The 60,948-nt window shown below is 39.0% G+C and overlaps 1 protein-coding gene across 1 annotated transcript; it reads right to left on the reverse strand.

The window, feature by feature from the left end:
- Positions 1-35,728: 35,728 nt before the first annotated feature.
- LOC131696082 (ubiquitin-like modifier-activating enzyme 5) lies at positions 35,729-37,469 on the reverse strand. The gene is made up of 3 exons (XM_058984652.1): positions 37,348-37,469; positions 37,017-37,272; positions 35,729-36,747 (listed from the first exon to the last, which is right to left on the reverse strand). Exons 2-3 carry the CDS (start codon positions 37,237-37,239, stop codon positions 35,783-35,785), a joined length of 1,188 nt encoding a protein of 395 aa, XP_058840635.1. The 5' UTR covers positions 37,240-37,272; positions 37,348-37,469; the 3' UTR covers positions 35,729-35,782.
- Positions 37,470-60,948: the final 23,479 nt, after the last annotated feature.

The following is a 60,948-nucleotide window of genomic DNA, read 5'->3' on the forward strand; positions in this document are numbered from 1 at the left end:
GGATCCATTAGAAATTCAATAGCAGCCTATGGGAACGTTGCACCTTTCGTTTGGGACTTAGTTTGTAAAAATCGGTTCATCCATCTCTGAGAAAAGTGAGTGAGATTGTGTTCGCGTACACACACACAGACGCACATACACACACATACATACACACACATACATACACACAGACATTTGCCGAACTCGACGAACTGAATCGAATGGTATATGTCACTCGGCCCTCCGGGCCTCCGTTAAAAAGTCGGTTTTCAGAGCAATTGCAATACCTTTCTATTGAGAAAGGCAAAAAGGTGCGAAATCGGCAAAGTCCCAAAAAGTCGATTTAAAAAAAAAAAATTTCGTGATAACATAAAATCTCGACGTTTCATGCATTTTAAAGATGTTTGGCATCAAAAACGAATTTGATTTCTGAAATTTCATGGGGTTCTCCCTTTGAAAAAAAATTTAGTTCCGGCTTATATGGGAATTTCATATGTGACCGGATGGATTAGTCTATATTTCCGGACGCATCCAAGCGATCCGTACGAAATTTTATAGACATCTGTGGGGATACTATAGCTATCATTTGGGACAGTGTTTGTGAAAATCGGCCCAACCATTTCGGGGAAACTGATGTGAGTACGTCAATTTTGAAAGATGGCCGCTTTTCCCGGGCACTTCCGGAACCGTCTATGGTGGTCAATGTAGTCAACGAAAGTTTGGTTGGCCGTCGGTGACCTAGAACAGCAAATTTAAGTTGTTTGAGAGACATTTTAGCGAAATTTTTACCTTTTTGGCTTTCATCGGAGTATCGGTTTGAATCGCAATTTGCTATGTGATCGCACGCCACAACCTGTAACTCCGGAACCGGAAGTCAGATCGGGATGAAATTAAATAACCACTTACGAAGGCGCAACACCTTTCATTTGAGACTAAGTTTGGTTGAATCGGTCTAGCCATCTCCGAGAAACCGATGTGACTGTTATTCTGAATTTGGATACTTCCGCCGGGGCTTCCAAAACCGATGATGGTGGCCAATGTGGCCAAAAAGACTTTGAATGGATGTTAGTGACCTAATACTACAAATCGAAGCAGTTGTGGTCATATTTTGGAAAAAATTTCACCTTTATACATTCATTGCAGAATTTATTAAAATCGACATTTTCAGCGTGATCGTGCTCACCACCCTGTAATTCCGGAACCGGAAGTCGGATCCATTAGAAATTCAATAGCAGTCTATGGGAACGTTGCACCTTTCATTTGGGACTAAGTTTGTCAAAATCGGTTCAGCCAGCTCTGAGAAAAATGAGTGACATTTTTGGTCACATACACACACAGACGCACATACACACACATACATACATACACACATACATACACACGCTCAGACATTTGCCGAACTCGACGAACTGAATCGAATGGTATATGCCACTCGGCCCTCCGGGCCTCCGTTAAAAAGTCGGTTTTCAGAGCAATTGCAATACCTTTCTATTGAGAAAGGCAAAAATTTTACCTTTTTACATTCATCGCAGAATTCGTTAGAATCAAGATTTGCTGCGTGATCGTACGTATCACCCTGTAATTCAGGAACCAGAACTCGGATCCACACAAAATTCAACAGCAGCTGATGGACCTTCCATTTAAAATCAAGTTTGTCAAAATCGGTTCAGAAAATTCCGAGAAACCGATGTGGACAAATCAACAAATTTTGTTTTGTAACCATACTCTTCAACTCGTAATCCGGAACAAGATGTCGGTTGAAAATGAAATTCAATAGCAACCTACGAGAATAGTATACCTTTCATTTGAATCTTAGTTTGTAAAAATCGGTTCAACCATCTCCGAGAAACCGATGTGGACATTTTGTTAACAAATCCGCACATACACACATACATACATACATACATACATACATACATACATACATACATACATACATACATACATACATACATACATACATGCACACATACATACGCACATACAAACACACATACATACACACAGATATTTTGCGATCTCGGCGAACTGAGTCGAATGTTATGAGACTCGGCCCTCCGGGCTTCGGTTAGGAAGTCGGTTTTTGGAGCAATTGCATAACCTTTCTATATGAGAAAGGCAAAAGAATAGTATTTAATTACCTTAATCAGCATGAGTTCAATGTTATCTTCATGTGATTATATTTTGAAATGTTGGTGGAATGGGTTTGAAAGTGGAGGGAATGGGGGGTTAGTAGAGTGGGATGGAGGATGCGTCAGAAATCCTTCATCTTATTTCGGTATACGGGGTGGATGAAGGAAATGCGGGCGTGAGGGTGGTCCAAGGGGAGGGGAATGATGAAGGAGGGAGGTGTAAGGGCAAGGCGGGGGGAGGAGGGGCGGCGACGTAATACTCAACTGCATATTTTACCTTCCATTTGAGACTTGGTTTGAGAAAATCGGTTCAGTCATCACCGAAGAACCGATGTGACTTTAATTGTGGAATATGCCCGGAATTCGGGACTTCCGGAATCGTCGATAATGGACAATATATTCAAAGAACGTTTGATTGGCAATCAGTGATCTAGATCTGCGATTAGAAGTAATTTGGTGACCATTTCAATAGTTTTTAGCCTCTGAGGTATTACGATTGTACCGTTTTATATGGGATATTCCAGTGTATCCTTACTAACACCCATGTAACTCCGGAAGCAAGAGTCAGAACCGAATGAAATTCAGCAGCAGTCAATGGCATTACTGTATCTTTCATTTGAAATCAAGTTTGTAAAAATCGGTAGAGAATTCGTTGGGGAATGGGTGTGATATTAGCTTAGGAACTTGGCGGATTCCCCGGGGGCGTCATGAACCGTCATAGGTGGCCAATATGGTCAAAGCTGCTTTGATTGATCATTAGTGATCCAGACCCGCAAACTAGAGTAATGTTACATCAATTTTAATATGTTTTACAGCATTTGAACATCATGGTGGTACCAGTTTATATGGGAATTTGCTGTGTGGCCGCACTCTTCAACCCGTAACTCCGGAACCGGAAGTCGGATCAACTAAAAATTCAATAGCAGCTTATGGGAGCGTTATACCTTTTAGATGAAACTAAGTTTGCGAAAATCGGTTCAGCCATCTCTGAGAAAATTGTGTGAGTTTAAATGACACACACACATACACACACACATACACACACACATACATACACACACAGACATTTGCCGATCTCGATGAACTGAATCGAATGGTGTATGACACTAGGCCCTCCGGGCCTCGGTTAAAAAGTCGATTTTTACAGTGATTGCATAGCCTTTCTTTATATGAGAAAGGCAAAAAAATTCTTGATAACATAACATCTCGACGTTTCATGCATTTTAAAGATGTTTGGCATCAAAAATACGAATTCGATTTCTGAAATTTCATGGGGTCCCCCCTTTGAAAAAAAAATTCGAGTTCCGGCTTATATGGGAATTTCATGTGTGACCGGACCGTTCAGTCTATATTTCCGGAACCATACAAGCGGTCCGTGCGAAATTTTACAGACATCTGTGGGGATAATATAGCTATCATTTGGGACTAAGTTTGTGAAAATCGGCCCAATCATTTCCGAGAAACTGATATGAGTTTGCTAGTTATGAAAGATGGCCGCTTTTCCCGGGCACTTCCGGAACCGTCTATGGTGGTCAATGTAGTCAACGAAAGTTTGTTTGGCCGTCGGTGACCTAGAACTGCAAAGTTAAGTTATTTGAGAGACATTTTAGCGAAATTTTTACCTTTTTGCTTCCATCGGGGTATCGGTTTGAATCACAATTTGCTATGTGATCGCACGCCACAACCCGTAACTCCGGAACCGGAAGTCGGTTGGGGATAAAATTCAATAGCCATTTACGGGGACGTAACATCTTTCATTTGAGACTAAGTTTGGTTGATTCGGTCTAGCCACCTCCGAGAAACCGATGTGACTGTTAGTCTGAATTTGGATACTTCCGCCGGGGCTTCCGGAACCGATGATGGTGGCCAATGTGACCAAAGAGACTTTGAATGGCTGTTAATGACCTAGTACTACAAATCGAAGCAGTTGTGGTCACATTTTGGAAAAATTTTCACCATTATACATTCATTGCAGAATTTCTTAAAATCGACATTTTCTGCGTGATCGTACTCATCACCCTGTAATTCCGGAACCGGAAGTCGGATCAATTAGAAATTCAATAGCAGCCTATGGGAACGTTGCACCTTTCATTTGGGACTAAGTTTGTCAAAATCGGTTCATCCATCCCTGAGAAAAGTGAGTGAGATTGTGTTCGCGTACACACACACACAGACGCACATACACACACACATACATACACACACATACATACACACACAGACATTTGCCGAACTCGACGAACTGAATCGAATGGTATATGTCACTCGGCCCTCCGGGCCTCCGTTAAAAAGTCGGTTTTCAGAGCAATTGCAATACCTTTCTATTGAGAAAGGCAAAAAGGTAACATAACATAACATAACATAAAATCTCGACGTTTCATGCATTTTAAAGATGTTTGGCATCGAAAATACGAATTCGATTTCTGAAATTTCATGGGGTCCCCCCTTTGAAAAAAAATTTGAGTTCCGTCTTATATGGGAATTTCATGTGTGACCGGACCGTTCAGTCTATATTTCCGGAACCATACAAACGATCCGTGCGAAATTTTATAGACATCTGTGGGGATAATATAGCTATCATTTGGGACTAAGTTTGTAAAAATCGGCCCAACCATTTCCGAGAAACTGATATGAGTTTTCTAGTTATGAAAGATGGCCGCTTTTCCCGGGCACTTCCGGAACCGTCTATGGTGGTCAATGTAGTCAACGAAAGTTTGTTTGGCCGTCGGTGACCTAGAACTACAAAGTTAAGTTATTTGAGAGACATTTTAGCGAAATTTTTACCTTTTTTGCTTCCATCGGAGTATCGGTTTGAATCACAATTTGCTATGTGATCGCACGCCACAACCCGTAACTCCGGAACCGGAAGTCGGTTGGGAATAAAATTTAATAGTCATTTACGGGGACGCAACATCTTTCATTTGAGACTAAGTTTGGTTGATTCGGTCTAGCCACCTCCGAGAAACCGATGTGACTGTTAGTCTGAATTTGGATACTTCCGCCGGGGCTTCCGGAACCTATGATGGTGGCCAATGTGACCAAAGAGACTTTGAATGGCTGTTAATGACCTAGTACTACAAATCGAAGCAGTTGTGGTCACATTTTGGAAAAATTTTCACCATTATACATTCATTGCAGAATTTCTTAAAATCGACATTTTCTGCGTGATCGTACTCATCACCCTGTAATTCCGGAACCGGAAGTCGGATCCATTAGAAATTCAATAGCAGCCTATGGGAACGTTGCACCTTTCATTTGGGACTAAGTTTGTCAAAATCGGTTCATCCATCCCTGAGAAAAGTGAGTGAGATTGTGTTCGCGTACACACACACACACAGACGCACATACACACACACATACATACACACACATACATACACACACAGACATTTGCCGAACTCGACGAACTGAATCGAATGGTATATGTCACTCGGCCCTCCGGGCCTCCGTTAAAAAGTCGGTTTTCAGAGCAATTGCAATACCTTTCTATTGAGAAAGGCAAAAAGGTAACATAACATAACATAACATAAAATCTCGACGTTTCATGCATTTTAAAGATGTTTGGCATCGAAAATACGAATTCGATTTCTGAAATTTCATGGGGTCCCCCCTTTGAAAAAAAATTTGAGTTCCGTCTTATATGGGAATTTCATGTGTGACCGGACCGTTCAGTCTATATTTCCGGAACCATACAAGCGATCCGTGCGAAATTTTATAGACATCTGTGGGGATAATATAGCTATCATTTGGGACTAAGTTTGTAAAAATCGGCCCAACCATTTCCGAGAAACTGATATGAGTTTTCTAGTTATGAAAGATGGCCGCTTTTCCCGGGCACTTCCGGAACCGTCTATGGTGGTCAATGTAGTCAACGAAAGTTTGTTTGGCCGTCGGTGACCTAGAACTACAAAGTTAAGTTATTTGAGAGACATTTTAGCGAAATTTTTACCTTTTTTGCTTCCATCGGAGTATCGGTTTGAATCACAATTTGCTATGTGATCGCACGCCACAACCCGTAACTCCGGAACCGGAAGTCGGTTGGGAATAAAATTTAATAGTCATTTACGGGGACGCAACATCTTTCATTTGAGACTAAGTTTGGTTGATTCGGTCTAGCCACCTCCGAGAAACCGATGTGACTGTTAGTCTGAATTTGGATACTTCCGCCGGGGCTTCCGGAACCTATGATGGTGGCCAATGTGACCAAAGAGACTTTGAATGGCTGTTAATGACCTAGTACTACAAATCGAAGCAGTTGTGGTCACATTTTGGAAAAATTTTCACCATTATACATTCATTGCAGAATTTCTTAAAATCGACATTTTCTGCGTGATCGTACTCATCACCCTGTAATTCCGGAACCGGAAGTCGGATCCATTAGAAATTCAATAGCAGTCTATGGGAACGTTGCACCTTTCATTTGGGACTAAGTTTGTAAAAATCGGTTCATCCATCTCTGAGAAAAGTGAGTGAGATTGTGTTCGCGTACACACACACAGACGCACATACACACACACATACATGCACACACACATACATACACACACAGACATTTGCCGAACTCGACGAACTGAATCGAATGGTATATGTCACTCGGCTCTCCGGGCCTCCGTTAAAAAGTCGGTTTTCAGAGCAATTGCAATACCTTTCTATTGAGAAAGGCAAAAACCTATAATACACTCTTGAAAACGTCAAAAACCATTACTTATGATCCGGCAAGGACATTTGGTCGATGTTAAGTCAGACCGGACTAGGTCGCAAAACTTCAATAAATGAGATAATGAAAATACTGGATAAAGAATTTCTTCAGCTACATTTAACTTTTGCCAGATTTGAAATATGTAACCATAAACAGGAATTATGGCAAAAAATAATTATAACGTATAGGATGCTGCAATTCAAAATTTAAACTCGTTTTTCTCGAAATCAATATTTTGTCACATAGTCCAGTCTGGCTTAACACCGACCATTTCATCTAAAGAGCTGCGAAAACTCCGGGAAGGTAATGGATAAAAGGTTTCTTTCATCGACATTCAAACATATCTGGAAGAGTACCAAACCTGTCTTCAAACATTGAGCCGGAGTTATGAAAGATTCGAACTAAACCAGGGAGATAAAAGAGTAGATGTACCTGACCCATGCTCTTTTATGGCTTTGGTTTAGTACGAAGCTTCCAAAACTTCTGCTTCCAACGGTTGCTGGAAGAAATTTGACTGCAGAACCTGCTGAACCGGTAACATCGCAAAATCCTTTGATAAAACTTGTCACAAATCAGCAAACGTAAATTCCAATACAATATGAAAGGAAAATTATCGTTTGTTGCGATTAGTCTATCAGCAATATTTCGATGAGGTTACAAGGAAGAAAAAATTGTTGAAATAAATTTACAAAGAAAAAAGAGAAGTGAGATTGAATAAAAAGCTAAACGAGATAAAAACGAGCAAGTAAAAAACTTTTGACGAAGAACAGAAAGAAAGGGAACTGCAGTGTGAAAACCAATGCAATCTAAAACTAATGATGTAAATGTAATGAATTAATCCGCAATTCGAGCCCATAGCAAAAAGAAACAATTCAAAGGATAGATTCTTTACCGTGGTTCAATGGAAATTATATTCACCGCAGTTATCTAAGAAAACCTTATTCAAACCTACCCTAAAATTGAGTAAAAATTCTATTCAGGTAGTTTTTCGTATTTTAGAACAATGCGTTAATAAAAAATCCTGTAGATTGGGATGAGGTTCCACTTTTGTTGGAATCCTACTAAATAATGTTCTGCGCGGAATTTGAAGCACCTGTGCGCGGAATTTCAATCAGATGCGCGGAATTTGGTGCAACAACACATCTCTCATTTTTGTAATTTTGTATAATTCTGTTTAAATTCTCCTGTTATTATAATTTTCCATAGAAACATAATAAAATTGCTAGCCAGTGGGACTTATTGCATAACTCTAACAATTTGGATTGATTTTTCATAACGAATTTAGCTTTACTCATGCCTTAGGTGCGCGGAATTATGTGCCTTCACAGTATGTCACTGGAACAATATATGCATAAATCGCTAAGAATTTGTTTTGTGCAGATAATTTTCGTAAAATATCGAATTGAATAGTTGCTACAAGAGTGAAACTAATTTTCATAAAAATAAATTTGAAAATTTTAGTGGTGAGCTGTTTGAAATAAAATTCATTTTGCCAGATCGATCCCTTTAATTAAAAAAAAATGGGTATTGTCAAATATCGATCGAATAAAAAAAATATTTATAATTGAACACGATAACTTTTCTAAGATGAACGAAAATAAATTCGTACAAACAACGAAATTGTTAGTAATACACACAAACCTTTTTTTAAATAACACCATTTCGTTTCATTCACGAAAAATAATTTCGATATCATACAATGTACACTTAATATGCAAAACACAAACAAAAAATTAAAATTTGTGAATGAAATGACCGAAATCTACTGTTTACAATGCACGAAAATACTTCGCTTCAGAAAATGACGAATGAACTCGTGCATTGCACGATCATTTTTTCCAATTACGAATTTATATTTTCACTGTATAATTTCTGAATTGGTTGATTTTTTATCATTCCAAAATTCAAAATGGCGGCTCCCGTCGACCCCTGCACGACATCATCTTTGAACTTCAAATCCGCGGCCTGTTGCATGTCACAAGATTCTTTATGACGTATACTGCCTATGATCGCAAGTCAGGCCCATAAAGACAGGAAATCCCATAGAAAACCGGGCAAATATGCAATCATGGGTAGTATACATCTATGACCATTCCTGGTACATTTTGCATTAAATGAATCGGATCAAGACCTGTGCTTGATATTCGGATTAAATACATGGTTTCGAGATAAACGCATTTAATGCGGTTCACTACAAAAATTCAAATCCATTAACAAACATTGGCTTCTAGAGAATATGTATGTAGGAGATCGACTACCGTCATAAAGTGAATTTCTAAACATAAGCACTTAATTTGTTGAAAATTTCGTGACCAATTCCAACATACGGTATCTTTGTCCAAATTACGACGGACTCAGAGCAAATCTATCAGCTGTAAGAAAAGTACAGCGTGCGTTATACAGGTAAACTTCGATATAACGTACATCTCGGTTTAAAAATTGTACGTTATATCGAAGCAAGTACTATGCTCACAGAATTGTTATTCATGGTACTTTATTTTGTACAAAATCTAACCTACCTAGCAGTGTGAAACAACTTTTCTCTTAAGAAAATTATAGCGGTTCCATAAAAAGATGCTGGAGTCACTTTTTTTTTGGCTCATATGAATTAAATTTTTGAAAATTTTCTTATTCTTACTCCATTCCTAATTATTAAGTCAGTAGTTATTATCAGGGGCGGATCCAGAAAAAAAATCGGAAGGGGTCCGAAATTTCGATTTTGAAATGTTCATTATATAATACGTATTATGTAATATCCTCATTAAATGAAATTTAGTTTTGGTGGTCAAATTTCGTTTGGAATGATTTGGAGCTCAGAACGAATTCAATTAAAAAACTATTTTGAGGTTCCTCGACAAATTAAAAAAATTCGGGTGGGGGGGAGGGGGGTGGAGTCCGGACCGGCAGGACCTTTCCCCTGGATCCGCCACTGGTCATTATTATTGTGTCTGTGCTTGTAAAGTGTTTTTTAATATTCCCACCGTGTGCGCCTAACCAAAAAAGGCAATTTATAAATTTTAACCATTACAATCTATATATATAAAAATCAATGTATGTTTGTATGTATGTCCGCTAACTACTTCTAAACTACAAGTCCGATCTTGATGAAATTTGGCATACGTATTCTTTCCCCCAAGAAGATGTTCATGGTATGGTTTTTTTTTTGGTGGGGGGTACACTGAGCTTGAGGGGGGGGGGGTTGTTTTTAGCCAAAGAATTATTTATATCTTCATATTTATTAATATTTGATATATGTATTTCTCCCACTCAACCAATGGTTGATGGGAGTGGACCACGAAATGGGGGGGGGGGGGCGAAGAATGTAGTAATCCTTATCTATTCATTCAATGTGATTATTAGCGATGAATTCAATTTTGACATAAGTATTCCTTCCACTAAGGAGATGGTCATGGGGTGGGTTTTGTGCTCGATGGGGAGGGTGAGAAGTACATAAGCCGAGGAAAGGGAGAGGGGGGGGTGTACTGAAGAACCCTTTTTAGCTATATATATTATATATGATTTGACATAAGTATTTCTTCCACCAAGACGGTGGACATGATTGTTGGTTTCGGAATCTGAAGGAGAGGGAGGGTTTCTGATGCAATATCTATAAATTACTTCAAAAATTGAAAATTTTGTTGCATGTATGTTTACCAGAACATAAATGGAATGGCAAAAATTTATTTGATAGAGATCTATTACGCGAATGACAATATAATACTGGTGAATTGCATGAATTTGTCGAAAATTAAATTGAAAATTAAATTGAAAATTGCACTCGCGATCGCTTCATCTGAAGTTAAATCAACATTGCTGGATGATGGACGAACAGCTCTGCCCTAAAATAACTACTAAATCTTGCGCTTGCGGAAAACGTTACCTACAATATCAATCAAAATTCGGGTATAAGCAAAATTCTGGAAGAATGCAACACTGTTATATAGGACGAATTCACGATGACCCATAAAAGGAACCAATCGAATAGTTGGTGGCGTGGTCGGCGTCAAATTTTACCCGTTAGTCGACACCTACTGATGAAATCAGTTCTTGCTTAAGGGGGTAGGATTATTGTTGAAAAAATATCGTACTCAAAAAAACAATGGCGATACCGAGAGTGTTAGTCTATTCAGTCAATAATGCAACATTTAAGCAATATTTTCCTAAATGTTCACCGTAAAATATTGAAAATTGGGTTTGTTACAGTGAATCTTTAGGAGACACCTCGAATAAATCCGATGTACAGCATAACTCAAAATCTACTGAACCAAATTGTTTGATTTTGCACAGTTCTCCTTCATATCATAACATCATTAAAGATCATAATTTTGTTCACAAAAATAAGTTTCATGATTTTTTAAACGAAAATTGCATTTTTAGCTGCAGAATGCTACGTAAAATTCAAATATCAAGAAAAAAATAAAAGCTTCGATCAATACCTAGGGATATGTAGAAGAACTGTGCAAACGTTGAAAACGATTGGTCCAATATATTTTGATTTATGATGTACACCACAAAACAAGTTTTCAACGAGATACCTCCAGAGATTTTCTGTCACTGGTTCAATTTTCGGCATTCTGCTATGATATTCGAAGAAATATTGTTCAATTGTGCAGTGATTATATGGAAAGTGAATGAATATACTAACATTCTCTGTATCACCAAAATATTTTTTTAAATGTGCCATTTTTTATGAATTAACTTTACCCACGTCCATCAACACTCCGTTATGTCTTCGTATCATTGTAAATATGTTTCGAAAACAGAACTTTTCACTATATGTGCATACTTTTATTGAATGATTCTTATAGTCACCTTCGTAGGTCAATTCGCCAAAAAAGTGAGATATATGGATTGGGAAAATGTTAATCGATGTAACCATAAATTGCACCATATTTCCACATGATTTTGTAAAATAATACACTCTGTTGAAGAATCAATCGATTGCGTATATTGACTTCAATTTCATACACTACTCCATCCAAAATAAAATCGATGGTAATTCTGTTACGCATATAAATCTATGGATTTACGTGTTGAATTATTTAATTCAGTCGATCCACCATGCTTTCAGAAATATTGGTTTTATACGTAACCTACCCAGCAGTTTCCGTCAGACGAAGGTTTTTATATTTAAACGAAGGAATAAAGTTTATTCTACGAATTTTTTGTTTATAGCATAGTACGAATTTTTGCTATTAAGGAAGTTGCTTAAGGTGTAAATTGATCAAAAAATATTCGAAAATTGACAATAAGTTTGTTGTTTCGAGAGCTACAGATTCTTCGTTGTTTAAAAAATGTATATTTTATCGCTTTTAACAATTTTGTAGAAGACACTTTTCATAATAAAAATCGTAAAAAGTTATATTCGAAAAACTGTTTTGAATGGGTTTATCCCAAGCAAACCTACATATCTCGCTACTGTTACTACTGTAACTTCAGTAAAGATTTTCACAATAATATTTTCTAGAACTTTACTGAAGACAGCGAGTTACTAGCTAAATTATTCGGGGAAATAAATTTTCTATCTCACTTTTAGGGGATTAATAACTAAATTGATTATATCAAAAGATGCATCTATTTATATCCAGAAACTTCTTTGAAAAAATCCATTCTCCAAAACCAATGGTTCATGAGTTATTGAATTTGAAAACGTCGTTTTGCAACACTGCGCACCGCATGCAATTGAAACTTTGTGTGCCTATTATATTAGTTACTGCGCAACATCGACCCACCACAACTGTGCTTTGGTTGAAAAATTTCATTTAAGCGACCATTGTAACTAGAAAATATAAAGAAGCAGATGTACTGTTATCTCGAATTCGAATGATACCAGGGGATTTCAAACGATTGTGTGTAGGAAAACAGAGCAATTAATTTAATTGTGCTCCAGGTGGTCAAACTAAGAACATTGTCTATCCGCGAGAATTACAATAAGTTTCTTCTTTGTAACAAAAATATTTGTTATTTTTAGTATTTTTAAAATATTTCGCTTAGTCCTGATGGGTGTAGCGAAGCGCACCGGGTTACAGCTATAGACTATAAAGATCTATTTGTATCCACGATTTAAGAATTTCTGAAAATATATTTCAGTCCGCTAACCTGTTTCCAAAATACACCAAACCGGTCGTAACAGTAGTCCGTGTAACTACAAATATGATCTTTGACTCTTATTTATTTAATGTGACACATAATAGGATTCGAAAACAATCTTCGATTCTAGTATCCGGATTCAGGATTCTCAGAAAACAGCAGTAAAATTTTGATAAATTTCACTGGATTCCTCTGGATCGTCAAAGGGACGAAATATCATGCGTCACTTGATGGCAACGTCAATGCTAAACCGACAAAACAATCATCAGTCCAGGGAACTGAATTCCGGAATATCTGAAATTGGAGTTATATATGTCCGCATTACATTCAATATGATTCGTAGGTCATATCAATGTCGCGATTCGACATTGATTGATTCACATACTGAGTCACTGGAACGGATTTCCGCTCAAGCAAGCCCGGTTGATGAGATCCTGATTGTTGGTGATTTCAATTTCTCCGGATTAAAATGGCGCTCTGCTTCTGACGGATTTATGTTCGCTGATCCCGAATTGTCATCTTTTCATGCTGGTATCACCAGTTTGCTTGACTGCTACAGTCTAAATCTGCTGCGCCAAACGAATAATGTGGTGAACGAGAACAACAGAATCCTTGATCTCTGTTTTTCGAGCAAATCTGACTACGCGCCAAAAGTTACCGCAGCACCGTTCCCCCTGGTAAAGACTGTTAGACATCACCCTCCCCTGCATATATTGCTTGAAGCGATTCGAGTGAAGCATGACTGCAATGCTTCTGACACCGTCAGCTATAATTTTAGAAAAGCCAACTATAATAGCATTATTGACTTCCTGTCGAATATCCACTGGACTGAAATTCTCGACAATGATGATGTCAACGTTGCAGTGCAGACCTTCTCCAATGTTATGAGCTATGCTATCGATCGCTATGTACCCAAAAGAAGTGGCCTTCAATCTAAGCACCCAGCGTGGCACACTGCCGAGCTGAGACGGTTAAAAGCGACTAAAAGAGCCGCTCTGAAGAAGTACTCCAAGTTTGGGGGCTACGTGCTGCGACAGCACTACGTTCATGTTAACCAAGTCTATAAAAAGACATCGAAGCGTTGCCATGCCGATTACTTGCGAAACGTGCAACGTAAGTTGAAGTCCGAACCTAAAACATTCTGGAAGCATGTAAACGAGCAAAGAAAGGAATCCGGGTTGCCTTCAACGATGAGCTATGGAGGACGTATGAGCTCTAGTTTACAGGAGATCTGCCAACTATTCTCTGAAAAGTTCGCGAGTGTTTTCTCCAACGAGAAACTGACACCGACCCAGGCTTCACGCGCGGCTCTCAATGTACCTCAATCATACCAGTCTTTGAACTTTATCAATATCGACAATAATATGGTACAACTGGCGATTAGCAAAATGAAGGCTTCAACCTCGGCAGGCCCAGATGGTATACCAACTATTATTCTAAAAAAATGCTCTGCCGGTCTAATTGAACCTCTTTGTCATCTGTTTCAATTGTCGCTATCAACCGGAGTATTTCCCGAACTCTGGAAATCCTCCTTCATGTTTCCAGTTCACAAAAAAGGTGATAAAAAGGTAGTTGACAATTACCGTGGTATTACAACGCTAAGCGCAGTTCCTAAGCTGTTTGAAATGGCTGTGTTGGAACCCATCTCCAGCCACTGCAAACAGTATATCTCCGAGACTCAGCATGGATTTATGCCGAAACGTTCAACATCTACGAATCTTCTGTCGTTCACAACATATGTTACAGATGCTATGTCGGACGGCCTTCAAACTGACGTTATCTACACGGATCTTTCAGCTGCTTTTGACAAGATAAATCACGCTATTGCAGTGGCAAAATTGGATAGACTTGGCTTTGGTACTAATATTCTCCTTTGGATGCAAGCAGCAGTCAAGATAGGTGATTGTGTATCCGAAGAGTTCTTTGCATCATCTGGTATTCCGCAAGGCAGCCATCTCGGTCCATTGATTTTTCTTCTGTATTTCAACGACGTTAACTTTTGTTTAGAAGGACCACGGTTGTCTTTCGCCGACGACCTCAAGTTATACCATAGAATACGGAATACTGATGATGCAGCTTTCCTTCAACGCCAACTGGAAACCTTTGCGGAATGGTGCGAGATCAACCGAATGACCCAAACCCCAAGAAATGTACGGTCATTACGTTCTCGAGGAAAAAAACACCAATTCGATTCAATTACTGTCTAGCTGAATCCACAATTGACAGAGCGAATTGCGTCAAAGATCTCGGAGTTTTTCTCGATGAACAACTGACGTTTAAAGAGCATATCAGCTATATTGTCGCAAAGGCATCACGCTGTTTGGGGTTCATAATGAGAATATCTAAGCACTTTTCAGATATTTACTGCTTGAAATCTCTCTACTGCTCACTCGTTCGATCAACTCTGGAATATTGTTCAGTTGTGTGGAACCCTCATTATCTCAACGGTGTCCATCGAATTGCGACAGTACAGCGCAGATTTGTTCGGTTTGCCCTTCGTCGATTGCCTTGGAGCAACCCTCACCAGCTGCCAAGTTATGAAAGCCGGGGTTTGCTTATTGGACTCGATACATTGCAAGTGCGACGGGATCTATTCCGTGCTATGACGATTTCGGATATTTTGCAAGATCGAATTGACTGCCCCGAGCTTCTCAGTGCGATAAATATGAATGTTTGCCCTCGCGCCCTTCGCAATAATTTATTCCTCCGATTACCTCTTCGCCGGACTAACTATGGAGTAAACGGTGCCATCATTGGTTTGCAGCGGACCTTCAACAGAGTGTCATCCGAGTTCGATCTTCACATTCCACGTAGCAGATTACATGTTGACTTTTTAAATAGATTAAGAAATTATCATTAGGACCACACTGTGTCTGTTGATATTAATTAATTATAAATAAATTATAAATAAATAAATTACATATGGTTGATGCAATTTGATGGCCCAAATGTCGAAAATGATAAAACGAATCTCTAATCCGAAGAACCGAATTCCAGAGTTTCAGGAAGCGATTGTAACTGATTGTCATCAAATATGATTGAATTTCACATACTGTTTTTTATGGCAAAACATGTCATGGAACATAAACATTGTCATTCGGCTCAGGGAATCAGAAGTCCCCAAACAAACTATCAATGGTCACACTAATTTTTATTTTTCTTGCTTACAATTGGTTAGAACTCACTGATCTTGCATTATTTATTGAGATAAATGGTTGGTTTTAATAAATTACGATCATACGCAAATGGAATTGGAAAAAAAATGCTCTCGTAGCCTTAAATGGAGTAGCCAATTGCTAACATGCTCATTAGAAGCCTAATTAGTACGTTTTAAGAGAGTGTGTAACATGTTGAATTCTTAAAATATGAAATACATGCGTAATTGAAGAAAAATTTGGACCTGAAAAATTAATTAAAAAATATGTACGTTATATCGAGGAAAAATATACGTTATATCGAGGGTACGTTGTTTCGAAGATTACCTGTATACTCTAAAGCATTCGTTCACAGTCCTAAATTGATACAACCAGCAGACTATATTAGAAGAAATCTCCAGTGAGTGATTTTGCGCACTTTCCACTAAGCTGAACGCTGCACTTTAAAAGTGTGAGTAATAAAGCTGCTACTGAAAACTGCGAGCTGCCAAAAAACATGTATTTGAAGTTATAGAGATGGTACTCTCATAGACAGGCCAGCCGAACTAACCAGTCTATGAGATAAATTTATTAGTAGAATGTTAAGTGCGTAACACGGTTCGAATCGAGTTTTTGTAGCACAAGCAATACTAGCATTGAAATAGTAATTTTTACTTGCTCGTCAACTGCTCACGCTGGCTTTTCCCATATAACGAATTAACTAGGGTCCGGGTTTGTTTTGCCGACTGGCATTTTCCCGAATGGGTTGTTTTGCCGAATTAAGCATAAAAAAAGTTCTTTTCAATGGTAATTAAATAGTATAAGCATGATTCAATATTTAAATTTGACGAAAAGCATGGATGTGAGATGATAAATTATCGAATTAATAGTGAAATTGTAAAGAATTGTTGAGGTAATTAATAAAATCAAACTTTAAATGAAAATAGTTTCTCTTTGAGCGTCCTGGTGGAATTCTGAAAATGAAAATTTTGAAGATGCTGAATTTAAATGAAAATCAAAATGACTAAATAAACGAAATATCTCTGAACTAATTCCTATTATCGTGATTCACTTCTCTTATTCATACACATAATCTTGGATTTAGATAATTTCTACAAACATAAAGAAAGTTTTATAAATTTGTACTAATTGAGACTTGAACATGACTGAACAACATTGTTTTCGGTAATACTGATTCTTCTTGACGAAAACAACAGTTTTTATGAGAATGCATAATATGTGTAGTAGACCGGCAACAATTTTGACTTTTTTTTCGGAACACTGTTAAATCAATTGGTAATTGGCTTCAGATACCATTTGTCAAATATGAGCTTTTTTCGAAAGCTCTAAAGTTTTCAAGTTTGTATGTGAAAATATATGAAATATAGGCAATAGAAACAATAAGCTCAGTTAAAAATTCCAGTATGATCTTGTGCATCCCAAAATCTGCAGATATATAGCTCAAGGTGTAAGGATCAACATTGCCGAAGACTACAAATTGATCCGACTTTGCAGTAAAAAGATATTCTCATATAAAACTATGTGTTGCCTCTCTTTCTCGCACATGCTTAGAATAGGAAATTTCAAAAAATGGTTAAATAACGTTTAGGGGAAATTCCAATCAATATGCGATCTTCAACAAAGCTGTTCCTTATAAAATAAGCACCTCGACCGTAAGCTTTGAGGTATGTAGAGTTACTGTGAAAATTTCAGCGTAGAGGTTGATTTGCGCTAGTAGCTCCGGATCATCATATTCAGCCAGCAGAATCTTTGACACGAAGGTAGCTTGCGCTGCATGTCTCCGGCGTGTTAAAGTATTAAGTCCTAAAAGACGACAACGGTCCTCGTACGGTGGCAGGTTTAATGGATCGTTCCACGGCAATTCACGTAACGCATATCGTATGAATTTACGCTGGACTGCTGCGATCCTAATGCTCCACGTAGCTTGATACGGGCACCAAACGATGTTTGCAAATTCCAACTGCGGGCGCACCAATGAGCAATAAAGAGCCTTGAAGCATAGAGGATCCCGAAATTCGTTGGATATTTTGAAAATAAATCCCAGCAAACGATTGGCTCTGTCGATGGTCGCTGAGACGTGATGAGTATACGTTAGCTTATCATCAAGAATGACTCCTAGATCCTTCACGTGGTCAACGCGTTGTAGTAGAGTTCCTGCGATGTTATAGTTGAAGGTAACCATATTTCTCGTTCGATAATAGCTGATGACAAAACATTTTGCAACGCTAAGGACCATCATGTTTCTTACACACCAGCTATAAAAGGTGTCAATAAGATGCTGTAGCTCACGGCAATCGGCTTCATTCCGTATAACAAGAAAAAATTTTAAGTCGTCGGCAAAAAACAGCTTTCCTTCACGGCTTAGAACGGAAACCGCATCGTTCACGAACAGTGAAAAAAGTAGTGGACCTAGCGTACTACCTTGAGGAACTCCGAAAGTGTTGAAAACGGATTCTGAAACAATATCGCCAATTTGAACAACGATTTCACGGTGCACAAGGTAGGATCGAAACCAATGGCAGAATCTAGTAGAACACCCTAGCTTATCAAGCTTTGTTATCAGTATCTCATGATTAACTCTATCAAAAGCTGCCTTTAGATCAGTGTAAATAGTATCCACCTGCAATTTCTTAGACATTTGTTCCGTGCAAAATGACGTAAAGCAGACGAGATTCGTCCCGACTGAACGTCCTGGGAAAAATCCGTGCTGAAATGTACTAATGTAGTGTCGACAAGCAGAAAATAACGCCTCGTTGATAATTGATTCAAACACTTTAGATTCGACTCCTAGCGAAGTGATTCCGCGATAGTTCGCTATGTTGCGTTTGTCACCTTTCTTGAATACCGGGAACATAACTAAGCATTTCCAATTCTCAGGAAACGTTTGCTGCTGAAGCGATAGGTTAAAAATATATGCAAGTGGTATTACAAGTAAGTCCGAACATTTTTTCAATACAGTTGAAGGTATAGCACTGAGGCCGGGTGCATAAGATGACTTGGTTTTCCGAATTGCAGATATAACCATTTGTTCAGAGACAGTAAACACATCCAAATCAACAGCACAAGCAGGAACGTCGCGAGAGGCATTTTCGAGTTCGTTTGCGGTTGGCGAGTCAGTTGAAAAAACACTCGAGAAGAATCTGGCAAACAGCGTACATTTCGCCACAGTTGTCGTAGCTTCTTCGCCGTCGTAAAGCATCCTTGATGGAAGTCCAGTTTCTTTTCGCTTCGTGTTGACAAATGACCAAAAGCCCTTCGAGTTTCGGCGTAGATTATTCTGGTTGCGGTTTACATAGCGTTTGTACAGAAGCTTGTTGTAACAACGATACTCATTACTGGCTAAAGTGAACATGCGCTTAGAAAGAGGACACCGTCGATTTGTGTACGCACGTAGGGTTTTTGCACGAGTACGTTTTAGCTTTCGAAGAGTGCTGTTTGACCAGGGCGGCTTGCTAGGAGGCTGACATTTAGGCACTGAGGTCTCAACACAGTCGTAGATGGCAACTGCAGCATTAACGCTCACTTGGGCATGCAGTACACTCCAATCAATTTGCGACAGAGAACTGCGCAGCTTTACAAAATCAGTTTTGCGAAAGTTGAGACGGTCGACAGCAAGAGTTTCTACATACATAAACCTTAACGAGAGGTCCATTGTCACCTTGCCATCAAAATCGTATAACAAAATTACTTTCAGTTTGAACACTTTGTAGTAGACGTCCCTTAAAAGACAAGTTTTATTTAAGACACCGCACTTATAATTTGATTACATATTTTTAAAAAAATATGAAAAACAATATATTTAATTTGTTCTTTAAATACGACCGGCATAAATTTGTATAGACAGATAACTTATGTATGCAATGACAATTTAATGCGAACGCGCGCACTGTTAGTTTAGTTAGTTTTTGCTTGCGCTGTTTTAGGATTTCATCAGAATGTCGTACCTGATCCCTTCGCTCCTTTACGAGCGCTCCCAGTTGCTAAAAGAGTGCATACGTGCTGTTCTAATAAACATCTTCAGAGCTGTAAAGAGTGCTTAGCACACGGGAGTGGGTGGCATGCAGCAAAAGCTCGCAGCTGAGGAGTCCCGTCATGGGAACCCACTCGTCGTAAGAGCTGATATCTAGCGAGCCGACAAGAGTGCGAGTGACACACGAGCTTATAGCGAAGGCAGGCCGCTCGTGCTGACTGTCACATATTTGAGAGTTCTTCGGAAACGTGTGTGCAGCAGTAGGGAGCATCATACAGTGTGTGTCTCGCGCTCGCAGGCGAACGAGGAGGATGTGTTGGCTTCTCGCTCTTTTAGCAACACTGGATGCAGGATGAGAAACAGCAAGCTGCAAAGGCAATAGTGCATGAAGATTATGTGGACAACGATGTGGAAAATTTCGACGATATTTATGGTGCCAGGAATATGGAATTTCATCAGAAAATTAGGGTTGAAAAAATACCAAGTCATTTAGACAACAAATGGACTGGTAAAGTAGAGAATATAAAGGTCGATGACATTGTGTTGACCGCAGACGATAATGTCCCTCATGGAAAATGGTTAAAAGGGAGAGTAACTGAAGCATTCCAGGCACCAGATGGACAATACGTTCGGTTATGATCCAGACTAGAAAAGGGCTTTTCAAAAGTCCAGCAGTTAATGTAGCAGTTCTAGATGTGCGCAATAGTAAGCATGTTCATGTTGAATATGACACCGTTGTCATAAATCACCATAGAGAAGTACTACTAGAGACAGGCAAAAGAAAGTTTCAACAAGTCAAAAGGCTGCAACATTTTGACCCACATACTATTGAGGCTATACATGACCCTGGAAATATTACGATGGATGAACCGGATCCTTCAATTATAAAAAAAAAGGAATGAATTTTGACTCCTGGGGAAAGCGACAGAAAATCGATGTTGATGTCGTAAAACAAATTCGGGATAAGATTTCAAAGCCTAAAACACAGTATAAAAAGGAAATTCTACTATTAGAGCACCTTATTGGCCGATGGTTGGGATGATGCTATTATTCTTATTAGCTCTAACTTTTGGAGAGCCCATGCACGGGTTAATAGCTTACGACTACGGACATCCGGAAGTTAATTTAACCAGCTATTCATTGATGGACGTTTCTTCATGCCTAGCGTTTTCAAAAAATTTGAGTATAACGGAAGTACCGATACAAGTCTTACAGCGCAGCACTAAGGATTTTGTGATGGTGTATCAATGTAAGGCGATAATAAAACGATCTATTAGGCATTGTGGAATGCACACCCAAACTTCAGATTACGAAAGAAGTTACTCTATATAGTAAAAGAATTAACCCAGAAGAATGTAGGAACACTCACATGGTCGGAGTCGTCACATTGTCTCATAACAGTAGAATTCGTGAGATCAAGCGAAACAGTACAACTAGAGGCGAAACTCTCATAGTGGGCCACGTCTCTGGAAGTAGCTGCAGTGGAGGAGTATACTCCTGAATATACATGGACAAACGCGTTAGTGTATTACGAATACGAAATCGCGTTGTATAACTACCTTGCGGCTATTGATAATGAAAATGATCAGATTATCTTACGACACGGAGTTATATGTCCTTATTCACACGGAAAATGTTTAGATTCAGAAGACGGGTATACAACATGGGACATTAGCCTTAACCAACGATATGAGATTCAGAATTAGAGATTTTGTACGAAGGCTTTGTTAATAAAACGATGAACGTAGACTCCAAACAACATCAGCAAAATCGGCAAGCTGTATACACGTCAGAATCTGACAAACATTTGTTTTCGATTAGGACTAAAGGCGCTTCAAAAATTTGTGGCTACAATGGATATAGTACTGATCATCCAAGAATATTCATTCTAGAAGTTTCGGAATTTAAGTAACCATTTCTCCGGAAACCAACTAATGCTAAGAATCATGATCTATTTACATATTTCAACTTCAAGATAACTATGGTTGAAAATTACATCGGGCAAAAATTGGACGACTTCTATAATGCTGTAATGAATGTGTAAAATAGATAAAGCTTTATTAGAAACAAAGCTAACTATAGCTCGTCTGAATCCGACGGAATTTGTTACAAGTATAATGAAAAGATCGGGATTTACTGCAGTTGTAACTGGCGAGGTCTTGCATGTCTTGGAATGTAAGCCTGTGTACGTGAAACCATTTGCTACAGAGCGGTGTTATCAGGAGATACCAGTTAAATATGGGAACGAAACCATGTTTTTAACACCAGTTACACGAACATTACGACCAGGAGGAACACAAATCGAATGTACCCCGTTAATACCAGCTAAGTTTCAATTTGGAGGGCGATGGTACACGATAGATGGAAAAATCAGGGAAACTATTGCTCCACAAAAACTAACAACAGACATCATAACAAAATGGAGTTATACGCCACTACCCAATTTGATGGAGAGCGGTGTGTATGATACTGACAGCGTTCAGAAGATGCGTAATCTGATATATGAGCAAGGAGATCGACGTATAGCATCACATGTGTTTCATAAAATCATGTCGGGGCAGGTGCCAGATAGACAAGGATTTCATTTCGACGCCTTGATATCGGAGGAAATAATCGACAATGCAATCGACAAATATTGGAGCAAACTTAATTCGTGGTCAAATTGGTTAGGTAATTTGACTTCCACTATCATCGGGTTATATGCTATCGGACGCGTCTTCAATTTCATCGTAGATACGGTAATGCACGGAAGAATTTTATACGATATCTACGGTTTCGGATGGCAATTGATTGCTGCTTTTTGGGATTCCATGACATCGTTTTTAGCCCATAGAAGCACAATCAATAATCTACAACATTCATCAGATCGAGCCGATCAACGCCACTACAACTACAACACCGCTAGAACTAAACCCACCAGAAGCTGAAGCATTATCACCATACAGAGGACAACTCTACCCATGTATTGGAACAGTACGAATATCTTATTTGTGTCAAAAATAATTATATGCAATGATTTGTAATGATAACAATAATAATAATTAATAGTGAATTAATTAGCATCGTCGCTCTCATATTGTTGTAAATCAAATCAATTTACAGGGGCCGGAATGTTACCGCGCGACGAGTCAAACGTTGCAATGTGCAACGTTTCAAATAAATGTTATTGTTATTGTTATTTATCAGTGTGCAATCGGGCTGTCTCAACAACCTATTTCTGCAACCTATGTGCATTAACTGTACACCTACCGTCTCACCGTTGCACTTGTCAGTGTGTGCAGTACTTTATGGTCACACCTATGACCGCGCACCCGGCTTCCCATGAGCATTTTGGCGGCTCAAAGGTGTCCTTCCATGTTGCTCAGGGATACATTACTTTTATTCGCATCTATACCTACAGGCATGCACTCATAGATTCTTACTAACATCCTTGCTAGCATACTGTTTTAGAGAGCGTGTGATGTCATGTTCTCTAGTCTGTCCAATCCTATGGAAAATTATCCTACCATCGCGTTGGTATCTACGTCATAGTAAAAATTTCGTATTGAGTCCGCTTCTGTGTCTTCCTGATCTCCTTATGTCTCCTAGGTCCGAAGCGGATCAATCGACTATTAACATATACGGTAGAAGTTAGTAACAGTTTTGGTCCCTACTTGCGGATATATATTCCCTGCCACTGCGCTATGTTTTGCTTGATCTTACTTTATTTGTTGTAATTATCGGTACGCGGTTGGGTCGCCCCGGCAACCGATTCCCTCAACCCGCATATTCCCGTGGATACATGGTGCTTTGTCCGTGTGCACAGTTTAATTGTTTCGTGCCTAACCATCAGGTGCCCGGCACGCGGTACGGATCCGCCGCAGTACGTACCTCTGCCCAGACGCTGCAGCCGATACTGAAACCGACAGTTGGGTTTGGCTGCAATATCTAGGCCGGGGGCCGTGCGGACATCGTTCAGAGCCTCGGGAGCCTCCGAATGGTCTCACCGTGTATTCTCGTGGACCAGCACTGTCATTACTATTATCACTATTTTCAGCTCCAAGGCTGTCCCTCAGTGTCGTTGTTTTACTCTAATTGGTTCTATTTGGAACGGACTCACCAGAACTTTTTGATGCTTGATATTTGCTGCTGATTTCGCGCAAGTGTCCCATATGCTTAACGAATCTCGTGAACCGCGGGACAATTATTCATACGATTGTTTTTTTGTCATTTATAGACCTTAATGGTTGGCCAGTTATAGTGGGTGCCTGAAATAGAAAAAAATAAAATAAGCTTGTTCAATTGTGCCTTATATGCATTTTATACCATTTCTGATCTTTTCGTCATCTGATTACTTACGACTGACATATTTCAGTTTAGTTTTCTTACCGCGTTGTTCCTTCATTTGCATATCCTACCGTACGTTCCAGTTTTGGCTTGTTTAGTGTGTATCTTTGGTTTCTCGCTTTTTGACATCTTTATTTGTTGGTTGGTTCCCTCAGATCCCCACAAGATGAACCGATTGAACTTTGTTCGACAATCCTCGGCGGCCTGGTCCCACCAGAGCTACGTGAGTCCGAATGCAATAAATGAACACTCGCTACACTCGGGCCCATGCGACCGACGAAGCAAACGAACCAGCGATAGCCGTCGAACATGAACCTCACTCATCATGAGTTAACTCGTGTCGTCATCTTGTGGAACTCAATAGTCGGGAAAATTCTTTGTATGTGGTTGTATTGTTCTGTCAGTAATCCCTGTGCACAGCCTATCGAAAGAGATGGATGAAAAAGGGAGAGATTGAGTGAATATAACTTAGTTAGTGGTTGTTAGTTTTTCTGATTTGAGGTTGTGATTTTCCAAGTGTGCTTTTGTTCTTTTTGGTTACTGCTGTTTTTTTTTCCTCCTTTGTTGGTATGGAAACTGAGCTGGTCCAGGTTGATGAGGGAGACCCTCACGGTCTGTTGTATTCCAGGAGATGGGGACTGCCTGTTCTCGTCTCTTACGCACCAGATCTGGGGCTGTCCGCCTCATGACGCTGCTCATCAGCTTTATGTTCGGACTCTTCGTTCGCAAGTTGTGCAATATTACCGTGAGCGTCTTCCCGCCTTATCCGACGGATTATATGCGCAGGCGCTTGTCATTTTTCCGGATGTTTCGAGTGTTCTGAGTCCCACGCAGCTTGTGGATCATTTTTTGAATAGCCTTTCTATGCCCGGATTTTGGGGAGGAGAAGAAAGCGTCATTGCTATTTCGGAAATATATGATTTTGCTGTGACAGTATTTCGTGAGCGTTCAGTGGCTATTTCTTTAAATTCTTCCGGATCTCAAGAGCTTCGCCTGGTTCATCGGGTTGCTCCATCTGGCGAGTATACTCATTATGATAGTGTTTTGAGTATTCGCACCGGTATATATTTATTATTGTTTATATTATTTAATTTTTCATTTATTTATATATTATTATATTGCAGTTAAGCATAAACGGCGGTTGGCGTTTGAACATGGCTCTGTTCCTCCTACGAAGCAGGCAGCTGTTTCCGACTGTTCTTTGACGTCTTCCGGCGTTTCTCCCATTGGTATTACTGCTGATCCTCCTGCATCGGGTAAGTCTGATTCTGTTATATGTGCAGCTGGGCGTTGTGGCGCCCGCCTGTCGATCATCGGATCTTCTTTCGCTCAAAGTTGAAGTGACTCCTGGAAGCTTGCGTTATGAAACACCTCTCCTCCAGCGTGATGTGCTCGCACGTGCGGCCGTCGCCTTTCGGGCTCCCCTCCCAGACCTGCAGCGTTTAAATTTATGGTGCTGCGTGTTTGATTTTGGGTTTATTTCAGCTGGCGCTTCCTTGTGTGTTATGCCATCCTGCTCTCCGTCATCATCGATTCAGCGTTCTTCTGATGTTCGTTTTCCATTGGATCATGTTGATGCTTTCCAGCGTGTTGCCTTGCCTCGCGTTCATTGTGTTTCGCAGCAAACTGTTCCGGATTCCATTGCATCTAGTGTTCCGCGCCCTGATGGTTCGTTCGTTAGTGCATCATGGAATGTTTCCGGGTGTTCGCTCGAGAGTGCTCCTTCTTTGATAGATTCTTTTCTTACTCATCACTCTGTTACCATTGCATGCTTACAAGAAACCCGTATGGCGTCTTGCACTGTGTCATCCGCATGTTATGTTTGGTACAACGTCAATAGACAAGGGTCTACCTCGTCGCGTATGGGTGGTGGAACATCCATCGTTGTAAGGCGTGATCTCGTTGGGGATGCCTCGTTTCAGCGGGTTTCTGATAATATTTGTTTGGTGCGTTTGCCCGTGTTTGAGGAGACTACACATTTTTTCGGTGTATGCTCGTGCCATCGGAGGGTGTCCCGACTCCGAGATTGGTGTGTTGTTGAACTTTGTGAGTATGATGACCTCCAGGCAGCGTTCAAACGTGCTCATCATGGGTGATTTCAACGCTCATATTGGATATGACGATTTGCTTCCTTACGAGAAACCATTTGTCGGATCCCATCTTTACCATGCCACCAGCAATCCAAATGGCGAAGTTTTGAAGGATTTCCTCTGCTTTCATCAGTATCGTTTGGTGAGCTCATTTGGACCTTGCAAGAGCGTCCTGTGTATTTGGAACCGCGGAGATCGGCGTTCACCGGTGTGACATGATGATGTAGCGTGTGTTTTGTACTTGGTTTAATTTAATTTGTATTTGTATTATCTTCCAGATTGATCATGCTATTATGACCTATGTTCCTCGTTTTACTATGCCAATTTGTCGCTGTATTCCATCGCCATCTGGATTCTCTGATCATCGCATGCTACTACTTCGTGTTCGTCATCGTGTTAGTATTGATGTTGCTCAGAGCCTTAATACCGGTGGCGCGGTTACTGTGTCGAACAGGCACCGTCGTGCTCCGACTCGTGCTGCACCCAGATCGCATCCGGCTGCTTCCGTTCCGACGGATGTTAATCTTCTGAAGACATCTCCCAATTCCAAGGAGCGTTATCATCGTTTATTGACATCCAAGCTTCGTTCTCGGTCACCGCAAAATTGTTCGACCCAGCTTCTTGACCATATTACGGATTCGGTTCTGAGTTCTGCGGCTGCTACCCTTCGTAGGGCTCGTTCTCCAAAGACTCCGAATCGTTCTCGCGCTGGCCAGAGAGCTGCGCGGTTAAGACGACTTTTGTTGCATCATCGTGACGATCCAATTCTCAAACTGCAGTACCGGAAAGCACAAAGTGATAAACAGCGGGCCTATTTGCAGCACCATGATTTAAAGGTTCGCAATTTTTTGATAGTCTGGATTCACTTCCTCCTCTGGAGCGGCTGCGACTCACTTATCGATACCTGAAACAACACCGTCGACGTCGTGCACACCGTCCGTTTCGGTACATTAGCATTCGGGAGTGGGAGGATAGGCTACAGTTTAGTTCGGTGGCCTCCGTTATCCCGCGCCTTCCTGAGCTTGTTCCTCCTCCGTGTGGCTCGGGTCCTACTGTTGCTGACGTTACGAGAATTTCTCAGCTTCAGAAGAATAATACTGCTGCCGGTACCGACAATGTGCGATCAGAGTTGCTCAGGTGCTTTATTGCATTCATTTATTGTTTCACTTGATCACTTATTTTATTTATAGGTATGGTCCTGAGTGTTTGATGGAGGAGATACATCGTTTACTCCACAGCATTTGGGAAAGCGACGAGGTTCCTCAACAGTTTACAGAAACACTTCAAGTGCCGATTCCGAAAATACCACGTCCTGCTGGACCAGATGACTTTCGTAGGATAACGTTATGTCAATCCTTATATAAGATTTACGCGCGGTTCCTGTTGGAGCAGTTGGAGTCCTTCGTTGCGCCCTTACCCAACTAACAGTTTGCTTTCCATCGGAACCGCTCAGCTGAGGACCAGATTTTTATTGTGCGTCAGCTTCTAGACGAGCGTTGGCGGAAAGGTCGTTGTACTTACATGGTCTCTCTTGATATTCGTCAGGCTTTTGATCGTATTAACCTGCAGCAGGTGCCTTTTGTGTTACAGGGGCTCGGCGTACCGTCTTATCTAATTAACCGTATAGTTCAGGCATGTTTAACAGAGCGAACGTCCGTTCAGTGGTTTGGCCAGCGCACTGCGGGCTTCAATAAGGCGCGAGGGATAAAGCAAGGATGCCCTTTATCCCCCAAGCTATTTGTGTACCTTCTTCATCAGGCATTGCTGCGGTTACAATCTTCTATGCCTGAATTGTATTTGGAGCAGAAAAGACGTATACGTTTTCCCTGCTTGCGCGTTTATGCCGACGATATTCTCGCTTTGTTGACGGATCCAACCCAGATTTCCCGTCTTCTGTCGTTTCTCGAGCCTGCCTTGCGTGAGTTTGGTTTAGAGCTTAACGTGAAGAAGACCGAGGTATTGATCCGAGATCCTTTGCCTGTTGTTAGCGAGGATTTGCCTAGAGAGGCTAATTTCGGGCCGTATTGTCTTCGGTTAGTTTCGAAGATGCGCTATTTGGGTGCGTACGTGACGAAGACTTTAAGTAGGGGCGATACTGTCTCTGATCGGGTGGAGAAGGCGCTTCGAGTTTATCAATCCGTTTTATCATTCGTGAAGGAATATCGTTTGGTGTGGTTAACTGTCTTGAGGATGTATCATACTGTGATTGCGCCCGTGGTGCTGTATGGGTTGAGGGTTTCCACGCTCTTGAAGGCCAATCGGGATCGGCTTCGGGAAATGGAGCTCACAATTATTTCCGGGTTATATCGCGCTGCTTATTTTCCGTCTTCTTCAGCTGAATCACTAGATATGCCGGTGCCGGATGGTTCAGACACTCTTCAAATTTTGACGTTAGACGAAGTTGGGCGTCTTCTTGAAAATCGTACTGTTATTCGTAAGATACGCATTTCCAGGTTGCTCTATTGGGCGCATATTGTTCGGATGGATAGCGATGCTATCCAGCGTATGGCGGCGGATTATTACATTCCAGCTCCATTCAAGTGGGGTCGCCCGTGCTACACTTGGAATGAATGTGTGGCCCAGGATTTTAAGTGCCTGGGGTTGTCGGAGGACTACTTGCGGGAAATAGCGGAGGATCGCGTTCGCTTTAAAAACTTCCTAGATAACATGGTGGATAACATAAGGGAGGAGGTTTCTGACGATGAGGATTACGAGGAGGATTTTCCAGGTTTCCCAGATGACTCCGGTGATGCTGAAGATGGTAGTGATACTTCCGATTTTGAGGGGTTCCCCTCCGATGGCTAGCTATTTTTTTTAATAGTTGTAAATAAAATGTTTTATCAGAAAATTTTAGGATTTCGTTAAAAAGAATCTGCCAATAAAGGCGTAAGCAATATTTATCCACATAAAGTTTGCTCGAAACGAATGTCCGCCTGGTTCGACTCGAACAGACCACACCCCGACCCGAAAGGTTCTGAGAGCCGGTGTGCTTGATCGAGTTTAATAATCATAAGAACAAATCCTGAATCATTAACTATCTCTTAGGTGCCAGTCCTGCACTCCTTTCCTGAACTAGCCTCATACTCACGATCAAAAGAGTCGACAACTAGTAGGATCTACATGTCCCCCACCCAAGCGAATTGATCAACTTGCAAGTAGGAGCACATATCTACCAACCAGCCAAGAAGACTTCCGAATCAATGAGAATGGACCATGCCAGTCGAAGGCCACAGGCCCAGCGCCATCTCGTACAGTGTCATTGTCATTTCTCAGCCCACCCTCTGGCAGACGTTCATCCGCCCATCTAGATTCTGTCAAGATGAGAACCTACAAAGCCTACAAAGCCTAACTGTTCGTATGTGCTAGTCCGTTTGGATTTTGGTTTGCTGAAACGAAACAAGAAAAGCAAAATAATTGTGATTAGTGTCTTAGTTATAATAAATAAGTAAACGATTTCTCCTCTGTTGCCCGTTCCCTTGTTCGTAGTCCTTCCTCCTTTTCCTGATCTGTTCCTGGGCCACTAGCTTTCCGTTTCCTTGGCCGTCACGCTCGAACCGCACCAATCCGTTCATATCATGGCAGGAGAAACAATTGAAAAGACAAAACAAAACAAATGAAAATAAATGGACATCTGCTATCTGTGCCTAAATTGATGTTGCTTCTCAGTTTTGCACGACCCAGGGGGGACTTGTCATTGATCCCAATGCTCTGTCACCGATGTTACGTGATATTCGTTATGGAATATTCTTTGTTTGGGGGCCATTCATAAACAATGTTGTACTTTTTTTATCCCTGATCCGCTGATACGTCTAAAATTCATTTTTAGTTTTTATCTCGTTACGTGATGCTCTTCCCCTATTGTCAATGTCCATCATATAGGAAAATACGCAGAGACAATAATTATACGACCGGTGACATTGGTTGTATTGATAGAAGTGAAGAATATACACGTTTTTTTTTAAACAGAGTATTATAAAGGTTTATACATTGCAAATGTGTTTTAATTAAATTCAAGGTTATCATGTTAACATTCCCCCTTAACCGGGAATTTAGGCAATACCCAAAGCATTTTGCGCTTGTACAAATCTGGGAGCTGCGACAGGTTTCGTAAGAGCATCGGCCTTTTGTTGATCTGAGCTGATATACTGCAACTTTATCATTTTATTCTCTAACTGCTCCCGCACAAAGTGATGCCTGACATCGATGTGTTTACTCCTGGGTGAGTAGCCGATCTCCTTCTCTGCCAGACAAATCGTACTGCGATTATCACAATGAATTGGAATCGATTGCACATTACCTAATAACTCAGCACAAAATCCGCGCCACCACAGAGCTTCCTGTGATGCAGACGACAATGCCATATACTCAGCCTCTGTCGAAGAAAGCGCCACCGTTGGTTGTTTTCGACAACTCCAAGACACTGATTCGTCACCATATTGGAAAACGTAGCCGGTAATCGATCGTCTTGAATCAGGGTCATTGCCCCAATCAGCATCACTAAAACCTTCGAAAACTGCACCAGCTCGTTTTTGGTAGACCAACTTCTTCGTCTTTGTACCCTTGAGAAATCGTAGAATGCGCTTCGCTGCTGTCCAGTGAGCCTCACCAGGATTACTACAAAAACTGCTAACAGCATTAACTGCAAATGCAATGTCAGGTCGAGTACACTGCGCTAAGAATTGTAATCCACCCACCAATTCACGATAAGGAATATTCTGCATTCTTGCTTTCTCTGTTTCAGTTGTGGGTTCCATCGCCTTCGTCAATCGTTGGTTGACATCAGCGGGCGTCGAGATCGTATTGCTGTCAGTCATGTGGAAACGTTGTAGCAAATCTTCGATATACCGTTCTTGATCTAGCATGACTGTTCCATCGCCTCGGGTGATTCGTATACCCAGTATCTGGTTAGCCTCTCCGAGATCCTTCATATGGAACTTAGCAGACAACCGTCGCTTCACATCATGGATCCATTTTTGTTCGTTCGAAAACATTAAAAGATCGTCAACATATACTGCAATGACAATGATTTGCTTTCCGTCTGATTTGAAGTAGACACACGGGTCGTAACTGGATCGCTTTAGTCCAATCTTCTTCAGTTCAGCGTCCAACTTTATGTTCCACACACGACTGGCCTGCTTTAAGCCATACAGCGCCTTATGTAAGCGATACACTTTCTGCTGATCCTTCGAATTAACAAATCCTTCCGGTTGTTCCATATAAATCTCCTCATCAGACAATTCGCCTTGTAAAAAAGCCGTTACAGCATCCATCTGATGAATACGCAAATTCATTTGAGCTACCATTGCCATCAGATACCGGATACTGGCATACCTCACCACAGGCGAATAAGTATCATTATAGTCGATGCCTTTAACTTGCGAAAACCCCTTTATCACGAGACGGGCTTTGTACCGTTCTAACGACCCATCCGGTCTCTCCTTTATCTTGTAGACCCATTTGCACTTCAGGGCCTTCCGTCCTGGTGGCAACTCGATTAGTTCCCAGGTGTCATTTGATTCCAGAGCCTCTATCTCGGTTTCCATTGCACGTTGCCACAACAACCTTTCGTTGGACTGCATAGCATCTCGGAATGACTCTGGCTCAGTACCAGCGTACATTGATGTTTCCTGCGATAAGGTAAAACTTTGAGGAAGAACACTGCACGTCATATCATAATTTTGATACTTGCCTGGAAGTCGGCGCTCCCTTTCGCTGTGCCTGACCACATTTTGTGGATCCTCTTGTTGCGAAGGGAGCGCGTTCGGTGCCAGTGTAGGTACTGTTACTGAATCATATGAGCTGTCGAAGTAAGACTCATCACCATCGCTATCATTAGATTCCGGAATCACTGCTTCTACTGTCACCGTCGGACCAGCATCGCCGAGAACAGGTTTATCTCCATCAAAAAACTGCATTGTTGTACATTTGCTGTCTGGAATTACTTTTGTTTCCTTTTCTGTCGGAAAGTCAGGAGACATCTTTTCTTCCTCACTCACAAAGATTATATCGCGAGCAACGATTACCTTCTTTGTTCTTGGTATGTATACTCGCATCCCTTTTGACTGAGCGGCAAAGCCAAGAAATATTCCAGATTCCGATTTTGCGTCCCACTTACGTCTGTGTGCCTTAGGAATATAGCACATCACTTTTGCACCAAACACTCGCAGTTCAGATAAATCCGGTTTCTTGCCGCTGAACCGCTCTTCTGGTGTTACCGTTACACCTTTCGTCGGCGATCGATTAATAAGAAATGCTGCCGTCGCTGTTGCTTCCGCCCAGAATTGTTTATCTAATCCAGCGTCAAACATCAGACATCGCGCTTTCTCTACAACCGTTCGATTCATGCGTTCAGCAAGCCCGTTCTGTTCTGGATTGTAAGGGACTGTAGTTTCATGGTGAATACCGGAGCTACGTAAGAAACTCCGCATGTCGTGATTCACATACTCTGTTCCATTGTCAGTTCGGAGTCGCTTTATCCGTTTGCCAGTTTGGTTTTCCGCAAATGCCTTGAAGTCCTTGAAGCATTCCAATAGTTCCTTTTTGGAGCTCAGGAAATATACAAACAACTTTCGACTGACATCGTCGATGAATGTCAGGAAATATCTGCTTCCTCCTAGTGACTCATCCTCCATCGGTCCACACAGATCGGAGTGAATCAACTCCAAGACCTCACTTGCTCTAGACCCTTGCTTGCTAAATGGCTGACGATGATGCTTTCCCTGTAGACATGTTACACACGAAGGCATCGTTGCATCACTAAACTCGACTCCTTTCACCATAGTTCGAAGCTGGTTCAGGCTCTGCACGTTTAAGTGCCCCATCCTACGATGCCAAATTACCGCATCGTCTTCAGCCTGTGCTGCACACGAAACCTGCTTGCGGCTCAAGCAAAGTTTGTAAAGTCCTCCAGACTCCCGCCCAACAGCTACTATCTCGTCGCTATCCGAACGTACCTCACATACGTCTCCAGTAAACAGTACACGATAGCCTTTGCTACAGATTTTGCTCACGGACAACAGATTAATCGCCAAGTCTGGAATGCACAAAACATTGGACATCGTTAGCTGACATGATTCACCTCCAATGTCTGCTTCAAGCTGCACGCTTCCACAAGCGATGACAGATAACTCCGCATCGTTTGCTACATTGACTTTCTGTGACACTTCTATTGCATTTTCAAGAAGCGCCTTACTGCTACACATGTGCGAACTTGCTCCGGAGTCAAATATCCAATCCATCTCCATATCGTGTAATTTGTGAAACATTCCCATTGCCGCATGTCGCTTAACAGGCTTCTCCTGTTCGTCTGTTGAACCATTCTGCTGACATTCCGAAGCGTAGTGCCCCAATCGTTTGCATTTGAAGCATTTTATGTTTTTCTTCCCTTTTCGTTGCTGGCTGTAAAAAGCTTCCGAGCTGCTGCTTGTTTTTGGTACAGTATCCATTTTGACATCCTGGAGAATTTTGGCTTTTACAGCATCCGCAGTTATCCGTGTCCCAGACGCCTCGAGGCCCATTATCATCGGTTCGTACAGTTCAGGTAACCCCATCAGCAACAGACTCGCCAGCCATGTATCATCAACCGTGAAACCAACTTCCGACAATTTGTGGCTGGTTGACATCAACTCGCTGACATATTCCTCCACTGACGAACAATTAGACAAACGTATACTTGTTAATTTACGCAGTAGTCCTATTCGTCGAGTCATCCCATCATCCTGGAATGCATTTTTCAAATTGGTCCAGGCTTGTTTCGCTGTTTTAGCACTTTGGACTAAACTGTAATTGACTGGTTCGATACAAAGGCAAACTGTTGCTAGTGCCCGCAACGTCTGCGCATCTTCCGGATCATCTCCTTGCCGTATGATGGCGTCCCAAGTTCCTTCACGAATCAAAATCATCTTGGTTGCAAACGCCCACGAACTGTAATTTTCCCGGCCACGCAGTCTCTCGATTGCTGGCAGTGAAACGTTTCCTCCTGCATTCAAATTTCGCTCACCGCTGGAGCCACCGTTAGCACTACCGCCACTTGTTGACATTTCTTTTGTCGATTATCTTCCGGATCGATAAAATAAAACGTTTATAATCGCGCCAAGGCATATGGGCTGGGCCCATAACCTATAGGAAAATACGCAGAGACAATAATTATACGACCGGTGACATTGGTTGTATTGATAGAAGTGAAGAATATACACGTTTTTTTTTAAACAGAGTATTATAAAGGTTTATACATTGCAAATGTGTTTTAATTAAATTCAAGGTTATCATGTTAACACATCATCATTTATGAATGGTCCCCTGGTGATATATTTAGAGCAGACAATCCAATGAAAAATGGATCGACAGGATTTTAGTGCGCTTTTGGCGCCTTGTGTCACATCTTCATGTTTGTTATACATATTAAGAATACCAAAGCATGCGATGTGATGACCGGAAGATTAGAGAAGCAACTCCTCCCCTCCCCCCCCCCATGTGCAACGTTTCAAATAAATGTATAAACAAAAACGAATCATGCGTTAGCCCTCAGCCATGCGTGGGTGAAGAAAACAGAATTAAAAATAGGACCAGAGCATGAGATGCATACGGGAAATGTTTGCCTATCAAATAATGTAATCAATGCAAGAGGTCTATTTGGTTAGGCTAGGAACTAGTATATAAGGCCAAAGATTGTTAATAAAGTTAGAACTTTTTGGTTAGTCTTAATTGATGCGTCGTGCTATACACACCGAAATTCTCCCTATAGGGTTTTGAAGGTTCTTTCGCTGTGAAAACCGTTCTGAAATCCGTAATAGTAATATAGGTCTCCACTTGCAGTGAGATACTAGTCTATTTTGGTTTCAACGTCTATCTCAGCGCTAAAAGGACTGTTCTTATATTGATGTGAAACAATTCCGCTTTAGAAGCGCCGGCTCTCATATCGTAGAGCACTAGCCTAAAGTCTGAAGAAGTTTATCTCAGTAAAAGAACCAATTCCACGAAAGGACGTCTCTAGGTGCCAGCTGCCAATCGTTTCGTTTCCGTTTCCTTCGCGCGGAAACAAAATGCTTCATATGGATAAACCAGGACCAAAGCTGTGCACAATTTTCCTACGTATACTACCAAGCGTTTAATTCTTACACAACCGATTAATTAGTGGCATTTTAGGGCGATTCTGCCGGCGCGAAAATGTCGGTCGGTGGGAAAATCGGGAGGATTTTCTATGCGATAGGTGACGTCACTGTGAGAATGGTTTCATCATGTGGAGATAATAACGATTTGTTAGCAGTTATAATCTAATGAAAATATCGTTTTTTTTGGAAATGTTATATTTTTACGTTTATATGAAAAAAATACACGTTTTACATTGCCTTCATCTGGGCCATTAGATCATCCAAACTAACGTCTTCGTTTTCTGTAGTAGATTTAATAGTGTGTTGCGCACATGGCGTTTCATATGCCTGTTTTAGACCGACAGTAACAAAAGTAGAAGTGGAAACGGACGTTGAGTTTTCTGTTGTATTTTCGTCTACGAGTACTATACCATAAATGTTCTCTTCGTGAAGCGAAGTATCGTTTTCTACTACAGGTTCTACACGTTCTACTATAGGTCGAGCCAAAAAAAATTTCTGTCGCTCGATGCAAAACCGGTCGTCACAGGTTGGGTTTGGTTTTAAACTCATTTTAGGAAAAAAATCAATCATTGCGTTGTAACCCAAATAGTCTGATACAGTTCCGAAGTTGAGCAGATATTTTAATGTATTTTGGACCAACATCCCAGCTACGATTCCCATTGTAGTTGGTAAACTAGCAGCACATACCCCTTCACGTTTTAATGTTTTCTCGTCAATATTCTCTGCCACTACTAACGGAGGCGCACATGCAAAGCACGCAGTTTCTCCCGGACGAATAAATTGGATGTGTCCAGACACCGCATTTTCCGAGACTCCTGATTCAATCCAATTCAGAGACAGTTCATTGCAAGCCGCGTTGATTGCCATTCGTGCTTCAAAATTATCTACGCAGCTTAATACTAAATCAACCGACATGCCTTCCCGAATGCCTCCTGTTTGAATTGCACTCAAGAATGAGTCAAAATGTTCCACCGTCGTAATATTATAATTATTAGTCATGATCTTGACATCTGGATTGATGAAATTGAGAGTTTTGGCCGCCGCTTCAACCTTCGATAGTCCAGCTTGGTCAGGAGTGAAAAACAAGCGGTTCATGTTAGCTAGTTCTACTTTATCGTAATCAAACAACAATAGTTTGCCAATACCACACCTGGTTAACATATCTGCCGCCACGCTACCGACGCCACCAACACCTGCAAAAAGTCATTTTGAATGTTAAAACATACATGATGACTAGTATTAATTTTTCCTTGACCTGAAAAACAGTTTTAACAACCAGGTTTTCGTTAACACTAGTAAATTACAAAATAATAGGTATAAAGACGGTTACAAATAACAACCTAGCTAAAAATGTAATTTTTTTAAATCGTATGAAAAACTTGGCGTATACTTTTTTATGGACAATATACTTCCTATTTTCTAATTCGATTTCGTTCCATATGTTACTATTTAGTGACCTTACCCACTATAGCCACGCTTTTTTCGCGAATTTGCTCGTAATTGATGACGATTCCCATTCTTTGCAATGCCATCAATCGACTATAAGGGTTGGAGTCTGTAACTTCCGAGGACATCTTCTTGATCTTTTCTCTAACATTTTGTCCTCCGCTATCAATACTGGATTTAACACGCTCCAACTCATTCTGAAGGTATTGGATTTGGGATTTCAATTCATTAATCGACATTCCGCAGCGCCTAGTATAAGATTTTTAGCAATACTGTGAAACAAAAATATATTTTAGATATTAAAATAAAACTGAACAATTATTACAACTCTATATTCATCACTTTACCGTGTGGCAAACAAATTACAATAACACTATAAACACGATTTATTGTGAAACGTGTCAACGTCGTCTGTCCCGCAATTAAGATTTCTGACAGCTCATTTACAACCACAGATGCAAAAGGTTTGTTCCAGTACCAGGAGAAACTGGAAGTACTCCGGAGCAAACAGGGAGAAAATCGTTCCCGTACTATCTTCTCCTCTTTTTTCTTCTTCTGGTGGCAAACCGGAGTGAAAAGGAGCAAGAATTTTTTGCTCCGGAGCAACAGGGAGTAACTTCCATGTACTGGAACAAACCTAAAGTCAAACCAACGGAGTTTCCCAGTTAAGCTCAGCCGGAAATGAACCGGAATTCTGGCTGGTTCCAGTTCGTATTCCGGCTCCAGTGACACAACAGATTCTAGTTAGAATCGGTTGTGTCACTGGAGCCCGTGGACGAACTGGAACCAGCTAGAATTCCAATTCATTTCCGGCTGAACTTTACTGGGTTGGTTTGTTTGCCTCACGAAATACCTATAACCTCAACCGGTTTTTGCAGTGCATTTTTTTTGTTTTCCTCTAAAGCAACCCTTAAGCTACCAGTACACTGTTTGTCATAACGTCAAATATTTGATATCTTTCGTGAAATAAATTTGAACAGCTGTGTACTGGTTCTTCAAATATTCGACGTCAACATTTCATAAGGCATTATATACAATATGCTCATGTTGAGAAAATGGCGTCTGAAAAATTACCTCGTACTTTATATTCTCATTTATGAACAGGAGCTTGATTTAAGGACCAAACAACTCAATGCCGTGTTAAATCAACCATTTTTTCCGAATAATATACCAGATTTTATTAAAAAATTGTATTTTGAACGATTTTCGCAGATAAATTTTTTGGTCCCTTTTGAAATATCGTACTGGTTTTGTGCCCTCTCTTATAATCCCTTTTCGGCGAGACGATAGCTTATAGTGCGTGCGGGTGAGCCCTTTTGTTTACAGCAAATGATTATGTGACGTTTATTTTGATCTCTTTCTTGGTGTTGCGATGTTTTTGTTCCCTTTTCAAGTATAGTCTTTTTCATTAAGAAAAGGGCCCATAAACAAATTTTCCCGTTTTGTTGTTTGGTGTATATGAACCGTTAATTTTTGAGGGCAAGTGAAAGGGAACATAAGCAAAACAAGTTATTTTGCTTATGTGCTTTTCGAAAATCTATTATTTTGCCAACAGCCAGGCTTCAGAACCGGCTTATTTAAGGTGTGTTTAAAGCTTTGTTAGTGTCTATTTGAAGTAAGTATTAACCGGAATTGTTTACGTTTTGTTTATCGGCCCATTTGAAATGTTCTCGTCGTTTGATCAAACACAGCCAAACTTTTTATTCGTGTTTGTCAAACCGATTATTTGTCGATTTGTCAAACAGTGGTTTTCCCCTGGCCTAATTCCGTGCGAAATCCCGTGACCCGTTTCCTAAACTTTAAACTTGGTGTAATAGAGAATATTGATTGGTGTTTGTTTTGATTTAATTACAATCTGCATATTGTGCTTCAATAACGATAATGTTTAGGGACCATTCATAAATGACGTAGCATTATATGTCGTTGATTATATGGAGGAGGGGGAGTTGTGTATTTTGTGATGATGTGTGACGGCAGGGGGGTAAGAGGCTACGTAGCTTTTTTAAAGGGGAATAGGGGTTGACCACAGTTGATAGAGAATAGTTGCGCAAAGAGTGAAGTCAAAAAAAAAAATCTACCTATCGAGCACAATTGGAATCCGTCTCTGATTCCTGTGCAGCAAAGCTGGATTCTAATTTTGCTCTATAGTTAGACTTTTTCTGGCTTCAAACTCTGCAGAATATTTGTACTAAAGCCTTTGGGGTTGACCTGATGTCACGACAATCTTACCCGTTTCATCTAACATCGTTTTTTTAAATTTTTGCGTGGACAAGGGGGGGAAGGGTTACCGTCAAGCTACGAAATTACCAGGGGAGTATTTAGAGGTGTGTGGCGAAATACTACGACAGGGAAGGGGGTGTTAAAAATCACTCAAAAAATACTACGTCATTGGATGGATGGTCTCTTAGAAGGGTACACGCAGAAAAAAGATTTGTAGGTTCAATAAAATTATGTATTAAATTCAATAAATTAAATTATTGGTCGGGAGACAATAAAATTATTTATTGAATTCAATAAAATTTATTTATTGTTTCAATAAAACAAAATTATCGTATCGTTTTTCAATAATTATTTTATTGAAATTAAAAGAAAATTATTGATACTAAAAATGTATTTATTGAAAGCAAAAATTTGTTGTTGTTGTAATAAAAAAATATTTTCAAACCAATAAGTTTGTTTGTTAAAGTGATAAACAATAAATGATTGGATTCAATAACACATTTTTTTGGTTTAAATATGCTAATTTTTTCTGCGTGTACTGTCTTCAGTAAAGTTGCTCGAGAAATCAAAGACTACCAGATGGTGATAGATTAGTTTGGGATACTCTCACTATGAGGCTCTAAAGAGCATTCCACCTAAAAGTACATTATAGAATATGATACATCTCAAAAGTCTAAAACTTAGAAAGATGGTGTTTTCGGCAATGCTCTAGAGGAGGTCAAGGGCTACGCAATTACAGCGCAAATTCGTTAGTTGGGTCACGACTGCGCCCCAACTAGCGAATCGTATCCGTTAATTGGGGCAACTGACAGCTGACAAAAATTACCCAAGGGAAACGCTGATTTTTTGTTTTCTTTCATAAAAAAACAAACAGAAATATTTTACAATTCACAAAAGTTGGTTGTTTCCTTCCAATTTAAAGTTGTTTTTTGTGACAAAGTATGTCATTAGTGTTCTTTTTGCCATCAATTATTTTTTGATAAATTGCTTCACATAAAACAGGAAATTGATACACCGTCGGGAAAAAGCCGATAAAGCACAAACATACTACGTTGCCACTAGCTAAAAAAGATTGGATAATGTGATTGAATACATCAGAGATGGCCTTCAAAAGTTACTAAACTAACGTCTCTGCGACACAAACTAATTGATGCTGAATGGAAGAAGCGAAATATTTAACACATTTATTTCGCTAAAATCATTCCGAAATATGAATTCAAAAAATAAAATTCCATTGAATTTCAAAGTATGATTTTTTCTGGATCGCCACAGAAATCAACCAATGAACCCCTTGAAATCAATGACATTCAAACGTCAATCAGTTTTTGACTTTCAGTTTTGACATAAGAGTGTCTTTTAGTTGGGGCATGCCCCAACTAGCGAACACCCAACTAACGAACAGCCCAACTAGCGAACACCCAACTAACGAATTTGCGCTGTATTGGCAAATCAAATTAAAGTGAACATGTACTATTTTTCAAATTTTATATCTCGAGATCATGATAAGTCAAAAGTGAGGTGTCTTCGGCAATATTCATCAGCGAGTTGAGTGTTGCCCGAAGGCGAATAGATAATTTCAAAATTCAGCCACTAGGCGGCGCTAGAGAGAATACTACTTCCAGTACATGTTAGGTGATGTTTTGTCACGAAAGTTTAATAATTAGGAAAATGATGTTTTCTGTAAAGTTTCTGAGGACAACAAGGGCTGTTTGATAATGTAATAATAAAATTAGATATCACCCACTAGGCGGAGCTAGTCAGCAAACATCTTTTTATTTCAATATCTTCTAAAGACGGTAATTTAGAAGGGTGTTGTCTTCAGCAAAGTTGCTCGAGCTGTCAAGGACTGCCCGATGGTGACAGATTAGTTTGGGATACTCTCACTATGCGGCACTAAACCAATTAATTTTTATCTGCCAACAACTTACCCTTCAATATAAAACTCATTCCCATTGTTCGGGTAGAACAAAGGACACTATTTTGAGCGCAATTATTCAAAAAGCTTCAAACTGTAAATACAGGTTTGATTGGGAAAATTGTAGAAAATAAAGTATATAGGTTAACTTACAAAGTAGTGTACAATTTCAATAAACCATGTGGTTTCTTTGGTCTTCAGTAGCCTATTATTTCTTTTTCTTCTGTTAGAACGATTATTAAATTATAATTCAATAGTATTCTTATAAATTAAACCTACCGTTGGAGAGCTAAACAAAGCTAGGAATTAGTTTTAAATTCACTGTAATTTATAAATATGATTTTTCGATACAGTTGCCTATGCAGTAGGCCAGTGCTGCATTCGGTAACCGTAAACAGAAAACCTTCCTACACGGTCGCAAGCACTCATATTCGACTCTCTTTCCGAGTAAGTTTTCACACTGAGTTAGCAACATATACTGTCAGTCATACTACGTGAGTGCCTTTGCGGAAAAATGTTCTGTCTTTTTGCTCTTTTGCTCACTTCGTTTCGTTTCAGCTTGACTGAAACCTCTCGACGACAGTCAGTTTCGAAAATTATTGTCATTAAGTCTGGCAAGGAAAGTTTTAAATTCTTCACGATACAAGCCTTGAATTCAATATTACAGTTCAAATACATTACCTATTTAAAATTGGTTTGGTTGCTAACCGAAGATTGTTCGAGAAAAATTGTATTTCAAATTCCTTCGCCGTTTGGATAAGAGCAGTAATAGAATTACGCGCATTCATAAATTCATTCGATGTATGACTATGGAACATGCTCAAGCAATGTAATATTTAATAATATAATATTCGTGTTGTATTCTATCCGCTTCCCTACCCGAATAGAAATGTACAGTAACAAAACCTTGATTTTCACTGTGACAGTACAGTATTTTTACAATAATTTACAGTAAGTTTTAGTGTTATGCTACAATACAAAAACAATAAACTTTAACGTTTTTATAGTAAATTTCAATGTAAAATAGACTTTTACAGTGAAAAAGGGGGGGGGGGGGGGTGGTTATGTATCTTAACATTAAAAAAATCAGTTTTTCTTCATACATTTTTTTCTCGAAAACAGTAAAATTTAATGTGAATGCACTGTATCAGTTTTTTGCTGAACAGTGAAATTTATTGTTACATGAAATTTTATTGTAAATCTACTGTGAGAACTTGGCATCGAACAATGTTGAAACAGTAATAACTATAATATTTATTTTATTATTGTTTGTAGGGTAAATGCTATTGTAAAATTCTATCCGGGTAATAATATGAAACTGACTTTTGTTTATTCGCAATCGCAGTAGGCTCTGCAAGGAAATCAAAACAAATAGATTTTAGTTTTTTCGTCATGTTGATATGTTTGGTTAGTAAAAATGTGCTCTATCTCTTGATAAATATGTTTACAGTAAACCAGGTCAAAAAGCATATAAGTATCTTTCAAGTATATTACTGTTTTCGTTCGAATTTATGGCAAGTGCAGAAGGGTAAATAAATACTGGCTAGTGATTGAATCATATGGTGATAATTCAATGAATAAAAAATATGCTTGTTGAATTTACGAGGTAGACAAAACAGCGCGAGGTAAACAAAACGGAAAGAGGAGAATTTGCATTGTGTGCTCACTTGACTCTGCTGTCTCTGCGCTGTGCGCCGTCATTTTTTTTTCTCACTCTCCCTCGTCACTGTTGCTGGCACTCACTATGCTCAGTTTTGGTTGCTCAAGTTCTCTCAACTGAAAAAGACGATCATTTTGATTTGTGACCGAAGTTTTACGTACATTTTGATGAAAAAGTGATAGTCATGATTTCGTGCAACTCTGCGCTGCTCTATCTTCCTCCAACATTTCGTTTTCGTCTGACAGGTCAAAGGACAGTTCACTGTCCACGCGATTTGTCAAGCAGTGTTGCCGTTTGTGTTGTTCCTGTAGCAACACCCATGAAGTTGAAAAATTTTCCATTTTGATTCATCGACGGACCCACAAGTGCATTGAGAATGTCCAAAACTATTGATTTAGATCTGCCAACAACTTGCCGTTCAATATACAACTCACTCTCATAAAGTTGAATTTTTTTTCGGCGGACCCCCCTTTGCATTGAAAATGCCCAAAACTTTTGAATATCATGTACCATCAACTTACCATTAAAACTCACTCCCATGAAGTTGAAAAGAATTTCTATTTTGATTCATCGACGGATCCCCATGTGCATTGAAAATGTCCTAAACTATTGACACAGACTAACAGACATAACACTTAAAAACAAAGCTTCGCTCGCTTTAACGGTCAGTTTAAATATATTTGTAGTTGGGACTGTGGCCACATTTGAAATTATGGCGCCACTGACATATGAACAAGCATATGGGGGATAGACCACTAGTGAAAAATTGTTCCCAAACCTGAGGGGTAACCCACCACTAAATGAATGTTTGGGACCGTGAATAAAAGGTGGTGCTAGCGTTCTTGGAAAATCGTCGGATCGATGTTTTTTGAGGAAATTCCTTCATAGTGTTATGTCTGTTAGTCTGTGCTATTGATTTACAACTGTCTACAACTAGGCTTTCAATATAAAACTAACTACCCCTTGTGCATTATGAATGTCCAAAATTACTGATTTTCTTCTGTCAAAAACTTGCCTTTCAATATAACACTCACTCCTAGGGGCAGATCACTTGTGATGCACTTTTTAAAAATCAGAAATGCATTTATTTCTTTCCATCAAAATAGAAATTCGTAATGTATTTTGCGTTGAGTGCAATGTATTTTGCGTTGCGTGTAAGACGTCAAAACCCTACAAAAAATTAGCCTTACATTCAACAAAACGTCGAAAAAGTGAATCAGCGTAGGACGTTTGTAAAACAAACTTTTCTGCGAGGGAGTGCAAAGTTGATGCAAAAATGGAAATGAAATGCAATTTTTCTAATTTGATGCAAATTTGTTATACATTTCTAAAGTGATCTGCCCCTAGACTCACTCCCATAAAGTTGAAAAAAATCGTTTTTGCACATTGGCGGACCCCCATGTGCATTGAAAATGTCCAAAACTATTGATTTTCAACTGCCAACAACTTGCCTTGCAATATGAAATTCATTCCCAAAATGTTGAAAAATTTTCTTTTTTGACACGTTGGAACTCCCTGTGCATTAAAAATGTCCAAAACAATTGGTTTTCACCTGCCAAGAAATTGCCCTTCAAAATAAAACATATTGCCATATTGTAGAAAAATTTCGATTATCAAAACCCATTAAATTTTTAAACTTTCGTGACAAAACATCACCTAACATTCACTGGAAGTTGTATTCTCCCTAGCGCCTAGTGGCTGAATTCTGAAATTATCTATTCACCTTCGGACAGCACTCGACCCGCTGATGAATATTGCCGAAGACACCACACTTCTAAATTATCGTGATCTCGAGATATAAAATTTGAAAAATAGTACATGCTCACTAGCTGCACCTGGATCTATTTCAGTTTGATTTGCCCGTAATCGCGTAGCCGTTGATCTCCCCTAGAACTTTGCCGGAAAAAACAATTTTTCTATGTTGCTAGACTTTTGAGATCTATCATATTCTAAAATGTACTTTTAAGTGGTACGCTCACTAGTGCACCATAGTGAGAGCACAGAGAACAGACATCCATAATCGAACAAAAAAATTTAAAAAACGTGTGTAAACATTTGAATAAATAAACAATAAACACTAGCGCCGCCAAACTAACCTATCCCAACTATCCTTCAAATCCATTCCGGAACCGGTTCGAATTCCTGAATGGATTCAGTATGATATCTTGCTCAAAGAAAACAAGCGATTCCGACTCTATCGGTTGATGCATTTGAGCTGGAATTCATGCTGGAAGTCCGAACCAAAAACATAGCAACAGTAGCGCACCTGGTTTGGATATCCCAACTACCTTCGAAACCGTTAGAGATTTTACACAAGTTGAATGCTGAAGATGGATGTCTGTTCTCTGTGGTGAGAGTATCCCAAACTAATCTATCACCATCTGGTAGTCTTTGATTTCTCGAGCATCTTTACTGAAGATAGTACCCCCAAAGACAAATAATAAAGACGTGAATCGTTCGAAGAAAGTTTTAAAAATTTGTGGCTCATTTTATAATTTTGGAAAGTAACTCCGGTCCCTTCAGATTTTTGACCACACACACCGCTTGATTGCGCACCAGTTTGAAGTTTCTTTTAAGAGTGTACTTAGAAAACGAAAAACATCAACGCAAGCCTTGAAGCATGCAAATAAATCAACACAAAATTCGATATCCATGACTAAGTATTGAACGTTACTATGGCGGTCGATCAACTAAAAATGATTTTCTTCTGTTTTTCGCGTCGGTTATTCGGTTGTTACTTGATCAAAAATTAAATTAAATTGGCGAATTCCGCTGAAACAGAACAGTAAGTACTTATAACTGACGTGATTTATTTGACCCACCAATCGTGATACATGCTAATTTTATTTGCAGTCTGATGATCAAAATGAATCGTTGCACCGACAACCATGGTCTAATTAGAACCTCAACCAACCGACTTGGCGAAATTCCAATCCCACCAATCCACATCCCAACAGCAACTCTAATCAGCTGTTCGTACCCGTTTTACCATCATTTGCACTCTTCAAAGCGACCCCGTTGATGTTGTAAATATCTCGAAAGATCAAATCAAATCAAGGTAATAAGGCCCTCATGGATAAACATCGATTTTGTATGCTATGAATATGTTATTTTCAATTTGTCAGGAAACAAGACTGAAAATTTCAATATGCACTCGGAAAATATATTTTTCTTCGCGGACCCCCAGCAACGAATTTACGGCCCCCTAGGGGTCCGCGGACCCCAGGTTGAGAAGCACTGCTCTATAGAATTTAAGAAAAAGCAAGCAACACTTATCGTAGTTTATTTACTTAAAACGATTCTACTAGTAGCGACTATATAAACTGAATAATAAAAATGAATAAAATTTCAAAAGATCGCATGTATTGCAATAGAAAGATTTGACACTTAATCGCTCTCGGTGTAATAAGGTTGCAATCTGTTTCGGTGCCTAGATCGGCTTGTTTCGAACGAATGTATTTTCAAAAAAAAAAAAACACGAATGCTTCAGAGGTTACCAGGATTTGACAAAATACAATTAGCACAGGTTCGACAATTCCATCTGCGGTAAAGAGCATTATGTCCTGTATAACTTTATCGGATATTGAACCTGGTCGAACGAAGCGGATCTTTGTTCCTGTTTCACACTCATAGCCAATATCCGGAAAATTGGTTTTTGTTACGGCCAATTTCTTCACTTGGATGAAATCCGGATTTTGCTGAAAACCGATTTACGTCTAACTGGTTACCAGCAACTCGAAAACTGGGTTTCGGCGCAAACCGGCTTTCAGCCAGTGAATAAATTGGCCGTAAAAGTTTTGTTTATTTTTATTCAACTGTTTTTTTCCATAGCTACCTAGTTAACTTTTTTTTTCCTCAGATATCTTTCGTCAACAGTAAAATGAGTGATTGTATTTAGGATGTCAGTAAAACGTCATGGTTTGGTTTGACATTTCGAGGGACTATGAGTGACTTATTGGCGAATCCACAATGAACCAAAAATAAATCGATAGAGGCAAGGCCCTGGTACCCCTCTAAATATTCTCGTTATTGAGAGAAAGAATGATTTTGACATTAATTGAACATTTGGATTTGCATTAGCGCCACCTGATGGGACAATTTTGATTTATTATTTCCACTATCCAGAAACTCTTCACTTTCTGAACAAATCTTCCTGAAACACACTCTTTCAAAATAACCAGTGTTTCGAAATATTCCATGGTAAACTTATTTAACGTTAGTCACATTCACGACGAGACGTTCGATTTATTTACTCTCTTTTAAAGTAGCCCTGGCGGCACAGTTCTCAACTAATTGGATATCCAGTCACTCTAAAATGTAGGTCTAAATAAGCACAACAACTTTGCCAAAGAAAGTATGGCGCTAAATGTTAGCGCAGACGAAATATTCAACCACAGCCCCAATTAGTCAAAATCCCATAAGCTATGCGATTAACATTACGCGGGTACCGCGCGGTAGAAATCCGCGTTGTAGGAGACCCGACTGTAAAACATTTTTTTTTTCAATTGTGTGAACTTCTCCAGCTACAAGTTTTTTGCTTACGTTCTATCAAGCCACCATTTGCCGATTTTATTACATCCTTAATTTCCTTTTCACATTATACCAAATGACTGTAGGGAAAGAAACTGAGAGCCGGCTCCGTATTTTCAGGATCACTGACACATTAAATCTTCCTGCATAATTTCTAATTTGACTTCGAACGAATTCTCCGCATTTTGTCACTGAAATCTGCTACAAGAAATCGATGATGACGTTAATGATTTCCGAGGTGTTAAATTACACTCTGCATCAATGAGCTTTCATTCTCAGGTGATACGATTATCTAAAGCGCCGATCAGCCATTCTGGTTTTAAAAACGACAGCTAACAACATTGTTTACTAGTCACTAGTGATGAAACATTTGTCTCGATATATGATTGCCTGGATTTCAGTTTGCTCACAAAGTTGTTTGCTGTCATTTTTCACCCTCGCAGCCAGTTGCACGCTTACCTCGCTTCTCACCTAGCTACTGCCAAAGACGAATCACCATAGAACTCTAAACACCTTGCTCTGCATAATCACGAACAAAGGAAAGCGATATAGTTGCTTTGACAATTCGAGTTTTTTATAAAAATAATTTTCTGAAAAATCATTTGGCATCCCTGCGCTAATGCAAATATTTCATGTGTTTGCACTCTTGAAATTTTATAAAGTTCAAACAGCACAAATTTTTTTTGCATGGCGATTTGTTTGTCGTATACGCCGGTTTGACTATATTTGACAAACAGGATTGTATAACATTCCCCCGAAAACCATTCCCCAGAAGAAAAAATGCCGATGCTTTTTCCCCAGAAACACATATTCCAGAAAGTACTAATTCCCAGAAAACTGATTCCCAGAAAGTACCAAGGCCCAGTAAACTTTCACCCAGAAAGAACCAGAACACAGAAAACTGTTCCGCAGAAAGTACCAAAACCCAGAAAATTATTTTGCCGAAGAATTTCTTCTTCTATTGTCTCAATAAACAATTCGTTACATTTAGATCATGTGTACTTAAATACTTGTTATAAATTCGCTATTCACAGTATTTTGTAATATTTACGCATTGTGCTTAAATTTAAACGCATTAAAAAAGATGAAAAGATCTACGGGTTATGAGTATATGTTAAATGAAAGCTTTCAATTCCTACTTGATAGAAAAAATATTATAATTGGATTTGAACCAATATTTGCATTTAAAACCACTTGCTCCGCATGTAAGAATAGTGGCGAAATTGCTAATTTTGGCACCTATAGGGGAAGATGGGGTAAAACGCACCCCCGAGGCAAAATGCACCCCTTGCTTATATCGAAAACTACAGAAAATTTATAGAAAAGGCTAACACCAGTCAGAAGTCCGCCAAAGTAAACATACTTTGTCAAAATTTCATAACCGTACATCAATAGCAGCTCGAGAAATAAACAAAAGACAATATCGTGCTCTTCTCATGTCATTATCGTGGCTCGTGCAATAAGGATTTTCAGCTCTTATAAATGAAATTTGCATTATTATATCAGTGCATTCCAGTTCTATTTACACCTTTGTTCATTTTTCTGTCGCACTATATCTGAAAAATCTACTAAATAATTTATATCTCTGTTCCATCGGGGGCAAAATGCCCTCTTCTTTGATTTGGCTGATTTTTTAATCGAAAACAAAAAAATTGTTCTGAAAACCTACTAATTGCATAACCTAAGGCTATTAAATGGCACACTTTTGTGAAATCTCGTTAGAAAACAAAACTACTTGCTTGTTCACCGAGCATTCTGCCCCGTTGTTGCGGTGCATTCTTCCCCGTTGTTGTAGTGCATTATGCCCCGTTGTTGTGGTGCATTTTACCCCCGAGCAGGTGCGTTTTGCCCCGCTTATTTTTCAAAAGGCAATTTTCAATTATTTTGAAAAATCGAATATTTTTCATGTTCTTGATTATTTTGCAAAGCATTATGACGGTGATTACAGAGGAAAATGTTGGCAAAACGATATTATTAATTAAATTCTCCCTATTGATGTTCTATAGCTGAGTTATGATCATATTTCCTTAGGGGGTGCATTTTACCCCATCTTCCCCTAGATGCAAAACCCATTGATTACACTCAAGTTTTTTTTTACGCGGTATTTTTTTGCGCGGTATTTTTTTACGCGGTTTTTTTTTACGCGGATTTTGAAATTTACGCGGTTTTCATTTACGCGGATTTTGAAATTTACGCGGTTTTCATTTACGCGGTTTTTGAAATTTACGCGGTTTTCATTTACGCGGTTTTTGAAATTTACGCGGTTTTCATTTACGCGGATTTTGAAATTTACGCGGTATCCATCAATGAGGTTCCCTTTATCGCGGATTCTTAAATTTAAATGGTCTTCATTTACGCGAATTTTGAAATTTACGCGGTTTTCATTTACGCGGATTTTGAAATTTACGCGGTTTTCATTTACGCGGATTTTGAAATTTACGCGGTTTTCATTTACGCGGATTTTGAAATTTACGCGGTTTTCATTTACGCGGATTTTGAAATTTACGCGGTTTTCATTTACGCGGTTTTCATTTACGCGGCTCGTATCCCCCGCGTAAAAAAAACTTGAGTGTACTTTTGGAGCATGCAATTCTAGGTACATATGCCCCACTATAACTGCAAAGGAGCTCAAAAATCAAGGAAAACTCACTATTTCAGATGTTTTTTGTGGAAAATTTCTATGATAAAACTTGTGTTACCTTGCGAGTTTAGAATAATTTCCGCGGTTGGCATTTTAGTCAAGCGTTTAGCCTACTACTGCAACTATATTTGCGTCATCGCGCCGCAGAAATTACCTGAGGATCTAGAAACACACAAAGAGTACCATTAGGTTAGATACCTAATAGAACATCTCAAACCTCTTTCGCATTGCGTGTTATTGACGGTTAATGATTGAGCACAAAGCTTTGGCTGCCTAGAGCTAAAAACATAATATTTTTTTCGATTTCTTGGTACAATGGCAAGCGACGTAGGATTTTGCGAAATGGCGCACTTGTTAATGAAAAAACGCTGTAAAATTCATTAAAATCGACGCAAATTTAAAAAAAAACTTTGCCAAGAAAATCTAAAATCCTACGTACGTCGCTGCAGATAGGAATTCGGAATACACTGTGTAAATTTCAAAACGATCCAAAAAGAGTTGACTTACATTTTCGACCAGCTAAAAAGTGGTTTCGAAAAAATCGCGTTTAAATTTTTCAGTACGCTTGGGGTATACATAAGACGCGCTTCGGCGACATGTCATTTTCAAAACTATTTAAGCACATTTTCAGCCATTGAAATTTTGTTCGATTTTTTGAAAATTCTAATGATGTAACCCCTTAATAACTCGATACTTTCAACAACAGAGTACATAGCATAGATCATTAACAAATTTTTCTAACTTAATAATACATCATTGATTGCAAAGTTTTAATTTAATAAAAACTGTTTAATGAAACATTTTTGCCTTTCTCATATGAAGAAAGGCACTGTAATTTTAACCGAGGCCCGGAGGGCCGAGTGTCATACACCATTCGATTCAGTTCGTCGAGATCGGCAAATGTCTGTGTGTGTATGTGTGTGTGTGTGTGATTTAAACTCACAATTTTCTCAGAGATGGCTGAACCGATTTTCGCAAACTTAGTTTCATCTGAAAGGTATAACGCTCCCATAAGTCTCTATTGAATTTTTAGTCGATCCAACTTCCGGTTCCGGAGTTACGGGTTGAAGAGTGCGGTCACACAGCAAATTCCCATATAAACTGGTACCACCATGATGTTCAAATGATGTAAAACATATTAAAATTGACGCCCCCGGGGAACCCGCCAAGTTCCTAAGCTAATATCACACACATTCCCCAACGAATTCTCTACTGATTTTTACAAACTTAATTTAAAATGAAAGATACAGTAATACCATTGACTGCTGCTGAATTTCATTCGGTTCTGACTTTTACTTCCGGAGTTACAGGGGTGTTAGTAAGGATACACTGGAATTTCCCATATAAATCGGTACAATCGTAATACCTCAGAAGCTAAAAACTATTGAAATGGTCACCAAATTACTTCTAATCGCAGATCTAGATAACTGATTGCCAATCAAACATGCTTTGAATATATTGTCCACTATCGACGATTCCGGAAGTCCGAAATTCCGGGCATATTCTACAATTAAAGTCACATCGGGTCTTCGATGATGACTGAACCGATTTTCTCAAACCAAGTCTCAAATGGAAGGCAAAATATGCAGTTGAATATTGCGTCGCCAACCCCTCCCCCCGCCTTGCCATTACACTTCCCTCCTTCATCACTCCCCTCCTCTTGGACCACCCTCACGCCCGCATTTCCTTCATCCATCCTGTATACCGAAATAAGATGAAGGATTTCTGACGCATCCTCCACTCCCACTCTACCTATTCCCTCCACTTTCAAACCCATTCCACCAACATTTCAAAATATAATCACATGAAGATAACATTGAACTCATTCTGATTAAGCTAATTAAATATTATTCTTTTGCCTTTCGCATATAGAAAGGTTATGCAATTGCTCCAAAAACCGACTTTCTAACCGAGGCCCGGAGGGCCGAGTCTCATATAACATTCGACTCAGTTCGCCGAGATCGCAAAATATCTGTGTGTATGTATGTGTGTATGTATGCATGTATGTATGTATGTGTGTATGTGCAGATTTGTTAACAAAATGTCCACATCGGTTTCTCGGAAATGGCTGAACGCATTTTTGCAAACTAAGATTCAGATGAAAGGTATAATATTCCCATAGGTTGCTATTGAATTTCATTTTCAACCGACATCTTGTTCCGGATTACGAGTTGAAGAGTATGGTTACAAAACAAAATTTGTTGATTTGTCCACATCGCACAGTGGTCCGAATCCAGAATTTAGGATGACAAAAACATTTGTGACTAAACTACTGGTTCTAGAGATTTCATGTCTTCGGAACAAATAATCCGTGTCAATTGGGGCATCTTTTGAGATGGGTGCTATTAGGGTGGTCCTTATTGTTTGTACGATCTGAAAATTATTTTCGAAATAAGAAGAGATAGAACAATTAAGTGTTCCGCAAAATTGTAGTACAACCTTTTTTAAGCAACTTTGCTGAAGACGTCATATTTGTAACTTTAATAGTTTTAATTTTACAGCTATTAAAATGTTGTGTGATAGGGTATCCCTAACAAAATCAGTTTTTTCGTTATAACTTTTTAAATAATTTTTTTCCGTCAATAGCGTCTTCACAAAACTTTTTGAGCTTATTGAGACGAATATTATTTACATAGACATATTTGAGATAGCTCATTTAGTTCAAAAGTTATGATCATTTTTAGCAAAAATACACAACCTTTTCAAATGTTGATATCTTAAAATAGAGCAAGTGAAATTGATTTCTTCTTTTTGCATTCAAAAGACCACAATTGATAGTATGTTTTATGAAAAAATCTCAGAGGTCATTTTTGTTTAACTCATTTTATTTTAGTTTGAATAATGAGAATATTACTACTATTTGTAGCATTAAAAGTAAAACGGTCAGTGTAACCTAGCAACTATTTTTAAAATAAGACCCGATAGATAAACAAAATCTCAAATAAAACTGGCCGAGTGTGGCGAAGGGTCCGCTGAGTTGTTTCCGATGTATTTTGTTCCGCCTGAACCGCGGAAAACCTTTCCAGCACTACGTCATAATGTGGCGAAGAGTCCGCTGAATTAATATTTTAGTCATAGCCTTGGTAGAATCCATTCGAGAATCGGAAAACCTTCCCAGCACCCTGCTTAAGTGCGGCGAAAGGCGCATTATTTGACCTATTTTTCAACAAGATCATAGGGTCCGAAGTAAGCAGCAATTTTTTTTAATACATCTTCAATATTGGCAACGCTGCTAAATTTTCTTGAATGGTTTTCTCGAAACTTGCCGATAGACTTATTTCTCGTTTCTAATGCCTCAGTGAAATGGCCTTAGAAACGAGGAATAAGTCTATCCGCAAGTTTCGAGAAAACCATAGAAATACATAGAGTAGAATGGGGTCAAACAGGTACGGGTACAATAAGTATAGGGCAGTATCTTTGCAATGTTATTGCAGAGGTAGCTCGTGTTGCGTGAATTAGATACACGGTAGAGACGACATCATTTCGGCTGTTGCCGTGAAGCAGCTGTATTAGTTACGACGTCGTTTATGTTTTCGCGTATTGTTCTGCGGAAACGAATTGTCTTTCGTTCTCAGTACATTACATTTAATCAACGTAAAAAACATCAAGTGAGTTGTTTCTTACGTAAAAATTAATGTTGAAAAAGAGTATTGTGTTGGTTTTTTGATATTTTTGTTTTTGAAAAAGATTCGGACATCAACATGGAACATACGCTACCAACAGGAAGAAAAGCATGCTTGACGATAGACGAACCAAGTACCAAAAGTTTATGAAGGGTTGGAGATAGAGGAACCAACCGTACTCGTGATCGTAAAACATTCTCGTTGCTTCCAAATAGCCTGCAAAAACTTGGGCGTTTATTTTTGCATCGCTATTGATAACGGCGAGAATGATACGCAATCGTTCCAATAAATCTGCATTCAAACCCGTGATCTCACAAACTCACAAAAACTTTTCTTGTCGCGTTGCCATCATTGGAATTGCCTCCATTGGGTAATGACTCATTAATTCGAAGGCTCGATCTTTTCTTTAACGATTTGTCGTCTTTCCAACACGCCACTTTGGTGTTTCCTTCTCAAAACGTCGTCATCGACCACCGATTCTTAACATTTCCTTTCGATCATGCCCATATGATCCTGCCTAGCTCTAGCTTTCCGTTCTAAGTTTACGAATAATTAACTTTAGAATACCTATCTGTTTTTCGATTTTAACATCTTTCGTTTCTCCTATTCATAAATATTCCAAAAATAGCTAACAAAGTTGATACTGTAAATTAAAATATGTGTGGCTAGGATGGCTAGCCAAACATCACACTACGTTCTCCGCTGTTCAGATGGATTGATACACGACTACTACATTAGAAACAACAGCTCAGTGGGCCCTTTGCCACACTTGGCCAGTTTTATTTGAGATTTTGTTTATCTATCGGGTCTTATTTTAAAAATAGTTGCTAGGTTACACTGACCGTTTCACTTTTAATGCTACAAATAGTAGTAATATTCTCATTATTCAAACTAAAATAAAATGAGTTAAACAAAAATGACCGCTGAGATTTTTTCATAAAACATACTATCAATTGTGGTCTTTCGAATGCAAAAAGAAGAAATCAATTTCACTTGCTCCATTTTAAGATATCAACATTTGAAAAGGTTGTGTTTTTTTGCTAAAAATGATCATAACTTTTGAACTAAATGAGCTATCTCAAATATGTCTATGTAAATAATATTCGTCTCAATAAGCTCAAAAAGTTTTGTGAAGACGCTATTGACGGAAAAAAATTATTTAAAAAGTTATAACGAAAAAACTGATTTTGTTAGGGATACCCTATCACACAACATTTTAATAGCTGTAAAATTAAAACCATTAAAGTTACAAATATGACGTCTTCAGCAAAGTTGCTTAAAAAAGGTTGTACTACAATTTTGCGGAACACTTAATTGTTCTATCTCTTCTTATTTCGAAAATAATTTTCAGATCGTACAAACAATAAGGACCACCCTAATAGCACCCATCTCAAAAGATGCCCCAATTGACACAGATTATTTGTTCCGAAGACATGAAATCTCTAGAACCAGTAGTTTAGTCACAAATGTTTTTGTCATCCTAAATTCTGGATTCGGACCACTGTGCATCGGTTTCTCGAAATTTTCTGAACCGATTTGGCAAACTTGATTTTAAATGAAAGGTCCATCAGCTGCATTTGAATTTTGTGTGGATCCGAGTTCTGGTTTCTGAATTACAGGGTGATACGTACGATCACGCAGCAAATCCCGATTCTAACGAATTCTGCGATGAATGTAAAAAGGTGAAATTTTTTCCAAAATGTAAACACAACTGTTGAATTTGTAGATCTAGGTCACCAACAGTCATTCAAAGTCTCTTTGGCCACACTGGCCACCATCGACGGATCCGGAAGCATCCAAATTCAGAATAACGGTTATATTGGTTTCTCGAAAATGGCTTTGATCAACTTAGTCTCAAATGAAAGGTGTTGCGTCCCCGGAAACTGATATTAAATTCCATCTTCATCCGACTTCCGGCTCCGGAGTTACGGGTTGTGGAGTGCGATCACATAGAAAACTCCGATTCAAACCGATACCGCGATGAATGCAAAAAGGTATATATACTTATATATACTTACCAAATGTAATTAGAATAAAAGACATTTCCATAATGTTATATTGTACGAACCAGCTATTAAATCATAGTTTGGAGAAATGAGAAAGGCACACCTCTAGGTGGATTAAAACAGGTTTTTATGGAAATAAACTGCTAAGGTTTTGATTATGTTTTTTATTACAAAGATACGTGTTTTGGCTTTCGAATTTCACTTTTTAAGACGAAAAAAAGCGCGTTTTCCCGAGAGTAGTGTTTTTTAGCTGTCGAGTTTCCTCATAGAGCTATTGGTCTGACTTCAATATTTTTTTTAATTGTTCAGAAATCATACCGCTGTTGGGTCGAGTACAATTTGCAAAATTTTATTCAAAAAATGACGTAATATTTGGAATTTTTTACAAATCGTTACATAACATAAAAAAACAATTAAAAAAAACTCGAGAAAATATAGCCAACGTAGCTATGATTATAGAGAATATCAACCTTTTGGTTACTGATTACCCAATTAGCCAAAACTTTACTTAAGCGGGACCCATGTAATTTAAACATCAATGTCACCAATGACGTTTCAAGATCGCAGAGATTTTTGTTTTCGTCGTTTAAAGTTAAATTGAAAAGCCGAAACATGTACCTTCAAAATAAAAAAAAATCAATATCCATTCAGAAGATCTTTCGCAATTTATCACCAAAAAACACCTCAATTTTAGGCCTCGAGCGTAGAGGACCCTCTTGAACTTTCGATGGTACATGATGCAACAAACATCGAAGAATGTTATGTAAAATCTTTAATATGATAGTTCGAATATGTTTTTCCTATTTTAGCCAACTTTTTACTCCAGCTATTCCATAGCGTGCTGGAAAGAATGAATCAACCCCTATGTTTGAGAAAACCGGTCAGACGAGTGAATAACAAGTTTCATTGCGAGGGCTATTTGGCCTACATATTCAAAGAACTGCTCATGTCTAAAAGAAGGAGTCAACTCCTATGTTCGAATAAACCGGGCATACGAGTTGATCACAGGTTATGTCCTTATTGATTCATCTGCTACATAAATTGTCAGCCACGGGTCAATCGGAATATTGAGCATTGAACGAACGTTCTTGCCCTTAGTACACATGCTCCTTCCAGATAAATCAGAATCCAACTACAAAAAAGCTCTACAACTGATGAAACCCATAGCAGCTAACAACAATATTACAATTAATCCGTCGATTGTATTGACAGATTTCGAAACCGATGAGACAAACGCTTTCGCAAGGATTGTTCCCAATTCTGTGCGATATGGAATTTATTTGAAAAGCGTGCAAATTGAGATCTCTTTCATACAAACCCAGGCCTTGAACTTTTTGTTGGAAAACACTGCGCACAGGCACAGGCCACATTTTCCCCTGAATTATGGACCATGCGATACAACACCCTCAATGACATACCCAGAATCTCAAACGCAATAGAAGGGTATCACAACAAATCAAATGCACTCTTAAAAGGTACCAGTGACGTTAAATTTTATGCGGTTGTGAAAGCATTCAAAGAGGAAGAGTTGTCGAGTCAGCGGAATATATGCGATATTTGCAAGAAAATATGATAAACCGGCGTCGCTGTAAAAAAAACATGCAGGAGAGACAAAAAATTAAAAAGAAGTTTTAATTGCCGACCAGGAAGATGGTACAATATTAAAAGATTTCATTTTATCAATAGCTCTTATATTACAAAACCAAACCTGAATATTAATACAGCCGTGATTCACTGGTTGGGCCACACCTCTTTCCAACTAACGAATTTGATTCGTTAGTTGGACCGACTGATAGATGTCAAAAACTCTCCAAAGGAGACGTTAGTAGTGTAATTGCATCTATTCACATCTCTTATAATTGTCAGATTGATTGTCAAAGTAAATTTGACATAAGATTTTGACATTTAGCTTTTTAGTTGGACAATGGTCCAACTAGCGGAGGTCCAACTAAAAAGCGGTTCAGTTAAAAAATGTCCAACCAGCGAATCACGAGTGTACTAATAAATAAGTCGTTTTCATTTAAAATACCTCAATTTCTGGGAAATGGTTTTTTCTGGGGTATGAACTTCGGGGTATTTGTTCATTCTGGGTAACGGTTTTCTGGGCAAAAATACGTTCTGGGATAAGGTTTTCTGATAATTGGTACTTTCGACGGAATGGTATTCTGGAGAATAGTTCTTTCTGGGGAAAAAACTTCGGTGCTTCAGTTTCTGGGGAATGGTTTTCGGGGGTAAGTCGTACAACCGACAAACAGTGTACTGATCCATCAAACTTGTTTTATATAATGTTTGTTTGTCAAACAATATTAGGCGTAACGTCCGGTAACGCATCAATGCAAATATTTGATGAAAAAAGTTTGTTAAACAGTTGATCTCGTGTACCGGCCTTGTCAAATTTGTTTGTCAAACACGTTTATTTGATCAAATTTTGCTTCATCAAATATTTTACGTTATGACAAACAGTGTACTGGTAGCTTAAGAGAAGAGAAGACAATCGCGTAGCCAATTTGATCCAGTCCTAACCTCAATATTGAACCAGCTTCTGATTGGTCGTTTTGCCAATCATGAGCGTTTATTCGTTGTCTAACGACAAAACGACACATAGGACTGCGCTGCAGTCAAAATGAACATGTTTGTTAATGGAGCTATCAAAATACAAGCAAAATAAAATTTTTGTCATAAAAATCGTCAATTTCTCTTTAAAAGTATCATTTGCGAATCAAATCCAATCGTTAAAGGGTTAGAAAAATGTTTTTGCACCGAATGAAAAATTTTAATCGTAATTTAAAGATATTTGAAAAAAGTTATTTATTTACAAAAAATAAGACTGGCATTTAAAGAAAATCAACTTTCTTCCCCGTGCCTTCAGATTTCGTTAAGAAATAGTACGTTTTTCCTACGTATCTATTGATTTTGTTCGCGAGTTGTATGGTGCATGTCAAAATCAAAATCATTTCGATCGTAAACCGACAAATGGGCCTATATAACAAATGTACACAAACGGAGATTTGAGTAATATCTTAAAGAGGAGTAAAAATACTTCATAATAAATATAAAATCTCATTTAAAAATGTTTCACACTTCATGAAAATCAATAACAAAACGGCGGATCTGACTTTCAACTGTAAACAAGCCGCCAGGCGGATTACGCCTCTGCATTTCTAAGGTAGTGTGTACGGGCGAAATTGACAGCATCATTACTTACAATGCCCGTAAACAGAGTCTCCCTAAACAAAAACCAACTGCTTGATACGCCCGGGGGGAATAACAAATTTTCCCCTCCGGCGAGCACGGCGAAACCCACATTTGGTTTTTGTTTTCTGGCGACACTGCAGGGCGAAATTGTGAGTGGTCAAAATAAGAGGGCGACTCAAAAATGGCCTAATCATCAAACAAAACTGTTCGAAATTATAAAACAAAACGCTCTGCTAGGGATGTGAATGTTTCAGTTCCAGTTTTACTTTGAAACTCCTATACAAAATAAAACGCTCCTGAACATGCCCTAAGGGCCTATTATAAGGTCTGTTCCAGTACCAGGAGAAACTGGAAGTACTCCGGAGAAAATCGTTCCTGTACTCTCTTCTTCTCTTTTTTCTTCTTCTGGTAGCAAACCGGAGTAAAAAGGAGCAAAGATTTTTTGCTCCTGTTTACTCCGGAGTGACTTCCGTGTACTGGAACAAACCTATATTTACCAACGGGATGGAAAACAGTGCTGCTGAGTCTATTCTGGCTACTTTTCATACACATCAACATTTCATGCAAATTGAATAAAAGTCCTGAATGATTATATAGTTACGTCTACTGTTAAGAGAAACACGAATAAAAATTAAATTAAATTTTTAAACGCAGCTTATGCATTGTAAATTGTTGGTTGAGGTGCGATTTTCGAGGTACAATTATTTTCAGCAATTGCGAAAAGTATACAAAAGGAATCTGGCAACGATGAACACTTGTTGTCTTTAGATTTGCTGCAGGGCCTAGTCGGGAAAATTAAGAAGAGCAGAAGCCTGCGTTGTCGTCTCTTCCAGGGAGGTGTCACTCCTGTCATCCGTCATGGAGATATACAGATTTTGACAGTAGTCAACATATGATGGGCCTAGCTGCTTCTATGGCCCACGTCGCCCTTACAATAGCATTGGGTTGTTTTGATTTTAACAAAGGCTGATGTTGGCTAGTACAAAATGGCTTCCTAGCAGAAGGCTGGTCTCTTCTTTTAGATAGAGAGGCGCATGAATGCTCAGAGCATGAATGTTGGCAGATGAAAAACGGTCGATAAAGCAGGGCGTATGGAAGACTAACCTATTATAATGGCCTAAGCCGTTCCAATGTTAATCTCAGACTAATTACGAAATATATATATTTAAATCTATTCAAGTTATTAGATTGTTAGGTTGAAGTGAGCTATTACGAGTATTGTCAATTCAAATTAACGTGTAATACCTCTATTATATTGACAGAATCATTACAGTAAAAAAGGGGGCGTAGCAACAACTCGATTCCACATCTCACAAAGTTGAAATAAGCCGTATTTAAAAAATCTTAGTAAGGCGTTCCAAAATGCTTATCACATTTTTTTTTAATTTTTACGGTAATTTATTGCATTAACTTCAATATTAAGCATAAAACCGGTTTGTTTACATTTTGCTCTTACGCCCTTCTGAAAAATCGTCCTAGATTTGAAACATTTTCAAAATTTCACTGTAGATATATACACCGAGCAAAATTTACATTGAATTTCCATAAAAATGTCTTATGACTTTCAGACATAAGGATTTTAAATGGATTTTATAAGTCTGTCTTATGATTTGGAGGGGAAATTTTCCGAATCCATCTCTTATTATTTTCATAAGACAGTCTTATGAAATTTATGAAAATGTCCGATTGAACGGCATAGAGGCCCATTTATGAAAATTGCTGACATTTATAAGCAGAAAATATAGTAGAAATAATGATTTTCATAGAACAGTCTTATGAAATTCATCACAATGTTCGAATGAATGCCATAAGTTTTTTATTTATGGATATTATTGTGCATTTACATAAAAATAGAACATGGCTGACATTTCTCGATCGTTTTAGTACACCGAGCAAAATTTACATTGAATTTCCATAAAAATGTCTTATGACTTTCAGACATAAGGATTTTAAATGGATTTTATAAGTCTGTCTTATGATTTGGAGGGGAAATTTTCCGAATCCATCTCTTATTATTTTCATAAGACAGTCTTATGAAATTTATGAAAATGTCCGATTGAACGGCATAGAGGCCCATTTATGAAAATTGCTGACATTTATAAGCAGAAAATATAGTAGAAATAATGATTTTCATAGAACAGTCTTATGAAATTCATCA

Source organism: Topomyia yanbarensis, chromosome 1 (assembly GCF_030247195.1).
Source record: "Topomyia yanbarensis strain Yona2022 chromosome 1, ASM3024719v1, whole genome shotgun sequence".
Lineage (NCBI taxonomy): Eukaryota > Metazoa > Arthropoda > Insecta > Diptera > Culicidae > Topomyia > Topomyia yanbarensis.

Bases quoted from the DNA above. Each gene is read 5' to 3' on its own strand.
- LOC131696082 (XM_058984652.1), bottom strand. From the start codon at position 37,239: ATGTCGATTAATGAATTGAAATCCCAAATCCAATACCTTCAGAATGAG. The intron at 36,748-37,016 runs GTAAGGTCACTA...GACTTTTTGCAG, and splicing joins AAAAAGCGTGGCTATAGTGG to GTGTTGGTGGCGTCGGTAGC.